This window comes from Embiotoca jacksoni, unplaced genomic scaffold (genome assembly GCF_022577435.1).
Source record: "Embiotoca jacksoni isolate LCO1_2020_lvr unplaced genomic scaffold, fEmbJac1.0.p SCAF_15, whole genome shotgun sequence".
Lineage (NCBI taxonomy): Eukaryota > Metazoa > Chordata > Actinopteri > Embiotocidae > Embiotoca > Embiotoca jacksoni.
This window is the reverse complement of record NW_027185285.1, coordinates 14,876,268-14,935,077: the sequence shown is the minus strand read 5'-3', so window position 1 is coordinate 14,935,077 and position 58,810 is coordinate 14,876,268. Positions and strand designations below refer to the sequence as shown.

The following is a 58,810-nucleotide window of genomic DNA, read 5'->3' as shown; positions in this document are numbered from 1 at the left end:
TTGGGTGCATTTTAGTGAAACATGTCACCCTCCGTCAAACAGGAGCAACATCCATCGTAAAATAAATACATTTTATTCATCCACATTCCAGTTGTGGGTCAGTAGCTGAACCTTAATCAGACATCTACAAACAGTTTTGCGGTTGACCAGTTGATCAGTCATTTATGTATCAATTTCTTTATTCTAATGCCAGTGGTTGAAGTTTCTGTATCACTCACCATTTTGATTGTGTGTGAGAGTGCAATCAGTGTCTGTTCAATCAAGACCTTTTGAGAATCAAAGAGGGAGCATCATTTTGTAGTAGTTACTAGTAAGTAATGAGTACATATGCAACACGTGAGAAATGTGCAAACAAAAATGTAGAGCCTAACAGGATGAAGAGTCTACAGCGTTGTCAGCTGCAGTATGAGAATGTTCTTGTGCACAGTTTCCATCTAAATGCTGCCTTCAGCACAGTGACAATGCTAACATGCTAATGTTTAGCAGGACTCCTTACCTTGTTCATTAGCTTAGTTTAGCATTTTAGTTGCTAACATTTACTACAACTGTAACTAGCCAAAAACCCAAGGTGCAACTGAGGTTGATGATGGTGCTATGAAAAATTCAGGGGATCACTGAAGTCATTGCAGCTCACCCGATGGAGAAAACTCATCTGTGTACCAAATTTGATGGCAAACTATGATATATTTTCTGGGATATTTTCCTTTAAAGCACAGGGGGAAAATTGTTTTTATCTGTACAGAATTTTGTTACAATCCATGTAGTCAGTGTCTAAATTTTTCACCAAATACATGAAACATTTTGGCTGGCTGGTGGATCTACAGGAAAAAAATCAGATCACCTTTGTCATTCGATTTCATCATCTTGGGACAATATTTCCTTTTAATCCATCCATGGATATTTCAGCTCAGCCAACAAAGATATCCACAGACAACTGTCAATAAAGCATTGCTTTTATGTATTTTGTTGTATAGTACAGCAAAACCCAGCTACTACCTCCATTTAATTTAGCAGGAAACATCAGGTTGTGATACCTGTTCATGATACTCAAATACCAAGGTATGGTTTGATTTGCCAACCCATCACAACAATATTGCACCTTTATTTGGCCATCTAAATTATCAGCTCTCCTTGCCGGCCACTTATTTGCATCATTCCTCTGCTGCTTCACGCTGAGCAGGTGGAGCACAATCAGTCCGAGTGAATTTCTGTCCTTGAAGTGGTTTGTTCTGGTTTGTTGGACCAGGAAACTAACAGTGAGATGCTACTTAAAGCTTGCAGAGACTTACCTGATTCAGTGTTATACAGCTAAAGCAGCTTCAGCTTAAAGAAAGGGAAATATTCACTTGAGACATCCTAATGTTCATACAGCAAATATGAAGCTACTAGCAGCTGGTTGGCTTAGCTAAGCGTAAAGACTAGAATAAGGGGGAAAAAAGCAAGCCTGGTAATAAAATCCACCTCTCAGCACCTATAAAATTCACTAAGTAAAACTCAGTATCTTTGTTTGGTTAATCCATACAAAAAAACAATTACTTTAGATGCTGTCACATTTCCGTTTGGGTTTGATAGCGTTACCATGCAGTATCGTTCTGTGCCTTATACCATCAGCACCATGTAAGTGAGTGTCAAACAGCACCTAAATGTATGTGATATTGTTGTTTTTAATGATTATCTGTCCTTTAGTTAGACACCTGCACTGTTGTGAAATCCACGGACCACCTGCCTTGATCTGACGCTGGACGGCTGCATGGTTCACAGAACAAAATCACAAAGTCGTCAGCTGAGTTATGTTTAACCACTCTACCATGATGACTAAATGACTCACATAATTGTTGGAATGAACATTCACAATAAAAATCACGTCAAAGAGTACAGAACATGTTGAGGATCTGTGCTGGGCTTCAGTTCTACAGTCTTAAAATGTTCACCTAAAGTAGTTGAATAGTTCACAAACTGGAGATAAATTATATAATATGAATTACCCTACCAAAATAACTTTCTCTAAAACTAAACTTTAAAATGAATTCCAAATTAGAAAGCTGCAAGAAACCTCAGACAAAAGTGACACAATCCTCAGATTAAAGATATGGACAGTCCCGTGGTACGTGCCAAATTATGTTCCTTTGCATTACTGCAGTAGTTCATGAGAAAATATCAAATACAAGTCCTATATCCACAACATTTCATTAACCCTGTTCACAAAATGTTGTACTCGCCAAGGCAGAAACATTACATGGTGACAGCTACTTTACAGGACAATAATCTCCTAATAATTGTTTCAAGGGATCTCCAAAATAATCACAATTTATCCCAAAGAAAACATGAATGTGTGTGTGACAAACTTCATGGCAAACATCCCATAGTTGACGCAAATGTTATCCTCACTGTGGTTCCACAGGAAGAACCGAAGATCACAAAAGTCAGCATTATTCCTCCTGAAGGGACCAGAGATGTCCAAACAAGATATTTCCATGTGGAACAGAAGTGATGGACTGACTTGGCAGGTCAGCGTTCTCATTACATTCAACTGTCCCTGCTATCACAATAGTGGTTAATATACATGGTTAACTCTGTGGAAGCATGGCTTTAGATAAACAAAGTGGAAAAAAAGAAATGAATAATCATCTTCATGACAAAATACTTTACAGGTGTGAGTTTAGACCTGGAAGTGAGAGTCATGTTTAATGGAAAGGAACTCTAATAAAAAGCAAGCATCAGCCGTGTGTGTCTCTTAACCACCTCTCTCTTTCTCCCGGAGGCACCATGGCACTTGGTGGTCATCTATATTGACCAGGAAAACTGCCTTTTGTTCCTATGTTGAGCTGCTTGAGTTACTTTCAGCAGCTGCTTGACAATAAGGGACAGAATAAATCTTCATCACTGTCTGTTTTCTGCACTAATTTGGGTACTGTTGCATTGAATTTCAACTAAGACAAATTACATTCCACATTTATTGGCAATGTATAAAAACTAAACTATGAGTCATCACTTGTTTCTCTGAGAAGTCCAGACTTTAGTATTGACTGTCTGTTCCAAGCTTTGGGAGAGATATGTCTCGGCATGATGAGCCGTAAAAGGCGATCAACATTTGGATGTTGACTTGGAGTGGATTTCCGAAAGTTATGATTTCAGCTCAAGGTTTACACTACAGCATATTTAAAAATGATATTATTATAGTGGCCTCAGCGGACAGTGAAGGAGTGACCATCAAGGATGCCAGCAACAAACCATTTGTGTTCTAAAGACCTCCAAAGAGGTCTGTTGTTCTCATTTGACTTTTAGGCTTCAGCAAAAGAAGAAATCTGTTTAAAAAAAAAAGAAGATTGTTGTGAAACATGAGGAGTAAATATCTATTTTCCCTTTTCTTAGCTCTCATCCCTGCATTGCTTTAGCTTTTTACATGATGGATGAAGCTGAATTTGAATCCAGTTAACAACCAGGGGAGCCGTTTTTGCCAAACAAAATAAGAGACATCACTCTGGCTGCCACCACTTTCTCAAGGGATAAGCAGAGGAAACCCACTGCATATTTTCTCTATTCCGTTTTAGGTTGTAGCTGATACATTTTTCCTATCATGTCCCAACGACTGTGGTACATGGAAGGTGCCGAAGAACCAAGGAGACATGCTGCAAACAAATGTAACTCGTGAGCTCTTGGTTACAACATGGCAAGTCCTGTGTACCGCATGTTTGGCGTCCAAATGGTTAAGTCGCAAAAACACTGTTGCTAGGCAATATGGACGGTGTGCCTGTGTGGCTACACAGGCTAAGAATTTAGCAAGCAAACAGATAACAGATAAGATATGTAACAGATAACACAATACAGGAAATGCAAAGGCACCGAGGCAAAACAAAAGAAGTTGGGGAGATCAATATTTTCCTCAGATGTAGGCTATTAAATTAGTTATGTAGACAAACTATTTGACTGAAATTACAATGTATCAGCTTAACATCCAAACAAAAATGAATTTCCATGGCCTCTGCCATTCCCGTAGATGTCAACAAACACGTCACAACTCGTGAACTAGAACATTTTGAGTTCTGACGTTGTGAATAACACATAGGGGAACTGTTCATAGATGGACTCTACTTGTGCACACGGTAAATACGACCCCATTTGGGTCGACCCGCAGCAATAGTGGGAGTGGTTCCAGGGAGGGAGGTACAGGTGTTTCTTGTTCACCTTGTTGACTGATTGCTCTTTCTCTATATACACGTCGGACAGTAACATGCTGGAAGTCTTGACTCTCACATACTGACAACAGAAGATGGCAAAGAAATGGCGTTGAAAGGCTGACAACAGTAAGACTGTTCAACACAGTTGTGTTCTGAAGCTGGGAAACTTAAGAGCGCACAACCGCTTGTTTGTTTTTTACTCCGGTGTGTAAATTGCTGAGGATTGTCTCCATTAAACGTACTGTGTGAAGTCACTGTGGTTACTTATCTTGTACTGAGCAGCTTTTGCTACAAGTATGCAATAGGCAGACATTTTTTATGCAGTTTACTTGAAAACAATGGCAAAATTCTCCACTTGAAATTTGCTTTTGTGAGTCTTAAATTTAAAATTGAGGTGAAATTACTGTGCCTGGAATATTTTGTTAACAGCAGCTATTTCTAAGTCAATGCTAACACTAAAACTCCATGAGGCAGAGGAACACGTACATGGGACTTTTTTTGAATTGCATGGATGTACGTATGTACTGCAGTTAATTAGTTACAGTATTAAAATGTTAACCCCTTGGATAGTTTTGATCATCAATACAGAAAAACATTGTCAACTCAATGCTGATATGTTTGATGCTACCTTTCAAAACTTCAGTTATTGAGTGATATTCTTATATTGGACACTGATTTGTCATAAATTCCTGGCTCGTCAGGGGTATTACCAATAAACTCATGCATAGCATAGGAACAATTAATTGTATTTTATTTTATTCCTTTTATAGATTGTCAACCACTATTTATGCATATATTTGGGAATATGACGACACTCGGCTGACACATGACTTCCGTTGAATCTCTTCTCTCACCATGTCGTCCAGTTTTCTACAGAAGCTCCACGGTATTTCAGATGAGACAAAGTGAAATTGGTATAATGGAAGAAAAACAAATCTGTGCTCGGCCACCCTGTAAATGAGTCATGGTTAGTCAATGTTGTGAGGTACACTGAGGTCCAGGATTGGGGGGGACAAGAGGTGGCTTGCTGTCATGCTGCCACCTGAAGATCCAATCAGCTTTTATTTGTCTGATCATACTCATTTAACCTCTCTTTGCTTTTCGCCTGACCTTATTCTCTTCTTTCGCTTTCTTTTTGTCTCTCGGTCTAAACAGCAGATATTGAAGATGCAAACCCAAATGAGCCGGACATCAGTGCAGAAAATAACAAAAAAGAAAAAGTATTTACACAATGCAACTGCTCCTTGCAATTTAGGATCACTCATGGTATGAGAAAGTCTGCAAAAATCTTTGTGCCCCAAGGTGGGAATACATCACCACTACACCTGTGTTTGAATTCTTATAAAATGCTGACACACATTTGATCGAGATGGAATGCACATTTTGGCATTTGTAATTCTGTTGATATCTATAGGTGACACATGCACATGCATGTCCACGTGCACACTAGTCAAAGCTCACTTTAAGTGGTTTAATACTTTTGGAAGAGAGATGCAGCTGTCATATTACTCATTAATATATTCATGCAAAAGTTTATTTTGTAACCTGTTTTCCACATTTTTTGTTTGCTTTGTTTAACAAGTAGCAGCTGCATTTATGAGAAATTCGTCACTGTACTGGAACAACTGAGACTTTTTCCTCAGTGAGGAAATAAAATGTTTGTAGTTGTCTTAATCTGCTGCTGTGAATCCTCTTAAAGTTACTGCATTACACTGTTAATATAAACTCAACTATTAATGTATCTGTTTAAAATTAAAAGCACTCTTGTGTTTCAGTAGCAGAAACCATTTTCTTAACATGGCTTTTATTGTGAAACATTTGCAGGAATTTGTTGTGACTTAAATCAGATGAGTCGTCAAGAACAACAGTTTAAAACAGCGCGATCATATTGTCAACTTTTTAAATTAAAGCAATGGAAATATACATTGTTTTACCTTTGTCTTTGTATATTTGGACCACATTAGAAAAAAGCCACAACATAACCATCCACCTGCACCCGTGTGCACATCACACCTTAAACGAATAGCCTTAAACTTCTGCTGGCCACTTCATCAGACCTTCCAACAGGGGAGCCCCGCCCAAGACCCTGATTCAAATACTGCTAAGATATAGAAGCTGTCTTTCAGGCAATATTGCTGCAAAAACAGCTATTGCTCCTAGTTCTTTCTTAGCCCAGAAGCCCACTGAATCCATATCACATTAATTTGCTCCATATGTTACAGGTCTCTGCTGAAATCCAGAGCAGCCCCACTGCAGGTAACAAATACTGGCTGTAAACATGACTGGATGTTTTACCCACTTTATAATTAGATTACTCAATCATTTGCTGCGGAGATGTTCGCCTTGCTGGGGGCTTAGAGAGAGAGTTATGTCTCTGTGCAGCGTGTTTGGATGTGTGGGGTTGTGTTTTTGTAATAGCATTTTAGTGTAATCTTTTTTCAGTATATTTCACATGTACTTCTGTGCTCTGAAGTGCTCTATGTGGAAGCTTCATTGGTTGATGCATTTGTATAAAATTCACACGTGCTACTGGACTGAAGCAAGCATTAATCCTATTGAAACACTGCCGCTTAGGTCCATTAAAAAGTATTAAGATGTGTATTGAGTTTGTGTCAGAAAGAGAGATCCATGTTGCTAATTTCTGCCTTGTATAATGGCTTGGGATCACTTCCATGAAATAAATGTTGCTTTGTTTTTTTCTAATTGCCCTCAATGCTGCAGAGTCAGTGTAGTTCAGAGAAAGATGGAGGCAGATGGAAATGCACAAGTAATTAAATGCATTTTTCTTTTCATGGATCTTTACTTTGTATTATTTTCCCAATAATCAACTTTGGTACCAAACATTAAAGGGATGGTTTGATATTATGGGACATATACACTCAGGTTTATTCACTTTTCGCTAAGAGTTACAGGACAGACTACTTCCACATCATGAACATGATATAACTCAATTCACAAAGTTCTCAAAAACTATCTAGCTGTGCAAGGTGTGTATTGTACAAACTTTTAATCCACAGAACAACAATGGAGCTGGTTTTAAAACACTGATTGCTCTGTCCTTGTTGGACTGAACAAAATATACAGCACTTACACAATAACCGGTGTGTGTGTGTGTGTGTGTGTGTGTGTGTGTGTGTGTGTGTGTGTGTGTGTGTGTGTGTGAGAGAGAGAGAGTACCTGGTTATACTATGAAAACCAGAATAAGCAAAAAAAAGAATGCAACTATTTAATTGTGGTTTGTTAAATTACTCATCTTTAGTACTATATGCAATAATTGTTTAGACTGTTTATTTCCTTTTATTTACCAAAACATAATGTTATTAATGTAACACTAAATGTGGCTATCACCAGGTTTCATACAAGTTAGACCAACTGTGAGTTGATATTCAGTGAAGCTTGATCACTAGTTGTCCAAAATGTATATTTTTTTGAACATTCATGAGGATCTTAAGATCCTGATAATCCGTTTTTGTTGGCTGGCCTCCATTAAAAAAAATCCAGGAGTTGAACAGTTCAACTGCAACGTGCAGATCTTTGGATCACAGCGCCATCTGCTGGTGGAGAAGCATCTCTCACATTCTTTGTCTGCACCAGTAACACTAAACACTTCACATTTACACAGTCGAGAAATGACTCAAAACATGTATCTCACCTTGTCTTATGCACGTACCTGTCACATAAAAGGGTAAGCATATTTGATTGTTCATAACCTTTATTTTCAAACATCATAAAGGGGATTAAAATAGTTTCCATTTATTTCACAAAAGACTTTACAAGTGCTTTAAAGTAGCTTGAAGAACAAATTAAAAGAAGAACACGCTTTGCTGCTTCAGTTCCGTCCACCAACCCAAGCTTCTCTTAAAGTAGTAACTATATTAACATAAATGTATGCTCATGTATGTTTATTCATGGAGCATTAGCCAGGATCACTGAGTAGAGTAAGTGTCACTTCTCTGATTCATCGAGAGCTCCATCATAGTCCATCTTTTCCTCCACCTCTTTTTAGCTATTTGCTATAAATGGTCAGGTTTTTTTATTGTTACTTGTTTTGACTTTTAAACATCAGTATCCTTAAATCACTTTCAGTAGCCCGCTATGAAAACTGGAAAATGCCAGCAGCCGATGAATAGTCACATTGTCCTGCGTAAAACTACAAATTTGTTGCTTTTTTTAATTCAATTTTGAATAAACAAACAAAATATAATGTGTTAATTGGTGAGTTTTAGAATAGCTGGTTGGTGGATTGTGTCACCTTTGGACAGATACAGGTGATCTGTTTCCCCTTTTTTCCCATCTTTATGCTAAGATAAGCTAACAAGCTGCTGGTAGTAGCTTCAAATTCATAGTACAGCTAAGAGTAGTATCTGTTTCTTTAAGAGCATATTGCCCTCGAGAATGCTCCTAATTTCTAAAATCATCATTTTTCATTATCTGAAACCGGGTACAGGTATCTCTGGACCTCAGTGCACGAAAACACAGTGAGTGAGGAACCAGGCCAGCCCAACCTAAACGCAGGGTAGACGGGTTCAGTGAATGTGGAGTGGAAGGTATGGAGGTGCGTCAGTGTGCCAGACTGGACTCCGTAGAAGGACAGAGTGCCAGCGGGCCAGTCCAGATATGCTGCTATTCTTTTAGAATTGGAAGAAAAGGGAACACAAATCTCTGTTTCTCTGTCTTTGTGAAAAGCAGAGAAACCCTCATCAGAGCAGAACAGACTCCAGGACGTCTCGTTCCACCCGAGCCTACTGTCATCTCCTTTGCTACTCCTGCCGATACCCCTGTAGGTTACACCCATATAAACCCCTCCTTCTCTGTCCACTTCCCAGTAACATCGACCAGTCAGACTGTTCATACACAGCAGCTGCTTCCAGTAGTCAAATCTGTCTGGGTGATGAGGACGTGACTGATTTTCTATCACCAGTGTTACTTCTTTCTTGTTCTTAGACACTATGAGCTTTCTGTGTGCTGTGTTTGGGTCCAGTGCAAGTTCATTGGCATCTGATGGAGAGAAAAAGATGAATTTTAGCTTCTAAATTTCATTTTGTCAATTTATCTCGTGCCGTTTTCTTTTCCGTAATCAAACTTCAACTTACACTTCAACAGACCACATTTTAACCTGTGCTCTCCCTCATGGTCCATCCTGGATGAAGAAATGACCGTCATGTTCTCTTCAATTAACACACAGGCTTTTATAAACCCCCTCTAATGACTAATTGCTTTTGTTCCATATTAACCATCAACTGTTGTTAGCAGTCATTGTCTTTGCATACCTAAGAGTGTCCAGTCTCCACAGTGGATCCTTCAGTCCAGCTGAGAGCAGCTTCCCTCCAGAGTCTCCTAGATGATTGTAGCTCAGATCCAGCTCTCTGAGATGGGACGGGTTGGAGCTCAGAGCTGAGGCTAAAGAGGCACAGCCTTGCTTCGTGACAAGACAGCCTGACAACCTACATACACACACAGACACACATTTTATTGATTCTAAGATTTGCCTTTTTAAGTTTTCCCACTTTTGTAAATTTGCAGGACCAGATTCAAACATGTATCTAACCTTTGCATCTTGCTTCCTTAGTATGTTGCTTTTTTAGAGTAATTACATTACTTTACATTTGCATCACAAAGCCAATAATTTCCAGGTTACTTCTTAATAATTTAGCCTCTGTGTTTTGCTGTTGGGTCCGCTTCCTGCTTTACACGTAAAAAAAAGTATCCTTTTGTATATTGGTTTGCTCCTGTTTCTTTTAGTTTTTTTTTTTTTTTTTTTTACCAAAGATACACTTAGAGGAGCCAGCCACTGTTTGTACCAGACTTATTAGATTTGGCTGTACCTTTAATCCCTCAATTGTTTGGGAATTTTTTTGTTCTTTTTCTTTGGTGGTGGGGCTGGCTGATTTGCTGGCGTGGACACTAAATGTTAGCGTAGCTGTCTTTTGGTTTGAGTCACCTTAGCTGCTGTGAGTTGCAAATTGTAGTGCTGCAGACCAGCTTTGACTTTTTGGATATATATATATATATATATATAAAAGACAAATCATAAGATATATATCTTATGATTTGTCTTTGTCTTTTTTTAATATATATAAGACAAATCATAAGATATATATCTTGTGATTTGTCTTTTTTTTTTTTTTTTTTTTTTTTTTTTCATCAGTTAACACATAACTCTACACTTGCCATTTTAGAGCAGTCTGGTCCCACATTGTTTATTTTCTTCAGTTGTTAATTCAGGGTTAATTTGATTCACGTATTAAATGTACAGTTTAAGCCAACACTCCTGTATTATGGACTGCATAAGCCTCCTTTGGACATCCAATGCTGCCACCGTGTTCAGTGTTTTTATTTACTACATTGTTAATAAAATATTTCTGGTATAGAAATTTATATTGGGTCTTTAGCATTGAGTTTTCTGAAGGTCACATTTAAAAATATCCTCTGCAGGAAATTGCTGCCACATAGGTTGTCTCATCTTTGGCAGGGCATTAACCTGCATGTAAAACAGGATTTCAAAGACCACCTCTTAAAAATAGTGAATAACTCTGACCTGAGAGATTCCAGGCTACATCGTGGACTCGATAGTCTAGCAGAGAGCAGTTTCACTCCTGAATCCTGCAGGTCGTTGTTACTAAGATCCAGTTCTCTTAGCTCAGATGACTCGGAGGTGAGAGTTGAGGACAGAGCATCACAACTTCTCCAAGACAACTTACAGCCACTCAGCCTTAATGGACATAAACATAAGAGATTGTCTGCATGCTGTGGAAACTTAGTAAATTAACTGCTCATAAGGATGTTGTTTTAAATAAATCTAAACACAGAAAAAAACCCTGCTGGTAAAGTGAGAAATGGAGACAAAAAAGATGAATTTATAGTGCAACTTTGATCTTACCAAACACCTTCCAGTCTGCAGTTTGGATTCTCAAGTCCAGCAGAAAGCATTTTCACACCTGAATCCTGCAGGTCATTGTTGCTCAGATTCAGTTCCTTGAGACAGGAGAAGGAGCTGAGAGCTGAGGACAGAGCTTCACAGCTCTTCATTGACAGCTTGCATCCTCTCAGGCTTTATGGGAATCAAAGGATAATGACATGTTGATGTTTGATATTATAAACCCGTGGCTGTGCTTTTTGCCCCCAGTGAATGTGTAATTGGAGCTCAAATGATGAAAAATTAAGAAAAAAGAGAAAGTACTGTATTTTCTTATCTTCATACTATATTACAAGAGATCTCTATGTTTGTTTGTTTGTACCTCACATATCTCAACAACCGTTCGTCCCATCTGTTTCAAACTTGGTGGGTGGACAGCTTGAGGATGTGCACTGACAAATTCAGTGCGATTTGGACACGTGACACATTTGATATTAATAAACTTTGATAAAAAAGGCAACTGGCGCTCTGTGCAGCAGTGAGAGTGGACTCCGTCCACTGGCAATGCACTATTAGATTGCAAATTGTTGTCACTATTTCAAGGCCTGTTTTTACAATAAAGGTATAAAAAAAAGAAGCGTGCTGACTACCTAGAGTTCTCTTCTTGTCTTATGTCCTTGATAATTATTTGCCAGGTTCACCTTTGTATAATAGAGCAGTTTAATTCTCCTGCATGTGTGTTATACAGTATACCCATGCTTTATTCCTCTTCTCTTACCTGAGGGTTTCTCGAGTGCAGTGGGGACTTGCCAGTCGAGCAGAAATCTGTGTCACTCCTGAATCTCTCAAGTCATTGTTACTCAGGTCCAGCGCTCTCAAACCAGAAAAACGGGAGCTGAGAACTGATGCAATCTCCTCGCAGCACTTCTCTGTCAGGCTGGTTTGAGTCAACCTTCAAAATCAAGACAAAATTCTCTTTCAGCCTTCATTGTTCTAAATGAGCAGCAAGAACTTGATTGTGCAGAATGATGGTGTTATGAGCTTACCTGAGAGTTTCCAGTGTGCAGTGTGGATGCTGCAGTCCATCAGAGAGAAGCTTCACTCCTGAATCCTGCAGGTAGTTGTGACTCAGGTCCAGCTCTGTCAAGTTAGAAGACTGTAAGCGAAGAACTGACGACAGAGCTTCACATCCTCTCCATGAGAGCTCACAGCCACTGAGTCTGAAGAAGAATTTCAACAGGAACAGTTTAATAAAGAATATATGTAAATGGATTTTATTTCTGTATTTATTGCTTTATTATATATTATAATTCGTTTTTACATCATTTGTTGCTGAGCACCTGAGGGGCAATGAAACCCCTTAAAACTCATTAACATACGGCAACTTTAGATTTGTGGAGCCCTACCGGCATTACATGACCCAAATGATATTACACTTATTTCACAGAAACATTAAAGACTAAGAAGTACATTTAGAAATTAAGTAACATAGTTATGGAACCAAATGTTGATTGTAAATAAAAACCCTTACCAATGTCAGCTAACAAGGGTTTTACTGTTTCAGAGAAAGATATTCATTCAGTGGAACAATCGTCATTTCAGCTTTTGGATAAAGGTTTAAATTCTTGGGGGATCCTAACCTGATAGTTTCCAGTGTGCAGCCTGGACTCGCCAGTCCTGCAGAGAGGAGGCTCAATCCTGAATCCTGCAGGTTGTTATCACTCAGGTCCAGCTCTCTCAGACGGGAGGACAGAGTACTGAGAACTGAGGCCAAAGCTTCACAGCTTCCCTCTGACAGCTTGCATTCACTGAGCCTTCACACATAAACATAATGATTAGTTTTAATGAAAATATTTCTCTGACAAACACTACTGCCTGTGTGTCGATAGCTGGATGCATGGAATAACTATAGTGATATATTCTATAATTACTTGTAAAGCATCTTATTAAACACTGTATACATCAGAAACTCATCACAACATCACAAATACTGACCTGATAGTTTTCAGTGCACACTGTGAACTCTCTAGTCCCAGAGAAAGCCACCTTAGTCCTGAATCCTGAAAGTTGTTGTGACTCAGGTCCAGCTCACTCAGACTGGAGCATTTGAGAACGGATGAGAGCTCCAGACACGAAACCTCCGTTAGGCCTGTTTGAATCAACCTGGCACAATAAATGACAAATTTTGTGTGATTTCAAATATGAACCAAACTACAGCATCAGCAGTGTCTTTTTTTTTTTTTTTTTTTACATGGGCTTGAAGACCATAGTATCCTGTACTATAGCCTTTACCTAAAGACCCAAGTCAGACTGGACCCAAATTTTACTTAATTTACTTCCATTGGTCTATGTGCCAATTTGTCCAATAACCAAACAAATTAGAATGGATCAGAGCACACTAATTATTAGCTTTGATCTCATCAAAAATAACTACAGAATAAGATATTTTAGGAAATCAGTGGCATATGTTAAAATGTATTCTAGCAAATGACAATAATATTTTAAAATATAATTTCACAGCTATCAAATTGGTTAGAAAATGATTACCCATTTATCACCTTGCTACACCACCTTTCTACAGAATCTTTTAATCGTTGGTTCAGACGGTAAAAATACGACTTAATTAAGTTTATAAATCAGTCATTGTACAACTTTTTGTTGTTGTTTTAGTTATGATATTTAAATGTATCATTCGAACCCATTTTGGATCCAGTGTAATTATTCTCAGATTTCCTTTGGAGTGGGTCTCTTTTTTTTTAATAAATGAATGTGTGTGTGCTGGGTTCTGATAGGTTTTCCATGGGTTGACCGTTTTAAATCAAATCAAGACTTACACTGGAATGTGGCATAAAGTTCAGAGCTAAACTATGATTTCTGTGAGGTTAAAGTCAGCTGTTTAATTTAATGACAGACAGCAATTTATGTTGTTTGTCCCATTATTTGTCATGTCTGGAGTGCCAGACAACTGTGGTTGTGTATTGGAATGTAAATTGTCACAGAGGTGAAGCCTCTGAGAAGAACTGTTGTCTCCCTAGTTTGCAGGAATGTTTGGTGTTTGTGGCCTGAAGTTTTCAGTGGGTCACTTCAGTGGGACACTGGTGGTGGTGGTGTCCTGTTTAACAAGTAATTCCTCAAAGAAATTGACCAGGCCTATTCTAGACTGAGCTTGTACATCCACAATATTTACAGGTCAAACCATTAGAACCTTATTAGAGTGCGCTCAACCCTTCTTGATTGTAATAACATCACATAAATGCATCATAGCATCATCTAACCTGAGAGTTTCCAGTCTACAGCTTGGATTCATCAGTCCAGCAGACAGAAGTGTCACCCCTGAGTCCTGCAGGTCATTTATACTCAGGTCGAGCTCCTGCAGGTTACAGGACTCCAAGCTAAGAACTGAGGACAGAACTTCGCAGCTCCTCCAGGACAGCTTGCAGCCACGCAGCCTAAAGAAGAATTACAAGTGAAGTGCCTGAAATGACTTGTTTTTCTAACTTGAACAACAGTGTTCTGAAACAGTCCAGTTATTTACTTACAGAGATTTATTAGAAGCTTTGACAACTGGCAGCAGCCTCAGAAGACCTTCCTCAGATGCAGAGTATTCCTTCAAGTCAAATATGTCCAAGTATTTCTCTGATGACAGTAAGATGAAGACCAGAGCCGACCACTGAGCAGGAGACAGTTTCCTTGAGGACAGACTACCTGAACTCACGTACTGTTGGATCTCTTCCACTAGAGAATGATCCTTCAGCTCATTCAGACAGTGAAACAGGTTGATGCATCGCTCTGGAGATGGATTCTTTCTGATCTTCTTCTTTATGTACTGCACTGTCTCCTGGCGGCTCTCTGAACTACATCCTTTGTGTTTGAATAGGCTTTTAAAGACACTCGAGTTCAGATCCAGTGAAAGGCCCACAAGGAAGCGGAGGAACAAGTCCAGGTGTCCGTTTGTGCTCTGTAAAGCCTTATCTACTGCACTCTGGCTGAGATGTGTTAATCTGGATTTGCTTTTTATCATTGCAGACCATGTGGATGCTGATTCTGGTTCTGACAGGAGATTAACTCCAGTGTTGATGAAAGTCAGGAGGACATAAAAGGCAGCCAGAAACTCCTGAATGCTCAGATGGACAAAACAGAAAACCTTCTTCTTGTACAGCCCATGCTCTTCTTTAAAGATCTGCGTGAACACTCCTGAGTAGACCGAGGCTGCTCTGATATCAATGCAGCAGTCTGTGAGATCTGCTTCATAGAAGATCAGGTTTCCTTTCTGCAGCTGCTCAAAAGCCAGTTTCCCAAGAGATAGAATCATCTTGCTGGTCTCTGGGTTCCAGAGTGGATCTGTCTCAGCTTTCCTGTGATATTTGACGTTCGCTAATTTGGACTGAACCACCAGGAAATGTGTGTACATCTCAGTCAGGGTCTTGGGCAGCTCTCCTCTCTCACTGGTTTTTAGCACATCCTCCAGAACTGTGGCCGTGATCCAGCAGAAGACCGGGATGTGGCACATAATGTGGAGGCTTTGGGACGTCTTGATGTGGGAGGTGATCCTGCTGGCCTGCTCCCCCTCTCTGAATCTCTTCCTGAAGTACTCCTCCTTCTGTGGGTCTGTGAACCCTCTCACCTCTGTCACCATGTCAACACATTCAGGAGGTACCTGATTGGCTGCTGCAGGTCGTGTTGTTATCCAGAGGCGAGCACAAGGAAGCAGTTTACCCCTGATGAGGTTTGTCAGCAGCACATCCACTGTGGTGGCCTCTGTCACATCAGTCAGGATCGTGTTATTCTGGAAGTCCAAAGGAAGTTGGCACTCATCCAGACCGTCGAAGATGAACACAATCTTGAATTTGTCAAAGCCACAAATTTCTGCCTCTTTAGTCTCAGTAAAGAAGAGATGAATAAGTTCCACTAAGCTGAAGGCTTTTCCTTTCAGCAAGTTCAACTCTCGGAAAGTGAATGGAAAGGTGAACTGTGTGTCCTTGTTAGCTTTGCCTTCAGCCCAGTCGAGAGTGAACTTATGTGTTAGGACTGTTTTTCCGATCCCTGCCACACCCTTAGTCATAACAGTTCTGCTTGAATTACCTTTCCCAGGTAGGGGTTTGAAGATGTCTTCACATCTGATCAGGGTTTCCATCTTTGTCGGGTACCTGGATGCTGCTTCAATCTGTCTGATTTCATGTTCGTCATTGACGTCTCCGTTCCCCCCTTCTGTGATGTAGAGCTCCGTGTAGATATCCTTCAGAAGTGTTGGGTTTCCTTCTTTGGGGATGCCCTCAACCAGGTACTGAAAATTCTCCTTCAGGTGAGATTTGAGGGTGCGTTGGCACAGAACTGTAAGACTGTCTGAATGAAGATATGACAAATTAAATCAATTAGTGAATGTAAACAGAAAAGCTGAATTGTGTGTGAATTTACACTTTATATAATTATACTGCCCTCACTGTGCTTCTATGGGGAGATTCTGATCTTCTAATTAGATGTAGGCTGACTGTACAGATTACATTGTTCTCTAAAAAGTGTTTTACCACACTGATTTAGCATTGCCTTCCTACTACACTATCGGACTCACAATGGACAGATTTTAAAAATTGTTGCAGCAAAATCATATTTTTATTCAGAGTTTTCTTGTCCCTGCCACCTAAATTACCCATAATGCAACTAAACCACCAACAAATACAGTAGCTCCAAAGATTCAGGTGTGTTATACTAGCAGCGGCTAATGTAGCCTCGAGCCTCTTGCCTTAAGCAGAGATGAGGACGTCTGGTAAGCTAAACAATTTTTTAAACAAGACATACCCAGAGTTTTTCATTTTTAAACTCTTTGGTCCACTTCTGGTTCAACTTTCAGACAGATGACCTCAAATTATTTTCAAGCATTCTTTGGTATGATGCAAAATGACTGGAAGCTGCCCTGTCCACTTCCAACACTTCCACCACTGTTGGTATTAGGTTCTTCTCCTGAAAAGCTGTTTTTGGTCGGCACCAAACATGTCTGCTGTTACTGTAGCCGAACAACTCTATATTCTATTCCTCTGTCCAGAGCACATTATTTCAAAGGAATTGAATCCATTCACTTGGCTAACATTTAGAAAGTCTGTATGGTCCATATAATTTGATTATTTGATTATTATTTTTCTAGTCTGGTGGAAGTCTGTGCACACATGCTCTGCCCAGTACGCATTCATCGGGCCAGCATGGGAATGTCTCACAAGACATCATGTTTTAAAACTGTGTATACAGTGAAACACAGAGAGATCAACCTGGCGGTAATAGGTTTAATCAGCATTGTGTGAACCTGTTTCACAAGGGTTTGAATGTAGTGGATGGAAGTGTCAAGCGGCAGCGTTTTCTTGCTTGATGTGATTCAAACTACCTTTAGTGTAACATTAAACCTGTTCAGTCTTACTGGTATGCAGACTTTCAGCCAGCTCATCCTCCTTCATATTCCTCAGGAAATGCACTGTGAACTTCAAAAATGACTCTGCAAATTTTCTTCCGTTTCTCCTCTTCACTGGTCACCTCCTCCTCATCCTCACTCTGACACTCAGGGTAATTTGCACTCAGAAGCTTCTGGACCCTCTTAAGTTCACTCTTCACAAAAGACATCATGTTCTCCTCGAGCATCTTCAACAGAAATTTAACTTTTAGTCCATATAACACCGGTAGTACACATTATCAGTATCGCTGAGGTCGGGGGTCATTTTAGGCCCATAATCAAATCCTCTGGACAATTCATGGGAGTGATTCAGTGATAAGTACTGATCTAAAGTGCACTTTTATAAAGTTCTAAAGAGCATTTAATGTGTGGACCATAAATATGGAGGCGAGGTCTGCCGAATGCCGCTGGACTGGTTGATCACTGGGAACCTCTGACTTCTCCTGGTGAACTCTGTCAAGACAGCACAGTGTTAGATTCAAAGGAAAACAAACACACTGACACATCTGCTTAAAGTTGCTGTGTTCACTCTCGATAGAAACCCAAGATCTACATCACCGTAAATGATAATTAAAGGATGCAATTATGTGAAGGATACTTACCAGCCAGACATAAACTAATATCTTTTGGAAGTAATAAACACAGTAATAAACACATGTTCTTTTCTTTGCTCAGCAGAGCAGTGTCCTTACTTACTTAGTGTCTACTTATAGACATACAGCTTGTTACAGCAGAGTTTTGTTCTACTGATAATTGAAACGTGGGCATACACCTCCTCTGTAGCCTATACTCTGTCGCTACTGCTTTAGTTGTAAAACTGTGGATCATTTTTTTGTGAGCATCCCAACCCCCGCAAAACATTTGTCTCACTATATGAATTTAATCCAGTTTTGATAACTTCTGGAAAGTCTAGCAGAGCACCGTGATTTAATTATTTTATCCCCATTAAATTAGGATGGGGTTAAGCAGAAGTTAATCAGCTTGACCAGCAAAAGCCTCTGGTTCATGCATGGTCTGCCCATACAGTATGCCCACTATTGCATACATTCAGCCAGCATTGGAATGTCCCACCAGACACCAGCTCTAAAAACTCTACTACTACTATTACTGTGAAATGCAAAGAGATTTAACTGGTGGAGATGGTTTAAATCATCACTGCGTGAATTAATTTGGTCAAGACTTGAATGTGACTGACTTATGTGACTCATATGTAAGGCATTATAGCTTTAATGTCAACACTATTACAGTCGATTTATGCTGACTTACTTGGCTTGAGAAAAATGCATTTGAAAAGCAAGTGGTTGTTCCATAGATCGATAACTCTGCAGGGACACACAGCTGGGTGTGGTAGAGTCTGCTGCCTCTTGCTGCGAATGGCCTTTAACACAATACAGACATATCTTTTTAACTGCATAATGATGATGGAGTTAATTGAGAGCTGAACTCTTGAGGATGGTTACAAACACACTGAGATCTTCAGCTCACCTCTTAGCTTTGATCTGGCTCCCATGTTTTCCGGACAGGGTGGATTTGGAGGGAGGGACTCCCTCCTCCCTCTTCTCAGACTGACTCATTGCTGACCAGAGACCTTGTAAGAAATACAGTTAACATGTTAACTAGTATTTCACAAAACTGCACAAAGTCTAAATCTCTGCATACCTACAATACTTAAAGAACTAGAATTACCACCTAGCGGTTTATGCCTCCGCTCATCACTCAAACTGTAGTTTCCATGCATATATCTCCAAACTCATATAGAAGTTGTTGCATAAAAGGTCTAAATTTTAAATCCTGGACGCTTTGCATACAACCTCAATACTTACAGCACAGAATATCTATACAATTACCAACATTTTTGGATGGACATCCAGGGTTAATATCAATATCAATTCAGTATCTGTCACAAATTTGAAATATGTTCACAATCTCCCCTAATGCTCCTCGGTCGAATAATAGACAGAACAGAATCATAAGGATAAAATATTAAGTTGTTTTGAACTGAGCAAGGAAAACTGGTCAGATTTTATTTTACCTTTAGTGAATGAGATCACAAGGTACTCCACTCAGCTGCCTTCATAAAACATAAAAGGCAGCCACTTAGGATAGGAATTAATTAACAAGTCATAACTTGTAACAGGGCATGGGTTGGGCCTACACTTGCACTGTCATCATGTTGCCTGAGGTTGCAGCCAAATACACACTGCACTGAGATCCAGGGTGAATCCAAAGAAAATTGTTTTTATTCCCCTAACGAGTTACAGTGATAGACAGAGCCAGCAGAGGGAATCTCATTTAACATGAATTTGACCAAAGAATATACCAACAGTTTTACTGACACCTTTAAAATAATGGTGTTAAAATTGCTCAAAGACTGACTTCCTCAATACTATGCCAAATCAATGCCTGAACGATTAGTGCTCTGAAAGTTTTCCACAAGTAACAAAAAACAAGTTTGACAGGCTGGAGTTGAAGATTTCCTGGATGTTCAAGATTTTTGTATTTTCAGAGGATTGTGCAAATCAATGAGGAATTAAAATAATGAATACTGTATATTTACAGAAGTCTACTATACTCATTTTCTAACTCCACGCCTACTGATTTTTTTTGAATTTTTCAGACTCTTAGTTTTCAGTCGCAACGAACGCTATACCTCAGTTGCTATTTCTACTCTGTCTGGAGATAAAACATTTTTCACAAATGGAATAGAACTCCCCAACCCTAACTCTAACCCTTACAACCTGCAAACAGATTTGTATCTGTTCCCCTTTCATTCGGTTCTATCAGTCAGTTTTACAGAAAATATACTCGGTCCTTTGGACCTCATGGTGCTGACATTCATGTATCACCAAGGAAACAGTATCCACGTCAATTTCTCACTAACTTCGGAATTTGACAAAGTGAAGTCTCATATTAGCTTTAGTTGAACTTTGTTTTGGAGGAATCAAATTTCTAAAGTGTGAAAATTGGTCAAAATTTTCTTCTGACTACTGGGTTGGACCACATAAACAGATCTGACTCCAGATCTTTGGTGGGGAACCACCATGTAAGAAAAGACAAAGCAAAGGCCAATTAAAGAAAAAAATTTACTTTGGATAAAAGACTTACCTGTTGAAATCACATCCAGGTGGAGTTGAAATTTTAAACATTAAACCAGCCCCCGGTCCACCATACTTTATATATATAAATACATATATATATATATATATATATATATATATATAAATACATATATATATCTTCCTCTACAATCCAATCAACAGAAGACCTTCAAAAAATAAAAAAGACAAACAATCCAGAGAAAGTGGTGCAGAGTTGTCTGGTGTGCAGATCATTGTGTTGATGATCGTATGTGGGAATTTTTTGATTTTATACACTTTATTAATCCCCGAGGGGAAATTTCTTCACTACAGCAGGGGGGCTCTCAGGGGGGAGATGCTGCAGCAGGCTGCCACTAGCGCGGCGCCAGGTAACCTGACCTGAGGTGCATGTTTTTGGATGATGGGAGGAAGCCGGAGAACCCGGAGAGAACCCACGCAAACACAGGGAGAACATGCAAACTCCACACAGAAAGGCCCAGGACCGGATTCGAACCCTGAACCTTTTTTGCTGTGAGGTGACAGTGCTAACCACTGCACCACCGTGCCGCCCAAATGCCAGTTTTACTTCTCTTCCTACTACTACAACTACTACTCTTCCAGTAGTACTGTTACAGATACACTGTAACTGTACACTGGATGAGAAGTAAAACTGGTATTCCTTCTTTGCCTTTTTATTTTTTGAAGGTCTTTTTTCTGTTGATTGGGTTGCAGACAGAGAGATACAGTAAATCATAAATTTACAGAAAGACACATGACAACAAGTTTAACATTTTAAAAAAATGATGATCTTTGACACTGCTGCTGAGTGAGAAGCTGCAGGTGGTGGGGGTGGACACGTCCACCGTCTCCTGGATCACTGACTGCCTGACAGGCAGACCACAGTTTGTCCGATTGAGCGGTGTTCTGTCTGATACGGTGGTCAGTGGTACGGGAGGCCCACAGGGGGCTGTGCTGTCTCCCCTCTTGTTCACCTTGTACACCATTGACTTCCAGTACAACTCGGGGTCATGCCATCTGCTGACTCTGCAGTGGTTGGGTGTATAAGGGACAGACGGGAGGAGGAGTACAGGGCAGTAGTGGGTGACTTTGTGGAGTGGGCTGGTATAAATCAGCTGCTTCTGAACGTGGCCCAGACCAGAGAGATGGTGATTGACTTCAGAAGGAAGACCACGGCTCCACCACTGCTGTGGGTTCTGGGAGAGGATGTGGACATGGTGGAGGAGTACAAGTTCCTGGGTGTCTCCATCGACAACAGACTGAGCTGGAAGGCCAACATCAACGCTGTCTACAAGAAGGGGATAAGTAGGCTCTTTTTCTTGAGAAAACTTTCAATCCTTCAATGTGTGCAGCAAGATGTTGGAGTTGTTCTACCAATCTGTTGTGGCCAGTGAACTGTACTTCGCCGTAGTCTGCTGGGGGAGCAGCATTGGAGCCGGTGACACCAACAGACTTAACAAACTGGTGAAGAAGGCTGGCTCCATAATTGGCTGCAAACTGGACTCTATTTTTATTCGGGCAATTTGTATTGGTTTTATCGTGTATCTTTCCATGCTGCTGTAGCGAACACCTTTCCCCTTGTGGAATCAATTAAGTCTGTCTGTCTGTCTGTCTGTCTGTCTATCTATCTATCTATCTATTTATCTATCTATCTATATATATATATATATATATATATATAAAACTGGATTTGTACCATTATGTAATGTAATTTGATTGTTCTTAAAACTGATTTGTTAAATTTGGAATAAAAACATTTGTTTTTTATTTGAGGAACTGGTATTGAAGTCAAATATTTACTGGTATCAAAAATGCTTGAATGATACCCATCTCTAGTGTTTCTTTATTGAACCATAGCTTACAGCAACATGCTAGCTGATATGCGCTAGCATTAGCTAACAGACAACATTAGTGGGGTGTGAGGGTGTATTTGGCAAGCAAACTGAGGCAAACAATAAGAAAACTTTAATTTACTTTCAATGATTAGTGAACCTCAAAGTTAGCTACTGTACATAGCCTAAAGCACACTGCAACGTCGCTTCCTTCAGCAAAACTATTTCCCCACTGTTTGTTCATTTTGAAAGGTCGGGCTTGTGCTCTTTATTGTGAGGATTCCTGTCTGTCCCTAGTGTGTTTTCCTCTGTTTAACCCCCAATCCCTCTCCTCATGTGTGCTGTCATTCCCCTCTGTTTGTTATTGTTGTGCCATGTGCTTCTGTTTCGTTTTTGTCTCCTCAGCAGTACCCTCCTCCGAGTTCCGCCCACTGATGCGCTCTCTCCATCAGCACAGCTGTGCTTCATCTCCTGTGATCACCTCCAGCTGGTATAAATGCTCCGGTCATTCTCCTCCAAGCTGTCAGTCCGTCTGTCCACCTACCCGGTATCACGTCCCGTAAGTCTGTCTGTCTCTTTACTTGAGAAATTCCGGTTCTGACTCCCCGTCTGTTTCCTGTACCTGCCATTCAGCGTCGAGCCTCGGGCATTCACCTGAACGAAAAAGATTCCAGTTCGTTCCGTGGAGATCAACTGTATAAGTCTTGGCAATCCTGTGTCAAACCTCGGGTGTCACACAGTCTGCCCTGCCGTCCAGTGTCGAGCCTCAGGTTTCACCTGTGCAAAGAAGTCTTCCAGTTCGTTCCTCGGAGATCAGCTGTCAAAGTTTTGGCAATCCTGTGTCGAACCTCGGGTGTCACACAGTCGACCCTGCCTGATCTCCTGTGTAGGACCACGGAGATCCACACAGCGGTCCAGCTTGTCTGCTGCTCTTGTGGCGGACCTCGGGATTCCCCACAGCAAAGCCATGCCTTCTCTGCCTGCCTGCCTGCCAGCCACTTCCGCAGCAGAGCCACACACCAGCTCGGACCCAAGCGGAGCACATGGACGCGCCTCCGTCTGACGTGACTGTATTCTGCCGGTTTTCCTGCCACTCTCGGATTCAGAGGAGAGAGAGAGAGAGAGAAGGGACTTTTTTGGCGCTTGGCCGCCTCAGAACTTAGACATTCTGTTTGTTCCCCGTTTATTCCTGCCTGGGAAAATAAAGAATCTGGCTTGAGAAAGAACTCTGCTGTCCTGTATCTGCGTTTGGGTCCGATTACACACCACACCTTAACATTTATTCCATGTGTAGAAGATACAAATGTATTTACTTTGCTTTTGTAAAACCCTCATATTACACCCTAGGGATGAGAATTGGTTGACATGGCCAACAAGTTCAACAAATTAGAGAGTTGTTTAAGGGATATTAAAGAAGGACTGTAATTAGACTGTACTGTAGCTTTGTCTGGAACTAGTTTTAAATTATTTATTTTTGAGGGGTATTGCCTTCTTTAAAACAGTTTCTTTTTTGAGTTGTAGGCAATCTGCTCAATGATTTGGTACAATGTATTTTGTTTTAAAATGAAAAAAATCTTTTGTCATCAGTTTTTGCTTGTGCAGTAATAGTATCCACATTGCAATAAGTGAAGCTGAAAAAGTCCTTAATTTTGTGACTGTTGTAGATAAACAAAGATGACATCTGGATAATAATTTGGAAAATGGTGTACCATGTTGCCGGGTTGCTCTGTACTGGAGGGTTGTGAAGAATACTATTCTATACTGTACACTATTATTAGTTATAGCAAAGAGATGGCCAACAAATAAACCTCTGTTACACTATGTACCAATTATTACATTTTGGTTTTTGAGTGACTTATAAAGCCAAGATAAAACAACCAGGCTAATTGCTGATGCACTGTAGCTTCATATTCAATGTCCGGATGTGAGACTGGCACTGATTTTCTACTCTAACTCTTGACAAGAAAGCAAATGTATGTATTTTCCACACTGTCAAATTCATGTGATTAATTGGTTGTCAGTTTTACAGGACAGAATATGCCAGTTGTCCAGTGTTACGACTGTGGTCGTAGTGTTGTTTTTGTGTATCTGTATTTTCTTTGTTTTGGTATGAATGAGAAGTTGTGGCAGGTGTGTGTGTGTGTATGCAAATGACTGTGCTGGTGCACGATCCGATTTCAACCCAAAGATTTAAAAAAGTTTTCTCCAAAAGAAGAAAAATATCAGTCCCTCTCCAGCCTCAGACCATAAAATACTGTAATGTTACAATCCACTATTGTTTCAACACACTGTACACTATATTCATGCAAGCGTGTTCAAAGGCCACTCTAAACAGAAGGCAAAAAGCAATGCAAAACATTTGAGTCAGCCAACATTTTATAACACTACAGCAAGAAAAACCTGTAAAAACCTGTACATCAAAACACATCAGCCTGTATGAAACTACATCAATCAAATAAATAAATAGGGCGGCACGGTGGTGCAGTGGTTAGCATTGTCGCCTCACAGCAAAAAAGGTTCCGGGTTCGAATCCGGTCCTGGGCCTTTCTGTGCGGAGTTTGAATGTTCTCCCTGTGCTTGCGTGGGTTCTCTTCAGTTTCTCCGGCTTCCTCCCAACACCCAAAACATGCACCTCAGGTTAGTTGGCGCCGTGGTCGAGGCAGCCTGTTGCAGCAGCTCCCCCTCGGGGTGATGCTGTAGCGAAATAATTTCCCCTCGTGGATTAATAGAGTACAATAAAAATTAAACAAAAACAGTTCTTTGTCAGCAGTTATATATGAAATATTGTAATGTGTCAAATACAAGCAGACCACTAAACCTCCTCTTGGTTAGTAGTGTGCAGTTATAAGAGTCATAGTTAACTAGATTGTGAGCTACAATGGCAATTAAACAAGATGGGAGACACTAGAAAGATAATTAAAAAAACAAAGGGAGATGTCAATAACTATAGAAATTGTAAACATTTCTCATACAACTATAATTTAGAATAAATTCTGTTTTATATATACATAGTTCTAAAACAGGATCAGATCTCATGGCAGAAAATGCCTGGATTACTGACAAAATCGAATCAATTGTCCCTTAGCCTGAGGCCGGTCTGTCCACCACTTTAAGAAATCCATTTTAAAGTGTTTCCTGCTGACAGACTAACATGGGAGAAAACATTACCTCCTTCACAGAAGAGATAAAACCTCAAATGTGAAGCAAATAAAGGCATTTATATATGTATTTGACACGTAATGTAATATATACTACATCAAAACACATCAGCCTGTATGAAACTACATGAATCAAAACAATAGCCCTGTTCTCTCTCTCTCTCTCTCTCTCTCTCTCTCTCTGTCTCTCTCTCTCTGTCTCTCTCTCTCTCTCTGTCTCTCTGTCTCTGTCTCTGTCTCTCTCTCTCTCTCTCTCTCTCTCTCTTGTGTGTAGATGTGTGTAAAATGTAAATTCAAACAATGCAATCATTTGCAAATCTCATAAACCCTTATTTAATTGACAATAGACCAAAGACAACACAAATGTTGAAACTGATACATTTTTTGATTTATGAAAGATTTGTGCTCGTTTTGAATTTGATAGCTTGCTGGTATCCACATTTCTAAAAAAGTTGTGACTGGGGCAAGAAAAGACTGGAAAAGTTGTGTAAAGGTAAAAAAAAAAAAAAAAAAAACACCTGTTCGAACATCTCACAACTAAATAGGTTAACTGACAACAGAATTTGGAAACATTTCTGTAGGGACAAGGCTGACAACCAATATTGAAGAAATGTGATCTCTCATTTAAGAGCAATGAAAATGATAGATTTTTGGGGGGGGGAAATCATGGATGCCGCATTCTGCGGGTTAAAGAGGAGAGGGACCACCCAGCTTGTTATCAGTGCACAGTTTAAAAGCCAGCATCCATGAACTTATAGGGATGCATTTGTGAACATTGCAGGTGTAGCTTTCATGTCTGGGAAGAAAAGTCAACTGCTCATTACAAACTCACATTGTGGTATGAAAAACAATACGAAAACAAAGTTTCAATATGAAATAAGTCATTGTTTTGTTGATCACCCCTCAACTATACACTTTTGGGTCACATACCTCAGGTATATAGTGAACCTTTTTAGCCACGTCATGCAGCTGGGTTTTTTTTTTGTTTTTTTAAGGCTCTAAAAGCGCCATATACACTATGTGCTCAGCACCAAACCACAGGCAGACACAGTTAGCAACTAACTTGAGGGTGCTTTTAGCAGCTAAAGTCCTAAAACAGAGTTAAAAGAGAGTAAATACAGGACCTACTTTATGATTGAATAACCAGCCACACAGTTCTATATAAATATTAATGTGTCAAAAATAATCCGTTGCTTAAAACACATAAGAAAAGAAAACACAACATTGTGGATGAACAAGCACCCAGCCTGAAGCCTGGAGATATTTACTGACCATCAACAGTGAGCTACTGTAGGTAAACGTAAGCCCTGACTGCATCCTTAAAGTCCTCTCGCCACAATGTCCTCACAATAAAGCCTCAAGGTGAACCCATATTCCAACTTTGGATAAAACCAGGCAACAGTTCGGAGCGGTTTGGAGTCAGAAGTGACCATACTTGGATGAGCCAAGGAGGAGAAAGTTGTGGCTCTGACTCGATCTGATTGGAAACCAAAAGAATACCACACCAAGCCCAACTTCAGTGGAAACCTGACTGCACTACAGACCTGTCAATCATACGCCCCCAAGTTTACCGCTTTTTTAGGCTTAATATCTAATCAATCATGCGATTATTTTCAGATAGACTGCCAGAAAACGATTAAGAAGGAGTAACTGTAGCGGATGACAAAATAATGGGTTGTGGAAGATAGTAATGGTAGTCTGTGGAGCCATTTTGGAGCCAACCCCCTAGCGACACTTTAAGGCACTTCTGCATAGGCCTCATTTTTCAGACTCAGAAGAAGCTACTTAAGCTTTTATACACAGTTTATGGCAGAAACGCCTAAATGGAATCCAACCATTTTTTATTTTATTAGTGACACCTGTGGCAAGTCAAAATGACTGCTGTGCTTTAAAGCAACAGTTGTAACAAATTGGAACTGGTCTAAGTTAATTCAAATGTCACAATTTTCTTAAGCTTTTACATTAGTAATGTAACATTTACATCAAACAGAACAGCATCCATTAACTGAAACACACATTTGCCCTTTTTGTTTACTCTTTAAATATATGTCAGTATGCTATAATTTATACGGTCATGGATTTTACAGAAGAACATTTGAAAGAAATCAAGGCTTGTTCTTTTTTGCATTCAGTGTGTGCATTTATTCCTGTGCATATAATATTTGCCCTTACAAAGTAGTCGTGGACTGCTGTGTCGTAAGTGTTCGTAGGCGATAAGCCTGTGTGTGAGAATGTGTGTGTAAGAGGCTGTGTACAGCATGTCTGTATCTGGCAGACATCAGGTTGTACAGTAAAGGATTGACAGCAGCACTGAGGTAGAAGAGAACAGACGACACAAGATTAAAATACTGAGACAGATAGTATAAAAAATACAAGTGTGTGTCAGGGTGCGACTTTGTGTAGTTGAAGCGTGCATGATTGTGTGTGTTATCATTATACAGGTCGGTGGGTGGCGCAGCATATGTGTTTGTACCTGCTGTAGGCTGTGTGTGATTAGTTTGATTGTTTTGTGAGTTTTTACATATAGGTGTCCTGTTTTGTATTTTGTCATCTGCAAATCTTCTCAGCAGAGTATTATCATGTGCTGAATCATTGTGTGTTTCCATATGTGTATTTGTTTTAATGCTAGGATCCAGATCATGTGGGCCTGTGCCAGTGTTTGAAATGGCAGGAAATGACTGCGTGTCTGTGTCCATATCATCAGTGTGTGTGTTGATTTTGACTTTTGTCTTTCCACAGATCTCACAGTATATTTCATCTCTCTCTGTAAGAGTGTGCTCATTCATCTCTCCGGTCTGGGAGTGGGCCTCAGAGAAGTGTGTGTCCATGTGGCCGAAAGATTTCGTAACAGCATGTGTGTTGATATCGTTGCTGTCTCTGCTGATATCAGAGAGTGTGTTAATGTCTGAGTTTGTGTCTGTGTGTGTTTCCTGTTTGTCAGTACCAGTGCCCAGAGAAAGAGAGAATATTGTCCGACCCACGTGGAAAGGGAGCCAGCACAGGACAAAGGCCAGGACAATCACTCCTGGAGGAGGTGGAGAGAGAGAAAGACAAATGAGGGAGAGGGACACAGGAGGAGAACATTAAAATCAGTCCTGTTCCACTCCTGGCTTCCTGGACCTGTGCCGCATGACCTGTAAAAATGACATGAGGTCTCCAAACACCTTCCTGGACTGGGCTGATTTTCTAATTGGTCTGGACCATTTAAACATAAGACATGTGATAGCCAGTGAAAACTCAAGCAATTGTGTAAATTTGTCGCTAAGATTCATTTGTCCAATCAAAATCCCTCTACTGTAAACAAGAGGCATCATGACATAACTAACAGCGAACCTTATAACTTCAACAGTTACATAACAGTAACAGCACTGTGGTGGCTATAACTAAACTAACTGACAAAGCTTACATTAACCTGCTAAGTAAAACAAAACAAAAGCTGGTTAGGTGGATCAGGACAGCTAATAATAATCTCATTCACTTACTTTGGTAATTCTAACTATTGTGATGTCATATCTTGTAATTTCAGCTGTATTGTGTCATTTATGCAATTGTAATTCAAAATATGTTAAGTTTACAATAAATATGATTTTGATCATGCTAGCAATATTCCACATTAATTTTTCAGTTTAAACAGTTCATATATTCCAGCTGTATGCTTGGTTTATACGGAGGCTAAATTTGAACTTGCAAACTGGTTCCAACTGGTTCCAGAGTATCAGTAAAACGCTCATAGATTTCCAATATTGAGAACTGATTCAATAGAGCAATCACTAATTAGATACCCACATCCTGAGAAACCATAAAAACATTTATAAAACAGGAAGTCACTATCAAGCATGTCTCTTGATGTGTTTTAATCCTTACATACTGACATTCATTATTTTGAGTGCATAAGTGCGTTCACAGTGATGTAGTATGGAGACATGCAGTGCAATACAGGTATTTGGACGATGCATTCAAAACAGTCAAAAAAGGAGCGTGAATCACTGGACACTTTCCACGCTCAATTGTCGCCATGTTGGCTACGTAGTGGAAAATGAGGGAACCACCGACATTAATAATTTTCAAAATAAAATTGTCTCAGGAAGCTGCAGTGGTTGTAGACCACAACACACAAGTGTTTATTTTTCACTAAGTACTTCCATACTGCTGTTGGATTGAAGCCATCAGTGAAACAAACAACACAAAATTAATTTCTGGGTAAAATAGTTAAAGTCGGCAGATATGTTGATGATGCATTCAATTGTTACAGTTACTTCCGGTAAGCGCAGCATGTCATTGTGCAGTTTGAGACAGGGCTACTCTGCTGAAATTCATGCACTACACAAGAATCCTAACATGTTTATTAGTGTGCTAAGGGAAGTATGTCATTTGAAACACAGCCTATGTCTTATTTAAATGTAATTCTTAAACAGCTCAAAATTTAAAATGTATTTTATATCTTTATATTATTCCTAGGTGGTTATCATCACATTTCTGTTCCACATAAAGGGAGCCTACTCAATCTACTGGGCAACCTGCATCTTCCAGTAAGTCAGAAGGTAACATTCATTGTGACCATAGTAATTATTACTGGAGCAATAGTGATGTGTGTTTTTCCTCACCCAGCATTTTGACAGTATGTCGGTGACTCTGGTCTCTACGGCTGCTTTTTGGACGGAGCCACAGCGTCCTTCCAATCAGGCTGTACATCAGTCCCAGGATGCAGAGGGGTACAAGGAAGTACAAGTTGGAGAGAATCATCATGGCCGACAACAGACCAGAGGAGACGGCATAGTCCGTGCAGCGGCACTCTCTCTTGTCAATCTCTCTTCCAAGACCTCCATCAACCCTCCCTTCCCTTCCTCCTCCCTCATCTTCCTTTTTTTTATTTGGCTTCTCTTCCTCAAGTTCCACCTTTCCTTCTTCTTCACCTCCTTCCTCATCTGCTCGTATTTTATCCGTCATTTCACCTCCATCTCCTTGTTTCCTTTCATTAAAATCTCCTATTCTCAGTTTGTCCTCCCCATCATTGCTAAACCATTTCAAATCCCCAACTCTTTCACCCCATCCCTTTGTCTCTCTTTCCCCCAACATTATTTCCTGTATTCCTCCATCCTTCAAGGCCATATGTCCACTTCCTCTTTCCCCTCCACCAATCCTAAATCCTCCCTGTTCTCCTTTGCTGCCTGTCCAGCCTCTGTCCTCCCTCCACTGGCTAAACCCAAGCTCCTCTCCCCCAACTTCTTCCACTCCAACCATGACCAACACTGGTGCAGCACTAACGGCCGCACCCAGCCACAGGCAGCCAATGACAGTCCTGGTTCTGCGCCGTGTCACCAGTGTCTTGGCTGTGATCGGCCAGCAGACCGCCAGGTACCTTTCCAGGGAGAGGAAGGTGATGTGGAGGATGGTGCAGAAGGTGCAGCACTCCGAAAGGAACATGGTCAGTTTACAGGTAAGGTCCCCTAATGTCCAGGGTCTGGGTTTCCAGAGCTACGAGAGACAAAGCAATTATATATGATGACAAACTGGAACTGACAGAGTCAAACACATTGTGTAGTGTGGATGGAGTTTCAAGCGTAAGAACTAGTCATTAAAACTTTCATAGATAGTTAGCTTACGTTAACATTCTAAATAAAACATTTTTTACAACAAACAAAATGGCACTAGGCACTACAATGAAAAATGACATAAAATGAATGAAACATTTCCTACAGATTTTCAATGCCTCAATGTCAATGTTTTCTGTAACTTTAAATCTACAACATTCATGGTTCTTAGATGATAAATCCTACAACATGGTGTACACACTAGGTGTCACCATCAGGTGTGCATTTCTGGTTCAGAGTTTAACGTATCAACAACTATGGAGTGGATAGCCATGAAAGATGGTGCACACATTTGTGTTCCTTTCAGAATGACTTTGCAGATCCCGTGATTTTCCACATTTTTGTTGTTATGGCAAACTAAAGGATTGCCATGATATTTGCTCTCGGCTTTTCCAAGAAGGCCTGATCAATCTTCCCTTGTGTTCATTTGATAAGTCTTGTCATTTCACGAGACACAACTCAGATAGATTGAAAACTGGAAGGGCAATTAGGCGGCATATGTATTTCAATTCAAAGCTTGTTTAACATGGCCCTCTTCACTTCCATTATACAATATGATACTACCACATCACCACAGAGTCAGCCTGGCTCCAGACTTTGAAACTGTCATTAACATTTCAGACATTTCAGCGATTAAAAATGGGGACGTCATCTTCAGAACCCTCCACCACATTTACACAATTTGGAGACTGAGACTGAATGATGCTGTCAGAATTGATACGTCATTTAGATGAATTAGGTTGCAATAACAGCAAAAAATAAATCTAAACAATGAAATATTGTTTGTTATTTACTTACACCTAAAGATGATGCCATTGTGCAGAGGAAATGATAGAAGAATTTAAAAGCACTCTGGCTGTGACACAGCCCTCGAATGTAACAAAACTTAATTTGGAGGCAGGGATTCCCCCTGAGGGAAACAAATTTAAACCACCATCTCTACTCCTGACAGGAAGCAAATTGTACCTGCTGCTTCATTCAAACAACTCATCTAGAAATTCTGCTTGGACTTCCTCTTGAGTTGCAACATGATCTGATTCCATATTGCCGTAACATGCATGCATAGAGAAAGGTGGACCTTGTTTATGTGTGTGTACCTTAAACAGATCCAAAGGCAGCAGTAGGAGGATCAGTAGATCACTAACAGCCATGCTGCTCAGGTACAGGTAGGTGGAACTTCTCATGTGTGGGCGGAGCAAAACCACCAGAATCGTCAGTATATTTCCCAGAAGGCCAAATAGCATCAGTGGAATGTAAATCACAGTCACACACACTAGAAAAAAAAACAAATATTTTGCCATCATTAGTGTTACAAATACACACATTGTCTGGAAAATTAAGAATTGAAATCTTTAGTTTTTAGCACACTGTTACCAATGTGAAATCTTGAAGCAGTCATCTTTTTCTAAGTGCTAGATGAAACAATTTGTACTGTACAAAGAAGCTAAAGCCTCCAGCTGGTTTGCTTGGCTTAGCACAGACTGGAAAAGGGGACACTTCGAGTCTTAGCCTGGTTCTCTAATTAACGTTATGTCTTTATTTAGGGTATAACCTCCCATAAAACCACAATATGCCATTTTTTTTTACAAATCAAACAAATGACGCATTAACTTAAAAGCTTTAAAGATTGGAGGTGGATTTTTTTTTTACCTTTGAACCAGGTCAACTGTTTCCTCCATTTACAATGTTTTTTAGGCAAAACTAACCAACAGCTGGCATCAGCTGTGTATTTATGCCATGCTTAAATAATAATCAGAGTGAAAATATTCTTTATTAATTTTCCTCACATCCAAGTCATAGCTGGGAAGGACAGATATACCATTAAAAGAAAGCAAGCATGGACAACTTTCAACAGCCAACCTATTGTCAAAGGTAATATACATTATATTAAGGGAAGTATCACACTGTTTTTTCCAAATGACACTCAAGAAACCATCAATAGAGCTTCCAGCGAACAATTTTCACAGGTTTCTTGATTTCTACAGCTAATATTTGTGTCTTTCTTTTTTTTTTTTAAGTCAGTGTTTATTGATCAAGACAGCTGGAATCCTTGGTAATAAGAGAGAAGCAGCACAAGAAGACTGGCAGCTGCCATCTTGAGTTGACGCAACAATTTCCTTCAGTGAAACATAATAAAGACCAAAGTTGCTGATATGTTTCTTTTTTACAAAACTTTTCTAAAACATTATGCATCAGCACAATTATAACCACTGTTTTTACCCACCTAATTCAATCAGTCCAAACATAGGTTCCTCCCAGTGGCAGTCATTGTTGGAGCAGTCCTCCTGGAAGCTTGATGTAAGGCCACAGTTTTTTTCTTCACAGCCACTGCCCACGTCTCCTAAGTCTATCAGGTCCATGATGATGATGGGTGGGGTGGACAGGAAAAGTGACCGCAGAGACCAGTGTGTCCCTCAGGTTACAGGGCGAAAAAGGTGACGCACACTGATGGATTTCCTATGATGCTCGATAACAGCCAACACCGAAGAGGATGGTCAGGGTGGAAAAGTGCTGCCCGGTCAAAACAAGAGATAAATGCCCGACACATATGAACACAAGCTATTTAAGTGCATACATTATACAGTGTAGTTAAATTCAGGGTTCTGTCTGCCCACTCTGCACCAATTATGTCTAAAAGATCAACCTTTACACGGAAAACTGTACAGTAACAGAGTTAATGTCCATTTAATTGAATCTTCTGAAACACTTTTATTTTTTTGTTATTTTTTTAACACTGACATTAATGCCAATAAAACAAACCATTTAAAAAGTCAGTTCATTTTTGGAAGATCTCACAAAAATAAAATGGGATTAAAACTATACATTAGTGTCCACAGCTAGAAAAAGATGACACACACACAAAACCATGTGATTTTATAAAAAAAAAAATGATATACTCACGGATGAAGAGGAGCCTTGGTGTATCTCTGCTGCGAGCACACACTTGCTTTGGCCGTGACTTACACACCTATGATCTCTCTCTCTTTTCACTCTCTCTCACCTTTTATACCTCTGTCACACACACACGCGCACACACACACACACACACACACACACACACACACACACACACACACACACACACACACATCACTTGTTGTCTGCACTACCCGTTACACATCATACATGTTTACATGAGGACACTTTAAGTTTACCAACATGCCAATGACTTTTTTTTACACCTCAAAATAAAGCAGTGTTTTATGAGTTTCAAGACAGTTTGATCTTAAAAGTAATCAAATTATGTTTCATTCATTTTTAAATACAGACCCTTTAGTCAACTAAAACTATTAGATGGAGCTAATTTTAAGTACTCTGTAGAAACTTTGCTTCAATCTGATTGTTCCCAACCGAGGGTTTGGTTCCCTCCAAAGGGTCACATGATAAGTCTGAGGGGTCGTGAGAGGATTAAAGCAGCCTACATACCATAATTTGGTTGTCTACATGAAAGAAGTGCAGCCAGAAACTTGGTGACATGGTGAATACTTGCAGGGCTAGTTTAGGCTGTCCTACATGGAGAGTTAAACTTTAACTCTGTACCCAACCCAGCCAGACTTGTGCTAGTCTGTTGCCATTGCTCACCTTTCACCGACATTTCATTCGTCATCATACACCATTTTATTCAATATAAGGTTTGATTGTGTAAAAATGGCACACATGGAAATTTTGGGATATGTTAGACGATAAGTGAACCCTCGGTTCTTGTCGTCAACATGTTGGAGTCTGGTGAAATGGGCAACTGTGAGGAGCTGAGTAACATTGATGAAGGTTTTAGTATCCCCCCATAGACTGTATATAAAAGAGTATCTTACAGCTCTTCTGAAAGGGATGAGCTGTCTTATGAGATTTTGAAACATCAAATTTGGTTTTACAGGAAATCATATCATTGCTCATATCTGTGTGGGAAGAGGGACATTTGCCAAATTAAATAGACTTCAATGAGTAAACCTGGGGTTTCTACGGTCTGTGGGTAGTTGATGGTTTTGCCTGATCGGTAATTCGGCCTTAGTATTGTCTCTATTACTGGCAGAATCTTTTTGATGCATGGTCAATTACATTTTTTTGTCTTTATTTTTATCCTTAATATAAGACAGGCTATTTTGTAGACGCAAACATTTGATTTGATTAGATTTTTTTCGCTGAGGGGTAAATTAAGTTTGGTCCGCAATCCAACACAGATACAGTAGGTGGCGGTAATACAACTTAATATTGAATGCACCCGCTATAAAATAATGAACGAAGAAGAGCTTCCACAACCACAAAAGAAGAAAACTAAATACCAGCAGCTCTATCAAGAAACGTACAATGGCTTTAAGAGCTGCTTTGAGAAGCAAGTTCAGCTTATCAGGTAGGAGTGTAGACATAGTAAACATCATGGAGGGGAAGTTTAATTGTATGCATCGCCATTCTTGTCTTTATGTCTTTATAACAACGACTGGACACCGGCTGTTAGCTGCGCCAGTTGGACGCTGCAGAAAGTAGAGCAAAGGTCGAAGGACGCTGCTGCTTGTGACCACTGTGTAACTTTTTCTATACAGTCTATATTTGTAACTTCATACCTACACAAGCCTTTATTGTCAATTATGAGAGCTTGTGGCTTACAGTTATCACACATTGTCACCGCAGAATACGTAAGCGTACAGCTATTTAGATATAAAAGACACTGAACGCATCTCTCGTGTATTTAATGCAAAAAAGAAATATCCATCCGCCTACTTCCTTTATTGATATTTTGGTGTCAACGTTTTCTGTTTTGACAAGAAATTCCCACGTAAGAACAACACTTAATATACCTTTATATACGAGAATTTACATGAATACAATAATTCCTGATTATGAGACGGTAAAGGTGACTTTATACTAATAAACAGTCATACTTAAACCATTAAACTGTGTATAAAACACCTTTACATAACAATCTCCCTATATACACTATTTAAACCAACCTCCATGTTAACTCACATAGTCAAAGCTACTGGATACATCACTAATGGACATTATGACATCATGCTGCACTAATCCATATCTGTGACAGCCTCGACATATGATATTTTAATATTTAGAGTGACGCACGCGAGTGTGGTTTATTGCGGTTGTGATTTGCTGAATGTTGAATTATTTTCCCGTAGATCTGTTGCACGTTTTGAACACATTTCAAAGACATGGACATTTATGTGTCTCTGTGATTTCGTGCAGCTCTTCACTCCCAGCTGTCCCCCTGCAGCAGTCATGGCAAAGTGTGTGTGTCTCCCGTCATCGTGTCTCAGAGGAGGAACAACTCCACCTCACCTAAGATCAAAGTGGATTTTGACCAAAGCACAGGTAAAGATTCAGGGATGCTTGAGACCCAATGAGGTTCAACATGCCTCTTACTGACTTCTTCTCTGTGGCAGCGGAGGTTTATTGGGGGTTTGTAGTATTTAGACTCATAATTTGCATAATTTTAAACACAGTTAGGAAAAAGGTGCACACAATAAGAAAAAATGACAAATACGCAAGTAAGACCAATGAAAAAATGTACACAAACAAACTATGTACAAAAATAAATAAATACAACTTGGGATGAAAAAAAAATGTCAGGTGCTATGACGTACAGTGCTACATTATTTTAGGCTGGTGTTGAACAGTCTTGACAGCCGTCGGAACAAACGACTCGTGGTAGCGCTCTTTCCTGCACTGAGGGTGCAGCAGTCTGCCACTGAAGGAGCTGCTTAAAGCTCCTACAGTCTCATGGAGGGGGTGAGAGGTGTTGTCCATGATCGATGTCAGCTTGGCCAACATCCTCCTCTCACCCACCTCCTCTATGGAGTCCAGAGGACTGCCCAGGACAGAGTCGGCCCTTTGGACCAGCTTGTTCAGTCGTCTCCTGTCCCTCTCTGTGCCTGCACAGCCCCAGCAGACCACTACATAATGATTGTTAATATTATGGAAGAGATTCACTTGTTTTTGTGTTAAGCTACATTGAGGATAATATTGTACGAAATAATTGAATGGATGGAAATAGAAAAGCCTACAAAATCAAACACGTGAGCCGTCTGAATTCACAACTGTTAGATCGCTGCTTGGTTGGATCTAGAAATGTCCAAACTGGTCGAACTGCATTTATGTTGATGTTGAATTGTTTGCTGAAGGAGCTGTTTGGTTTTAAAACTCTGAAGTAAGTTGTTTTGTGTAATTTGTTGTAAATGATAAACCCATAGACGGTTTATATATTTATTCATTCATTCATTCATTCATTAGTGATTAAGAGCAAGACACAAAACAACAACAGGAAGCAATCAATTCAAATGAGTGGGCACCATCTTTGAATCCGGTATCCAGTTTCATCGTTACAATAGTCACTGATTTGCTAACTAGATACAATCCATAGGCAGAAAAACAAATCAATACTGTGATTCAAGAATTGACTGAACTGACCAGGGATCAGATAACCAGTACGGGAGATGGCTGTGTGTTCTGCATGATCGTATGTGTTGAAATGGAGCTGATGTAGTTATGCTTTGGAGTTAAAATTACCATAGGAAAATGTTTTTACACTTTCACATTGTTATTGTTATTTATTTAAAAAAAAAAAAAAAAAAAAAAAATTGGGGGTGGGGAGGTAGATCTGTTTTAGACAGTTTTAAGACCAGCCTGTGTGTGTCTCTCTGTAGGTGTGGCGGTGATGTGCTTGCAGAGTCCTCCAGTCAACAGCCTCAGTTTAGATTTCCTCACAGAGTTGTGCATCAGTGTGGAGAAGCTGGAGATGGATAAGAGCTGCAGAGGCCTCATCATCACTTCGGTACACAATCACCTCATTGTTGTTTATAGATAGATAGATAGATAGATAGATAGATAGATAGATAGATAGATAGATAGATAGATAGATAGATAGATAGATAGATAGATAGATAGATAGATAGATAGATAGATAGATAGATAGATAGATAGATAGATAGATAGAACATTTTGTTAAGATGTCTTATATTACAACATAACTAATGTATTGATACCTCACATGATAAGTACATTTATAATTCCTCTGCAGTCAAGTTTTAGAATATTATTTAATCAATGTGGCTGACTGACAGAGTGTGTGACTGTTTTTTTTATGTATGCCGTGTCCTGTCACTTCAATCCAGGGCCAGCCCAAGGTGTTCTCAGCCGGGCTGGACATCATGGAGATGTACGGGAAGAGTCCAGAGCGCTGCGGGGAGTTCTGGAAAGCTGTACAGGAGATGTGGCTGAAACTCTACAACTCCAACATGGTCACTATAGCAGCAATCAATGTACGTTTGACTAGTCACATCGTTTCATTTCAATAAATGTTCAAATGGTCCAGTATCTCACCAAAAATCTAAGATTAGAGGAAAAAGTCTACAAACTGAAAACAGATTTTGTGTATCAGAACTTCTTTTTTTTTCCTCTCCCAGTAATCATCTCACAACCCCTTAGATTCATCTGGTGTCCCTATTTATATATAACTTAGTATAAAGTAATTCAAACTTGCTACAACATTAACATGCTACTTACACACTGATGTTTCACTATTAATAATCTAGGGATGTCATTTCTAATTATATATCTGTCAAAGGGACCAAACCAGCACTTCTACTGTCATACTTTAACTACATTTTTGCGACTAATTCCTATGTAGTTTTTTTAAATTCAGGTTTTTTTCAGAGTATTTTTACATTGTTGTATTAGTACTTTTACTTAAGTAAAGGATCTGACTACTATTTCAACCACTGTATAAAGCAACTCCTCCTCCTCCTCCACCTCCACCTCCATCTCCACCTCCACTCTGTCCCAACATTACCCAGAGATACAAGTGTGGTGCAGTGCAAAGACCCATACAGCAATAAGCCTCCTTCTCCCCTCCCCCCACAGGGTTCCAGTCCTGCAGGCGGCTGTCTGATGTCTATGACCTGTGACTACAGGATAATGGCAGATAACCCTCGTTACAGCATCGGCCTTAATGAGACGCTGCTCGGCATTGTAGCACCATTTTGGTAAGGAATTATTCCATTTCAATTCAATTTTAGATCTATGGCGTCAAATCTCAACACTGGGAATTTCATGGCATTTAAAACATTAAAGTCCTTTCAGCAGAACTTATTACATTGAACAGCATTATACAGAGAATCCCAAAAATTCAACAATTCCCACATAAGCTCCTCCTCTTTAAGGGAGAAAAACCTCCAACAGAGGGAAGGAAAAACTCCCTCTTAACAGGAAGAAACCTCCGACAGAACCAGGCTCAGAGGTGGGCGGCCATCTGCCTCGACCGGTTGGGGTGAGGGGAGAGCAGAGAGAGAAAAGGACAGCATAGAGATACAAAACATGAACTGTTAGTGGGGCTGACAATCGCAGAGCAGAGACATGCAGCTCCATGGTCGGGGACATCTGCAAAAGGAAGAACAGAAGCTCAGAATTATGAGTATGACAGCTGTCGTAGCATCAGTGGTTATGCTAATTAGGATGATGAGTGATAGTGTATAGAGTAAATTAAACCACTGTGGTGTTTTGGCTCCTGCCATGGGTCACTTTTGTAAACTGTTATCGCTGCCATCCGCAGGTTTAAGGACACTATGATGAACACTGTTGGCCACCGGAACACAGAGATATCCCTGGAGTTGGGGCTGCTCTACAGCCCTGCAGACGCCCTGAAGATTGGACTGGTGGACCAGATAGTCCCTGAAGACCAGGTCCTCGCCGCAGCTACAAAGACTATGACCAAGTGGTTGGCTATTCCAGGTACATTACACCATCATCTAAAACCCTAAAGTCATCACAAACGTATCACTGAACCGCCTCATCCAGCCATACTTGTTTCTCTTCCACCTGCGGTGATTTACCTTCATCTCAACTCAGACATTGTGTCTAAATATTTGTCAGATCTAAGCCAAAGACCGAGTTTATCTTGAAGCAAACAATCTTTCTGGGTTTACACAAGGAGGCTGGAAGTATAAAGTTGTACGCGGAGAGAATCTAGGCGCATGAGGTGGAAACTAAAAAAAACAAAGCTGCAAGCCATATTACCATTATGAACTGAATTGCCACTATACATATAGTCCAACCAAAATTTAAATTCTTCCTCCCTTTTTTTAATGTTTGTGAAAGGAATATAAACTATACACTGTTGCTGTAATTGGGCTCAATAAAAAAATATATATATATATTTTAAGTGAATTTTACTTTTTAGTTTAAAACCGCTAGGTAGGTATTTCTTATTAAGGTCACATTTAAAAATGAGCATTGCTAGGAGACCCACTGTCGACATCTTGTGTCCTGCTGCCTGCAGTACATCGTGCTGGCACTGTTTTAAAGATGACAGACTGGATGCTTTTTGTGATTTTCTTTCTATCATTTACATACTGTTATGATATCAGAAGTTCAAGTTTCAAAACTTAAATGTATGTCAAAATGGTCCCTCCAAGTTAAAAGGGGAGATAAACTGAATATTTGAAGTTAAATTTATATATTTTTAATGCCCACAGATACTGCACCAAAAAAGGATGAATTAACATATAGACATATAAAGAGAGAATTAAATTAAATTCCTTCTTTTAGGTAAATACACTTGTGATAATTGATTTAAAAGCTACACCAGTTTTGTGATTTTTAGTTGCACAAAAGATGCATTATTATTCCCCCAAAGCTAAATGCATCCTTTCTGGGTATATTTGTTTTTTGGAAAATAGGAATGGCATCTTTGTTAACTACTTGGCAAAATTGTAGCCTTTTATACTCCTGCTTGTGCAATACTTTTTACCCAGTAATGATGGTATATGCAGTATATGGTGGTGGTGTGTTATACAGAGTCACTGATGGATAAACTTAGTTTTTGCTGACCTCCAGTGATAGAAGTTGTCACTTTGCTTCACTGATTCTGAAGGGGACACTGTGACATCACTGTTGTGATTGTTGTGGTTAAAGGTAAAGAGTGTACGTTGTAAAGAAAAAAAAAGACCGTTGAAGATGATGGAATTTAAAGAAAGCTTTGGGAAAAACCATTGGAGCCTTCTGAGTTAACTGTTCATCTGTTCATTTTTTTTCAGACCACGCCAGGCAGATCACTAAGTCCATGATGAGGAAGCCGACCATCGACAAGCTGACGTCCAACAGAGATGCTGACATCAAAAACTTTGTCGGCTTCATCACCAAAGACTCCATCCAGAAGTCGCTGGCCATGTATCTGGAGATGCTTAAAAAGAGAAAGGCATAGAGGAGGGAGGGAAACATTAACACATATATGCACACACACGTCAGAGGGACTTTGTGACACTAGTTGAAAATGCATCTGCCTTCAGTGTCTCAAAGTACAGTTGTACTAAATCTTCAAAGACAGATATTAATAACAATGTTCAAATAAGAATGAATCACTGTACCTTAACACCCTGGACTGACCCCGAGTAGTAGGTTTCTGTCCAAAATCATATGTTTGCTATTTTCAAAGTTTTTGTCATTTGAGGGATTTGAAAGTTACTGTACGCTAAGCTTACCTGCCAACCTGCTGTTGTAACATAACACGTTGCGGATTTATAACTTTCTCTTGATTACTGTCCTTCTGAATGTTTTGTAACTCAAAAAAATGTTGGGACTTTGGAAGGGTGAATGAATAAATAAAAGGGCTGTGGGGTTTAACAGCTATGGATAACAGATGTCAGCTAACACTGTAAGGCAGCTATGGCTGCTTTATATTTTATCCTTTCATGTTCATATTTTCAGACAATGTTTCACTTTTGCAAAGGAAAAGATTTTGATAAAATAAAGAGCAGGACAGAGCAGATAAAGTAACATCCTCTCAGAATCTTCCGAGGTGGATGTTCCAGGTATTTTTCTAATGTAACCTGTAACTAAAGAATATCGTTGGCTAAATAAAAGCCTTTTTAAGCAGTGTAAAGTGGGTCACTGCTAAGCTAATTAGCTGCACAAGCTAATATCAGCAACCAGACTAATGCAGTTTCGTCAATTCCTTCCACTTTTATCCGTGTTTTTGGTTGTGGAAATTATTTTACAGTGACATCACCGAAGCTCTCTAAATGCAGAGTGACTCTTCCTACAGCTCCGTGCACTTCCCCATGTCTAGTAATGGTTGCCTAACTGTGATTAGCCAATTGGTGTTTGGAAGAGGGGCTTAGCAAAAAGTTAACTGCTGTCCCACACAGGTCTTCATCACATGTGCCTGCCCTCACAATAGCTAATAGTAACCTTTGGTGAATTGCCATTTTTCATCTCTTTAACAGATTTGTCTACTTTAGTATTTTCTGTCTGTTCTTCAGTGTGACATTTCTGAAACGGGTGGATTCGTATGGTCAGTTAATTAAATGGTGTGATCAAACACTCATATTCACATAGCTCTCCTTCACTGTCACTTACATTTGTGATACTTTATTTCAGGGCTTTTTGAACATCCTCAATTAAAAAAAAATGTCAGATCAAGGTCTACTATGACTACAGGTGTCATTATATTCCAAGAGCATCCCATCACTGAACTTCAGTTCGTGCTGCACACAATGTGACCGCAGCACTGTGCCCTCTCAGAAATATTACCCCAAACACACTTTTTTTTTTCAACACTGGTGCTTCAACAGAGGGATTTACAGATCAAAAGTAGTCTCTTCGTAAATGTTCAGAAGACGCCTTTTGCTTTATGACCTCAACTCTCCTTCAATAAGAGGCCTGACTCTCTTTTTTTAATATTCCTGTTCCAAGAAACAACTTTACAATAACATCATTTAGCAGGTTTGTTTATTTATATATATGATATTGTAATTAATGCATATATGATTAGAGAGGTTCCCCACTGAATAATCATTGAGCTGATTGAAGAGCCTGTGGAAAGCTTGTGGGAGTCCTGATTCAAGCAGCAGGAGTCTGACCAGTCAGCCTAACCTCCACCGGGAAATGGTCACTGACAGCCAGTGCCTGAGAGAGATAGAGAAGATATGTTTCTACAGTTAAACAGAAAAAAAAGAGCGTTTATCTTGTACAATACGCTTTGTTATGTGTTCTAAAACTCAATGACCTCCAAAAACCTTTGCAGCAGCTTCCCTACAGGTGGTTTTGCTTGTTTTACCGCAGCAGCTACAAATCTTTTATGATGAACATTTCCCAGACGACAAAACAATCCATCCAGACTGCGAATAAATCACTCTCAGCGTTTTTGGTAGCTTGCAATTGAAGTGAATGGAGGAGAATTAAAGTTAAATAGTTTTTTTACCAGACTGTGGCTGAGATTCAGGTCCATCATGTAGTCATAAACCTCAGCGCTGCCATGTACCACTCCCTTCATCATGTCGGTAGTGACCACAATTCTGCAGGAGGATGAGTGGGATTGAGAGTCTGCGTGCATTTGTGCGAGTGAGCTGCTTCAACATGTGTCTTTGTACCTGTCGTAAAGGCAGTTGGTGTGGGACACTGTGGTGTCGGCCTCATCAGGGATCAGCCAGTGGAAACTCTTGTCGGTGAAGAGACGGATCTGCTGCCAGTCGGAGCCCCTTACATAACTGCAGTCTGCGTTGAAGTCGCCCAGCAGCACAATGTCCTGCAGGGAGAGAGTGATGCTTCAACCGCTCTTTACCTTAATTCATATTTTACCTAATGCATGCTTTTTAATGCAGTTCCACTAAATAACTGATTTTGTGTGAAGGTGTTTGCTTGTCGACGTTGAAGCAAGTATTCACGTTGGTGTTCCAGCGCGTGCGGACATCAGTCACCACATCATAGAGAGCATTCAGTTCCTTCACAGCATGGGCTGGAGAGGTGTGCTGAGGGATCAGAGTAAAGTTCTTCACAGCTAGAAAAGAAGAGGGGGAGAAAAGACACATTTTTGACAAACCGATAGAAATCCTAATGAGGTTTTAAACTTAAGTTGTGGAGGGGCATTGGTTACCAACACAGCTCTTGACCTCATTCTACAGAGGTGTATTGCTTTGAATGTGAAACTCTACATCACTAAGCATGTGACAGTGAAACAACAGCAAATATTTCCTCTGTGTCCAAAAGCCTACCAGTATATTTGGAGGAGAACATCACAACATATGGCTCTCTGCTGAAGGTGTCTGTCCCACAGGGCTCACAGCCGTCATCATAGGTGTAGTTTTTAGCCACGGACACCTTCTGATCCCTTGGGTGAAGAGAAACTACTTAATTCCATCTGTTTTGCTGTGCAAAAACAGGTTCAGAGGCTTTTTCTTGTCCTCTGCAAGCAGTGATATGCGGGACTCACGCTGCACGTCGGGGATCAAGCGGGGGATCCAGCGGTGCCTCCGACATGCAGCACGCGAGGGTCCGCATATTCCCGCTTGTAGTTTACATTTTTTTCTCGATCTCATTTCTTATTCTGCGCACCCAACGAGGGTCCGCATATCACTGCTTGCAGTTTTAATTCCGCGTTATTATTATTCTCCATAAACAACTGCATTTTTAGAGGCTTTAACATCTTCAAAAACTCATGAAAGTTGGTACCTGACGCATGTCCAAAGTTTCGTGAGGTTTGGAGCATCCTTTGACCTTAAACATCAACTTCCTGTGTCGCGGCAAAATGTCAGACTTTGCCGCATCCCCACTTTGACAAAGTTGAACAAAATTATCAATATATCATCAACCACATGTTTAGGCTATTCTGACCCAACTTTATGTTCATGTGATCAACCAGCTCCACGTAGTATGTGAAAACATGAAAAGTGTCATTTCCAGTTGCCACCAGGGGGCGCTATGACTATGAGCGAATATAACCACACAGGTGTCTTCAGGGCCGAACTGTTATCATACATGCAATGTTTGGAGATGGTCGGTCCATGTAAATAAGATTTACAGCCATTTGTAGTTTCATGGTGAGACGCTCAAAATGGCCGCCACGCCACGGTCACACTCATCGACGAAAATGAAATCTTTTCTCAACTTTTAATCCCAAACATGTCAAGAGTATACAGAATCCCTAGGAGGAGTTCGTTAAAGTACAACATTTGCGAATCACCAAAAATGGCGACTAAATTCCAAATGGCGGACTTCCTGTTGAGTTGACGTAATGGTGCGTTGGAAATTTTTTGTACATCTCGGTGTGAATTTCGTGCATTTAGGCATATCTTTTTTGGGGGCCCGAGCGAACCATTTGGTCACGCCCACTCGCGACTCCACTAGAATACGAAAATTTTCGCCGGGAGACATGTGTGTACCAACTTTCATGAGTTTTTGAATATGATAAAACCGCCAAAAATGCAGTTCTTTGCGGAGAAAAATAAGGAACGAGAATAATAATCGCTTGAATAATAATAGGGCTTTCGCACCATCGGTGCTCGGGCTCTAAAAATGCATTTACCAAATAGTTACTGCATGGTAATAAAGTATGATCAACTTTCATATTTATAGTCATAATACTACATCTGTTACCTGCCTGCAGAGCAGAGATATTTCTGTTTTGTAAAGGGTAAAGATGTGTACTGTTTTAACTTTACCATTGTAATGGTTTTGTTTTTGCCCCTCAATATACCTGTAGAGGAAGAGATATCTCTCCTTATAAGTCCTGCGACCCAGAGGCTCACTGACGACGTACCTGAACTGTGGAGAACCTCTAGGGAAACACACACATACAGATTTAGATTAAAAAGCATTATTTTGTTTATCATGTATCATGTGAGTTGTTGAGTTTGCCTCGTTTCTACAAACTTGTACAATAAGTCCCTGTGTTTTGGACTTTCATAATGTCACTTTGTATACGTATTTGTAAGGTGTGGTCAGTCTAACTTGTTCACATGCTCCATGAGTTTTTTGGTTGCTGACAGATCAGCGTCTCTGACCTCTTGGATCAGAATGATGTCATAGCGGTGGATGATCTGCAAAACACAACAGAATACCCTGTGGTTGTTGTTCCTGTGGCATTAAGTCCCTTTGTATGTTTATTTGTATCATAATAATCAGATGTTCCTCATTGGTCTATGTAGTAAAGGAGCAAACAACTAGTTGTACACATTACGGTCAGTTTGCTGATCAAGTACCCCTCAGCCTCGAGCCTTAAGCATGACAGTAGAAATAATTTACTCATGGGTTAACAAAAAGATTGCACCGATATAGGGGTGAATAGATTAAACTAAATATCCAATAATTTTGGATGCAAATGTCGTGCAGTGTGTCTAGAAGAGGACCTCAAAATCCATCATGATCTAGAAGCACAATCAACAATGCTTTAACTTCCAAAGACAGGTTCCTTTTTTATGTCTGTTTGCTTGCATGTCTGCCGTTACTTCTTAACTTAAAAAATTAACAAACTCAAGATTTGCCCAATTTTTTTTATAAAACTAAGAAAGATTTTTTTTTTTTTTTTTTTTTTAAACAGGGCAGCTCCATACCGTGCTGATGATGTTCATCAGTGTGGTGTTGGACACTTTCTTGTCCCCAAATGACTTGATGTTGAAAGCCCCCAGCAGCAGAGAGGTGGACAGATGCAGTAGGACCAAAAAGAGACTCAGAGTGCACAGCAAACGCATCCTGGGTCAAAGAGGTTCAAAAGGACTTCTGTAAACATTCAAATTCAATTAAAATCGAAAGATTCATTATATGGGTATTTACAAACACCATTACTGGACACACCAACCTCCTCAATGTTTATTGTATATTGTCTTTCTATGCTGTTCTTTCTCCGCTCTCCGCTCTCCCCTCTCCCCTCACCCCGACCACCCACCACTGAGCCTGGTTCTCTCTATTTCTTCCTGTTAATAGGTAGTTTTTCCTTCCAACTGTCACTAATGTGGGAGTTGTTGACTTGTTGGGTTCCTCTCTATAATGTTCTAATGTTGTATTGTAAGGATCCTATTTAAGTGACCTAAGACAACTTTTGTTAGGATTTAGCAGGATTCTTCCTATTAAAAAGGGAGTTTTTCCTTCCAACTGTCATTCATGTGGGAATTGCTGAATTGTTAGGATCCTGAGGTGTCTTTAATCACCAAAATGTATCACTGAAACTGCTCCAGCAAATTGTCATTCATTCCTAATGATCTTCCCTTATTGACATAAATTTAAATTGAATTGAATTAGCCCAAAATAAAGCTGCTGATTGTTCACTATCATTATTTTAAACCATTTACTAATGCCATGTTGGATTAGGATTAGTTGCTTTGCTTTATCTAGTACTTTCTTTGGTTTGGTTTGGAACTTGCTTTCCTATGCTTTATTCTGACATTTTTAGGTTAGGTTAGGTTAGGTTAGGTAGTTACTTTATTAATCCCCGAGGGGAAGTTTTTTTTATTTATTTATATTTTTATTTTTTTTAGGTTAGGTAGTTAAAGTTAAAGTTTTAATGTGAAGCCTCAGTCTACTACGACAAGCTAATGGAGATCCAAATAAACATGGCTAATTGATATCCTGTTGATTGTGGTCAGGATCAGTGGGTCAACTGACTTTATGCCAAATGATTGCAGGGACTGAATGCACTCAAAAGTGCAGTTGTGGGATCGTTATCGGGACCCTGACCCTCTACTGACCTTAGCCTCACTGTGGGAGTGAGCACGGACAGAACACCTGTTCAACTATACACATGATAACATGATCTGTCAAGAACTTGCTATTTAATGTGTAGCTTTTAGTAGAGGCTTAACTCCAGTAGGATAAGATATGATCCTGTTACATAGTCCTATTGGAGTCAGTGCGGGAGCAATTCTTGGACCAAGGTTGTCAATTGAGAGCAACACTTGTCGTGTGGTAGCTTGCATACACAGTTGTGGTGTGTTACTAATTTGTAAGACCACAACCTGTGTTACTGTAAAATAAAATAACATTTTTCCCTTTAAAGGAACATGGAATGTAAAGTAAAAATGTTTTAGTTACAGTGGATAACAGTTACTGAGTGTAGTGTATGTAGCCTGCAAAAACTGTAATTTTAAACAACAAATGGGCTAATAGTATTATACTGAACAATTCATCTATAAAAAACAAATAAGCTTTGTTCTGCTTAGCTTAGTTGTTTTTGTGGTAAAGAAGAGTCAAAGGTGCATATCTACCTGCTTCTGTATATGGGGAAGGAAAAGGCTTTTTGCAAATAGAAGACAGAGGCTTGCTTCAAATCCTCAGAGGCTCAACTGCAACCACTGAACAGAACCACTGATAGTGTTTCCTTTCAGGTTTTTATTTACCTGCAAGTGCATGTGACTCCATCAGGCCGGGGAGGAGTGAAGGGAGGATGTGTGTTGTGAATGGTGTGCAGTGTATTCAGGTGTTCAGGTCTTTACTGTTGGGATAGCTTAGCTATAATGGGTACTTTGAGTTTTTATATTATTATACTCACAGATCTTTCTCAGTATGAGTGGAAGTGTAGCACTTTGGCACTGATTCGATTTATTTTCTGGAATAATTTGACTCATCAGGAATACTGTGTCTCTTCTGTTAGTACATTTGCATTGCAAAATTTCCCCAACAACAATCAGTAAAATCATGGACCTTGTAGTGATATGGCCAGTGCCTTGACCATACAAGGCACCCAGAAGTTTGTATCTGGAATCAAGACTACACAGAACGTTCTACAAATCTATATAAAAAACAGTAATTCTTAAAACGTGATGCCATTTACAAGCTACTCCATCATGAAATAATAAAAATATAACAATTTAGAATATTTTTCTTTTGATATAGCTCACCTTAGAATTAACATCTTCAAACAAAGACATACAAACCTTGAAGTAATAACACAATACATTTCATACTAGCTACTAAAATAAGGAACAAACACTAAAACCAACAATATATACAGTTAACTAATGAAATGTTTTCTCATTTTTAAGCAAAGAAATCTGCTAATGTGGTGAAAAGAAAATACTTGTTTTCTTAAAGTGCCATATATAAATCTAGCAACCACAAAAATTATCCAACCTTAAAACTAATAAACAGATCTTAGATTTTAAGTCTATAGATTATGAAAATGACATTTTAGTTATAAATGCTTAAAACTAGATTACCGACCTGTTTCTTGTCAGCACCAGCTGAAGTTCGATACTCTCTTGCTTTTTCTCTGAATCGATGCATTTGGGCCTTGAAAAGATTATGAATTGAATTATGAATTTATTGATGAGAAAATATTAATTTGAATCAGTGTGATATGCAAAATATGTATCCAATTCAAACATGTCCAATATCTCACAATTATATTAAGACCATTTGAACAGTTATAGAAATTGGCTTGTTGCAAGTTGGTTGGTTTACATGGATTAAATCATCGTTTTTCAACCCATAATGAGAAAACGAAAACATGTTTTCAGAGTTTTCTTGCAAGTTTATTAAAAATGAAAAACAGACATTTGTTCTGGCATGGTTCACAGTCGGAGACAGGGAGACTGGTCAGAACTGAGGGAAGAATATGCAATCAAATAAAGAGAGGTCCTTGAAGAAAATCTGCTCCAAAGTGCAGCAACCCAAGACTGAGGCCTGGTTCCCCTTTCAGCAGCTGAAGGAAGCAGCTGACACAACACTGGAGTGGTTTCAGAACAAGCCAAAGCCCAGACTCAGATCACAGAACATCTGTAGAGAGACTTGTTGGTGGCAGTTCATAGATGCTTCCCATCCAATCTGTATAAATAAAAATATTTAAAAAATGCAGTAGCTTTGAAATATTTTTGTGATGCGTAAAAGAGGATAAAAAGAGGAATTGTGTCCATTTTCCAAAAACACACTTTCACAAATGAACCTTATACATTTTCAAAGTTGTCAAAAATGCAATATCATGTACATATTTTACTAAAATATGCACGGAAAAATATGTACATGTAGTATGCAGTCAACTTGTAATTTTAAACACAATTTATTTCAGCAGTCATGGACAAAAATTTACTAAATCTTTAAACCATTGCAAATAATAAATGCTAAAAGTTTAGAATGCAATCAGTATTGACCAACTCAGCTGGTTGATCTCTTGAACTTCAGTACAGATTATCAACAGAGGCTGTTTGTAGTGTTTGAAGTAGCGATGGGAAGGCAACAGATGGCCTAATGATGAAGAGGGTTGGTTTACGGTCATGTGATCCAAACCTTCTGCTCTTTTGAACCACGTTTACATGTGTTTTAATTCTAAAATGAAAAAAATCTTTCAATACAAGTCACCAACATTTGCTGTCATGAAGTCTTAACACATTCGCTTGTGCTTTCTGAATGAATTTCATTGAATAGGATCTCACTGAAATTGATTACTCTTATTTTTTTGTGTCAATGGAGCTAGACAAATTTTAATAATAGACAACACATGTAGCAATTATCCCAACATACAATGCAGCAATTTGTCTGTAAGGCAGATTCAGTTATCAGGAGAGCAGACAAGCTATATTATTAAACTGTCTCAAAGCTGTTCATAGAACTATTTATTCTCTTCTTCACAGAAATGCAATTAGCTGTACTATACTTCTAATTCACCCTTTATCGGTAGACAATGGACAATTTAGCCATCACTTACATTTAGCTAAACTATTTTAACTCTTTTTCCATTTCCTTTCCACCCCATTATTAGATATTTTCATAATGTATGCATCATCTTAGCGATTTCCACTTAGTTTTAAGTAACTACCCATAGCTTTTGAAAATCATTTATCTATTACTTTTGGCATCAGAATCAATTTGATAAATCTACCATTAATATGTTGCAACATGTTCCTGTTAGTTAATTATTGATTACTTGTAGCTATTTCAAGCATTTATCCATTATTTTTAGCAAAGTATTTCCTCTATTTCTTTCAGATAACAGTTTATTACGTTTAGCTATCCATTTAGACTTGTCTGCTTTTTTCCAACCTAGTTTTCATTACAGCTGACTCAATGCAGTCATTTCTCTTTTTGATTGAAATCTAAAGACTTGGGTTTTTTTTACACATTATTTTCGTTAATTTTGCAAACTTGCAATTTCGGAAACTGCTAAATTACCCCCTTTAATATAATATTAAGTATATAATATATATAGATGTATATACTGTACTGTATATACTGTGCATTTTATATTTTATATTTTTTTACTGCTATTTTACTGCTATTTTATTGCTTTTCTATTATTCTATTATTATCTTATTGCTTCCTGTATGCTGCTGTAGCGAAAAAAATGTCCCCTTGGAGATTAGTAAAGTAACTACCTAACCTAACCTAACCTAACCTAACCTAACCTAACCTAACCTAACCTAACCTAACCTAACCCTTAAGGTATAAGCAAGTAATTAGTAATAGGGAATCATTGCTGTAGTCTTCAGGCCAGTAGGTGGCGGTATAGCACCAACATGTTCGATGCACACCGACCTCCTGTAAGAAGAAAAAAAAAACCCGCCTTTAGTGTGACGTCACTGTCGTAGCAGCCACAAACAGGAAGAAAACATCCAGCTGCTACCAAAGCAGGGAGAGCTGTAGCTAGCTTAGCATTCTGTGGAGCCTTGGCACAGGAATGAAACAGCGTTGAGAGTCGGGAATAAACCGGTGGTCTATCATGCTATGTCCGGCGTAGTGACAGTATCGATTGATACCCGGGGAATTTAATTCTGTTCGACTTTCCTCCGGTCAGGGTGTAGAAACAAGGTACGTTAGCTTAACAACAGAGCGTTAGCTAGCGTCAGCTAAGTTTAGCCCATATGCAATTATCAGGCAGGTGTTTTAAGTTGTAAGAGCGCGCTTTAACAGGCTACTACATGTATGTCCGTTGTTTTGCTACTGTCAAATTGTTTTAATTTAATAGTACGCTAAAAATGAGGTTGCACTGCTAAAAGACAGCGGTGGTGTTGATAGAAGTCCTAGCAGGGTGCATTGTATTTTCAACATCTGCAACAGGAGATGAATAAGTCCATGAGACATGTTGTAATTGTAGGAACATGTAATGTACTCATCAGAAAGAGATTGAAGCCTGATTCATTTTCTTTTGACTATTTAGTAGATTGTTCATGATTGCGTTTCATTTTATGTTTTAATTATTTAGCATTCTGTTATTTGCTCATAATGTATTTTGCTTTTTAAATTATGTTAAGATTAAGATTATGTTCTGATTTTTTTTCTGAAAAATGCACATTGGTAGAGTCATACATGCTAGAGTTTTAGTGAACTGGATGCACACACAGTGACTTACACCCTCCTTCATTCCACACAATATTGGGTGCCACGGGTAGTTTTTTGAGTATTTATATAAACTAATGGACATTGTTGGCGTGTGCCTGTTATGGTTCTCATAGTTTGGAGTGACTGATATTATGCCTCCTTTAGCAGATTCACTAAACCTTTCTCTCTTGGTCCCTGCAGGGGTGAATGAGTGACGTGGTGCCTCCCACAGCTCTCAGTGAAGTCCAGCTCCGCTTCCTTTGCCACGATGACATAGAGAATGTCAAGTTGCTCTGTGGTGATTGGTTCCCAATCGAGTAAGATGTCATTCAGTGTTATTTTTGCAGACATTTTTTACATAGGATTAGTGCAGAAACTATCATTAATACTTAACTTTTTAGTGTATATGTGCCACCTCAGTGCACTGAGCTTTGCACCTTGCAGACACACACCTTGCAAACATTTCAGGGTTTGAGTAAAATTCTGACTAATGAATTCTGTCCTGTCTGACTTTGAACCCCAGGTACCCAGACTCATGGTATCAAGACATCACCTCCAACAAGAAGTTCTTTTCCCTCGCTGCCACCTTCAGAGGAGGCATCGTGGGAATGATTGTGGCCGAGATCAAAGGCCGGACCAAAGTACACAAAGAGGTGTGATGTTTAGTTCCGTAATATACAATGCATCCGGAAAGTATTCACAGCGCTTCACTTTTTCCACATTTTGTTATGTTACAGCTTTATTCCAAAATGGATTAAATTCATTTTTTCCTCAAAATTCTACACGCAATATCCCATAATGACAAAGTGAAAAAAGACAATTCTTTGGACATCATGGCTTGGTTTGTGCTCTGACATGCACTGTCAACTGTGGGACCTTATATAGACGGTGTGTGTCTTTCCAAATCATGTCCAATCAACTGAATTTACCACAGGTGGACTCCAATCAAGTTGTAGAAACATCTCAAGGATGATCAGTGGAAACAGGATGCACCTGAGCTCAATTTTGAGTGTAATGGCAAAGGCTGTGAATACTTATGTACATGTGTTTTTTTCCGTTTTTGATTTTTAATAGATTTGCAAAAATTTCAAAAAAAAATTATTTCACATTGTCATTATGGGTTATTGTGTGTAGAATATTGAGGGAAAAAAATGAATTTAATCCATTTTGGAATAAGGCTGTAACATAACAAAATGTGGAAAAAGTGAAGCGCTGTGAATACTTTCCGGATGCACTGTACACACTCGCACACAAAACACAAGACCGATATGAATTCGTTGATGTTGTACTCCTTGGAGATGGTGTCAGCTACTTATTACACGGGACTTCTGCTCCTTGAACTTTGGGCTACAGTTTGTTTTCAAGCTGGTTGCTTAGTAATTTCTCTTAGGCAGGGGATTTGCATTTTCGGAATCTGCTTTCCCTGTGGGTGCTTGGCCTCGGCAACGATGAAGAGTGAAATGGGCAGGTCCGAGAGGAAATTCAGAGCATGTTTAAAAAAAAAAAAAAAAAAAGTCACGTTACAAAGCTGACAGATCCTTTAAAGAGAAATCAAAACTGAATCAAATTGAGGTTTTATTTTAGAATTCATTGTGGTTGGTAAAATAATCTTATTTATGCTCATAGAGACTGGTGCATCTTATTCCACAACTTTCTCTCTGACTCTGCCTGTTTCTGTGTGTGTTAGGATGGAGATATCCTGGCTTCCAGTTTTCCTGTGGACACACAGGTAGCCTACATCCTCAGTCTGGGAGTGGTCAAAGAGTTCAGGAAACACGGCATAGGTACTGCTCCCCTTTCCCACTGGCTTACACACACACACACACACACACACACACACACACACACACGAACGAGTTAGCAGTTGGAGCTGCAGCCCGGCTGTTTGTAACACACGGATGAGGCGGTGGCCTGACTGGAGTAAACTGCAACTAAATATCCAATAAATCTGCTTAGAAATTGTAGCCAAATGATTCTATACTATACTATAACTGCAGAACTTCCATAGAAATTGTTGATTTTCATAAATTTCTTTAGTGTAAAACCACAACTTATATAAGGTAATTCAGCTTTCTTTGAAGTTTGCCATAATGTAAACAAATATAGGCTAAAAACAGCAAGTTGTGAAAAAATGATAAAAGCTAAATTGATTCAAACAGATTGAAATTTCAAATGGTCCAATACAAGCTAATGTTATCAGGTCTTCATCCACTCTCTTTTGTATTTTGGTGCAGTGATGTAGAAGTTTCGGAAAACGCTACAACTGCATGAAGTCTTGCTATTTTGCTGCCAAACGCATGAATACTTAATCACATGGGAGGGTTTAACATCTCTATAACCTTATCTCCTGGTTGTCGACTGTCTCCCTCATCTTTCTCCTGTTGTTGACGCACAGATAAGAAAATGTTTTACACGACCCAGTCTTGCTTGCACTCATGGAGCTCTCTCTCTCTCTCTCTCTCTCTCTCTCTCTCTCTCTCTCTCTCTCTCTCTCTCTCCCATTCCTTCCTTACAACCATTCAGGCTCTCTGCTGCTGGACAGTTTGAAGGAGCACATCTCAACGACAGCCCAGGACCATTGTAAGGCAATCTACCTACACGTCCTCACTACCAACAACACTGCCATCCACTTCTATGAGAACAGGGACTTCAGGCAGCACCACTACCTGCCCTACTACTACTCCATACGAGGTGTCCTCAAAGATGGCTTCACATATGTGCTCTACATAAATGGAGGTCATCCACCCTGGACAATATTATATCCTTTTGCGGAAGCAGGAAAACACGCCACTTATTCAGTGTTCTTTAGGGGCTACTTCTACATGAGAACTCAACTTGCTCCAGTGTTTGCAGTTTTACGGCATCTTGATCAGAGGAGACGTGATAGTCTTCTTTGCTGCAGATCCTTTTTATTTTCAGGCAGTCACACAGACATGTCTGCCATATAAACCAAATGTAGTATTTTCACATTTTCCTTAACTTCCTGTCCCACTGACTATATCCAGCACATCGGTTCGACCCTGGCCAGCCTGAGCCCCTGCTCCATCCCTCAGAGGCTGTACAGACAGGCCCAGTCCCTGCTGCGCTCCCTCCTCCCCTGGTCCAACATCGCCTCCAAGACCGGCATACAGTACAGCAGAACAATGTGACAGAACATGGTGGGTGGGAGTTGTGGTGACAGGAGCGGTACCTTTTTGCTTTCTCTCTACCTTTGTCCATCACTAGATGTCTGATTTTCCTCTTTTTCCCTGTCTCACATTCTTTTTCAGGAGGGCAGCTGTTCCTATTGTCATCAGTCTTCCCCTGTACACACCAAGATGTACACGCACACACACACTCTCAACCTTGTACAGCTTTCTGCACCCTGTGTTAGAAACAGGACTCAGGTTCAACCTGTGTTTGACCGTTCACCCTGGATTAAATACACATTTGGCACTGTTCACATGAAGTTCGGGTTTGCAGGGTTTTTGCATTGCAACATCATTAAAAGTGCATCACTGTGTTACTGGTAGATTATCTGATCTGAGGCCTGTACTACGAAGCCGGATTTGTTGGCTAGGTAACTTCAGGTGTATCTTTGGGTTTTCAGGACTGCGAAGGTGTTTCACTTCTAACCGGGATACATTGCCATGGCAACTTATCTGCAGCTTGTCAGATTTACTTGTGCTCTAATAATGGGGCTGCGATATTAAAAGCCTTTTAATTTACACATTCACATAGCCAGTGATTTATTTATTTTGTGCCTGCTGTCCTTCCTGCATTTGGCAGCTGTGTCTGTTTTTAACCTTTTACCTGGATTACGTGTTTAACTTCTACATATGTGTCTAATATCATAGTTTGGTGTTTTTTGTATGAAATATGCGGCTCTGCTGACGGTCAGATGCTGCAAACCACTCCCCCTTTTTATTTAAACGCGATCATAGATGACTCTAGAAAACCACTTTTGTGTGACTGCTCAGTGTGATCACGTTTGTTAGGTTTAGTTTAGCCAGATAACTGAAACATATTCTGGGTATATTAAACCTGCTTCGTAGTACACACCTCTGGTAAAACCACAGGATTGTGTTATATATCTATATCTATATCTATATATATATATATCTATCTATAGATATAGATATAGATATAGATATATATAAATAAGGATATAGGTATCGCAGAATCCCATTACTGTAATTGTGTTTCCCCAGTCATTCCAAAGCCGAGCAGTGTCGGAGCGCCGTTCAGGCCAGGCAGCGGAGGACCGGGGTCACATATGTTGACTCGTATGGTCACACAAATGAAAAACACAGGTTGTTGTTTTGGTGTGAAAGGGGTGTAACACATACACTGGAAAATCGTACAGAGACTAAAGGTTCGACCCTGCCTATCTTTCTTCCGCCCCTTCATTCTTTTCACTACTGTACTGTCAGAGACTATGTATACTGTTTGTATATTATATATACTAAGCTAATATATAAATTTCTCTAAATATGTATGTTTATTCTATGCTGTTAGTAGGCCTAGTTGGAAGATAATCCATCCTTGTCCCCATTGGAGTATAAACTGAATCCAGATTCAATTCCAGTTTGGAAAATAGATTCACAAGTTAAATGTAATTGACCTATGAATCTAGCTCTGAGTTAACAGGTTAGTAGTTAAGAATAAAGTTTTTTTTATACACAGGAAGCTTTGAGACACAATGTAGAAGGGTACATTATTCAATAGAAATGTGAATTTTCCTTTTGGAAATAAATAAATTCTCAATTTGCTGTGTGCAATAATTGTACAAGTAACTGTAGTAGTTACATCGATCAAGAAACATGTTATAAAACGGCACTCAGTCAGTACTTACTGCAACGCAATGTTCACAACCAACTCGCATGTTATACAGTACTGTTTGAAGAAATGTGGTCATAATTCCAATCAAAATGGCCTCTGCATTGTTTCCAAATGTTTCTCCCTGCATAATTCATACAAGAGTAAGGGACAGCTGTTCGGGTCATTATTTCAAAACGTTTTAAATGGTAACTGACTACAGCCCTGAGTGTCTGCTCCATGGCTGTAATATTGCTGCTAATGTAGAGAAATGTCCGCTTGTTAATCCAGATTTTAAAATACGGCCCAGATTAGATCTTTAAATCGGCCCTGTAGAAGAAAAAGGAAGTAATGTTTCCAAACACAAACATGCTCCACCCTGTGTGCCTGCATCCATGCAGGTGTGTGTGTCTGTGCGAATGTTTTTATATGCACACAGGCTTCGAAATTAGCACCTAGTAAGTGCCAAACGTTGGTGAGATCTCTCAGTGGACGACAAATGATGTAAATGGGAACTTTGTCAGAGAGCAACATTGTAGTTCCCCGATTTTATTTGCATTTTGTTGCACTTCAGAATGATTTACCAATTTGATCCAGAGTGTCAATCAGTGAGCAGATCTTAGATTTTCTACATGACATAGAACTGAAGGTAAGGGTGAAACAAAAATGTGCATTCATTGTTAAAAGTGGAAAATTTCTCATTTTATCAGCCCCAGAAAGTCAACTCAAAACAAATATTTTGACATTGTATATGCAATAAAGTTGTTTCACTTGAGAGATTGTACAGACTGAGTCAGTCTAACTTCCCCTGTTGTAGGACTATTTTACATGGTTTCAACATTTTCATTGTGATTATCTCATTACTTTGTCATAAACTTGAGCCTTGTTTTCATTCCCAATATGCCATGTTTTCAACAGTTTGTCACTGTTGCACTTATTTACATTTTTTTGGGGTCAAAGGAGACTGATTTCTAAAAAATTGTCAAAATCAAAGGTTGATTTCAATACATTGAATTAGAAGAGAAAAAAACAACACTTCCCACAAAGCATTTTTCTAACAATGTGTACTTGCACGACCCATGAGTATCTTTTATACACTCAGTCTCTGGTCTTTCTTTTAAAACAATGTACTTTCCAAAATCTAAGAGATGGCCCTGACAACAGGGTTTATCTTCCTATACTTTGGAATGATCCTCGAGAGTCACAGAAAATACTATCCAAATATTTTTGAGAAAACTGATCTTACTGTGTAAAACTCAGTTATACTGTATCCTCTCCACTTTAGACATTTGGTGCCATTAAGGTGCAAAAGGAACATCATTATCCTGCCAAAACAAAGCTCTTCAATAGATTAAGCTCTTGTAGGAGAAGGAAGGAAATGGATAGATTTTCTCACCAAACCTTATTCATTTTCAATATCAAGTGCATATAAAATGGCTTTGCTCGGTCCTAGCGCCATGAAGGGTTTTCTACACGATGTGGTTTCAATAATAAGTTTCTAAAACGATGCAAGTTTTTATGTTATAGTAAATCAGCGGGTGCCTGTTTCTTTGCATTGCTTGTTTTTGTTGTTTAGCTGATTAGCTGTTTAGCTCTAGGAGCAAGAAATGGGCTGAGGGTGAAGGATATTTCTGAAGGACACATTTCTCCTCAAACCTATGATCCTGTTGTTCAATACATACTCAATACATAGAGGAGGGGGGGGGGAAACAACATTAAAAGAGGAAGGCCTGTCCTCTGCATTTTTAAATATTGGATATCTTGAAGAGCAAAGGCAATTTACCTCTAAAATAATAATAATAAAAAGATTAAAACAAATACAATTAAAGTCTCTTTAACATTA

At 39.5% G+C, this 58,810-nt stretch overlaps 5 protein-coding genes across 5 annotated transcripts; 2 read left to right on the top strand and 3 right to left on the bottom strand.

Moving 5' to 3' along the window:
* Positions 1–8,595: 8,595 nt before the first annotated feature.
* LOC138197915 (NACHT, LRR and PYD domains-containing protein 12-like) lies at positions 8,596–17,658 on the bottom strand. The gene is given in 12 exon segments (XM_069148947.1): positions 8,596–9,176; positions 9,272–9,318; positions 9,449–9,622; positions 10,717–10,890; positions 11,059–11,229; positions 11,813–11,986; positions 12,081–12,254; positions 12,675–12,848; positions 14,310–14,483; positions 14,574–16,377; positions 17,441–17,514; positions 17,516–17,658. Coding segments are annotated over 12 exon segments (3,864 nt in total).
* An 8,979-nt stretch (positions 17,659–26,637) lies between these two features.
* LOC138197903 (growth hormone secretagogue receptor type 1-like) lies at positions 26,638–33,506 on the bottom strand. The gene is made up of 6 exons (XM_069148921.1): positions 33,371–33,506; positions 32,244–32,419; positions 30,508–31,030; positions 30,160–30,459; positions 28,500–28,580; positions 26,638–26,645 (listed from the first exon to the last, which is right to left on the bottom strand). The coding sequence occupies exons 1-6, from the start codon at positions 33,504–33,506 to the stop codon at positions 26,638–26,640; spliced, it is 1,224 nt and encodes a 407-aa protein (XP_069005022.1).
* A 1,880-nt stretch (positions 33,507–35,386) lies between these two features.
* eci1 (enoyl-CoA delta isomerase 1) lies at positions 35,387–41,785 on the top strand. Its single transcript, XM_069149852.1, has 7 exons — positions 35,387–35,494; positions 36,343–36,468; positions 37,800–37,927; positions 38,268–38,414; positions 39,016–39,137; positions 39,704–39,882; positions 41,187–41,785. Exons 1-7 carry the CDS (start codon positions 35,452–35,454, stop codon positions 41,351–41,353), a joined length of 912 nt encoding a protein of 303 aa, XP_069005953.1. The 5' UTR covers positions 35,387–35,451; the 3' UTR covers positions 41,354–41,785.
* Positions 41,786–42,932: 1,147 nt separating this feature from the next.
* On the bottom strand, positions 42,933–48,198 carry dnase1 (deoxyribonuclease I). The gene is made up of 9 exons (XM_069148554.1): positions 48,126–48,198; positions 46,479–46,617; positions 45,877–45,965; positions 45,623–45,703; positions 44,142–44,257; positions 43,815–43,927; positions 43,521–43,675; positions 43,352–43,445; positions 42,933–43,056 (listed from the first exon to the last, which is right to left on the bottom strand). The coding sequence occupies exons 2-9, from the start codon at positions 46,614–46,616 to the stop codon at positions 42,991–42,993; spliced, it is 852 nt and encodes a 283-aa protein (XP_069004655.1). The 5' UTR covers position 46,617; positions 48,126–48,198; the 3' UTR covers positions 42,933–42,990.
* Positions 48,199–51,448: 3,250 nt separating this feature from the next.
* naa60 (N-alpha-acetyltransferase 60, NatF catalytic subunit) lies at positions 51,449–57,742 on the top strand. Its single transcript, XM_069149851.1, has 7 exons — positions 51,449–51,660; positions 52,372–52,487; positions 52,694–52,823; positions 53,858–53,954; positions 54,694–54,928; positions 55,163–55,328; positions 55,440–57,742. Exons 2-6 carry the CDS (start codon positions 52,378–52,380, stop codon positions 55,317–55,319), a joined length of 729 nt encoding a protein of 242 aa, XP_069005952.1. The 5' UTR covers positions 51,449–51,660; positions 52,372–52,377; the 3' UTR covers positions 55,320–55,328; positions 55,440–57,742.
* The last annotated feature ends 1,068 nt before the right edge of the window (positions 57,743–58,810 follow it).

Bases quoted from the DNA above. Each gene is read 5' to 3' on its own strand.
- LOC138197903 (XM_069148921.1), bottom strand. From the start codon at position 33,506: ATGGACCTGATAGACTTAGGAGACGTGGGCAGTGGCTGTGAAGAAAAA. The intron at 32,420-33,370 runs GTGGGTAAAAAC...TTTTTTTTCTAG, and splicing joins GTTTGGACTGATTGAATTAG to TGTGTGTGACTGTGATTTAC. The intron at 28,581-30,159 runs GTGAGGAAAAAC...CACCTCCTCCAG, and splicing joins ACATACTGTCAAAATGCTGG to GAGTGATTGTCCTGGCCTTT.
- eci1 (XM_069149852.1), top strand. From the start codon at position 35,452: ATGGCTTTAAGAGCTGCTTTGAGAAGCAAGTTCAGCTTATCAG. The intron at 36,469-37,799 runs GTAAAGATTCAG...GTCTCTCTGTAG, and splicing joins GGATTTTGACCAAAGCACAG to GTGTGGCGGTGATGTGCTTG. The intron at 38,415-39,015 runs GTACGTTTGACT...CTCCCCCCACAG, and splicing joins TCACTATAGCAGCAATCAAT to GGTTCCAGTCCTGCAGGCGG.
- dnase1 (XM_069148554.1), bottom strand. From the start codon at position 46,616: ATGCGTTTGCTGTGCACTCTGAGTCTCTTTTTGGTCCTACTGCATCTG. The intron at 43,928-44,141 runs GTAGGCTTTTGG...CTTCTTTTCTAG, and splicing joins GTTCTCCTCCAAATATACTG to CTGTGAAGAACTTTACTCTG. The intron at 43,057-43,351 runs GTAAAAAAACTA...TATCTCTCTCAG, and splicing joins TGAATCTCAGCCACAGTCTG to GCACTGGCTGTCAGTGACCA.
- naa60 (XM_069149851.1), top strand. From the start codon at position 52,378: ATGAGTGACGTGGTGCCTCCCACAGCTCTCAGTGAAGTCCAGCTCCGC. The intron at 52,488-52,693 runs GTAAGATGTCAT...TTTGAACCCCAG, and splicing joins GGTGATTGGTTCCCAATCGA to GTACCCAGACTCATGGTATC. The intron at 53,955-54,693 runs GTACTGCTCCCC...ACAACCATTCAG, and splicing joins GTTCAGGAAACACGGCATAG to GCTCTCTGCTGCTGGACAGT.